Below are 72,089 nucleotides of genomic sequence, written 5' to 3'. Positions count from 1 at the left end.
TCCTACTATCTTCTTCATCTTCTTCTTTTTTTAAACATATAATGTATTATTTGTTTCAGAGATACAGGTCTGTGATTCATCAATCTTACACAATTCACAGCGCTCACCATAGCACATACCCTCTCCAATGTCTATCACCCAGCCACCCCATGCCTCCCACCCCCCCACCACTCCAGCAACACTCAGTTTGTTTCCTGAGATTAAGAATTCCTCATATCAGTGAGATCATATGATCCATATCTTTCTCTGATTGACTTATTTCACTGAGCATAATACCCTCCAGTTCCATCCCCAGCAATTGCACTACTGGGTATTTACCCCAAAGATACAAATGTAGTGATCTAAAGGGGTACATGCACCCTGGTGTTTATAGCAGCAATGTCCACAATAGCCAAACTATGGAAAAAGCCAAGATGTCCACCAACAGACAAATGGATAAAGAAGATGTGGTATACATATACAATGGAATATTATGCAGCCATCAAAAAACCGAAATCTTGCCATTGACCTGATTTCTTAATGAGTGGCTTGGCCACTGAACTCAGGATTCATAAGAAATGACCTTGCTCCATGTTTATGCCCAGCTTTGTGGAAATAAAAACTATCTAAAATATCAGAATAATAAAATGAATGACAATAAGATCAGGAGAAAAATAGTAAAGGGGATCACTCAAAAATGCCAACTTATTTGAATAAAATTTTTCCAAGAAAATTATGAAAGCATTTAACAATATTAAAGACAAGTTAGTGGAAAAATTACTTTGTTTCCAGTGATGAGGGGACCTAGTGTGGTTGAAGTGGGAGTACTCCCAACACGGAGTTGTAACTAATATCTATTTGTCTGTATTAGAACTCTTAAACTGATACAAGATGATTGGCAAGGCTGAACTCCATATTACAAAATGCCTTAATTACCAATCAAAAAATTAAAGCCAGTTGTCATTTATTTTAGTTCTATTAACGACACTAGAAATACTATTAAATTGGAGCAGACGAAAAAGAGCTCCACATTAAAAAAAGCATGTCATGAACTTCTCTTAATTTTTCATTACCAACCTATTCAAAGCATATATATTTATATACTTATCATCTATCTACTTACCTACCTACCCACCTACCTACCCATCTCTCTATCTATCTATTGATCTATCCATCTATCTATGAAATATATGAAAGCCTAGGGCCATAAATGGTTTCACAGTATCAGTTTCTTCAGGTGAATGGCCTTTATTGAACAAATGAGACATTACTGCTCCAGAATAACTATGGAAAAGAAATGATTGTAATTGCTATGACAATAAGGACTTAATTGGCTAAGTTACAGGAAGAATACTATAAAATAGACAGAAACCTGAGCTTCAAAGACAGATTCTCCCCAGTTACGCTTGGGTAATAGGTTGGGCATTTAGGAAACATCTTTTAGCACATGGGCATTGCTTATTTCCTTTGTGATTTAGAAATAGATTATTACTACGTAAGACACCTTGCATTTACCCTCAGAGCACAACTCTTTTCTTCCACAGTAACCTTTTCCACATTTTTAAACGGCTATTTTGAAAAGTATAAGAAATTCTGCCTTGAATATAATAGTCATATCAGTTCTCCCTCTTTACAGAGAGCATGCAGAACAAAACGCAGTGTTTGCCGAGGCTGCACTAAATTTAGCCAAAAGAGGGTCTGCTTTCTTCCCTCCAGATTTAAGTACAAAGTGATGGAAGCTCATTATGAGCCAGAGCAAATAAAATGGAAAGGATGGCTAAACTGACCTGAAGGGATGTTGATATAATCCACTTCCCCCAAACATAATTTTTTTCCATATTCAATTCTCAAAAGCAAAGAATGTGGTCATTCTTTCTAATATTATAATGTCTTATCTCTTTAGATCCCCTTTTGAATTCCCAATATAATTTTTTTTCAGACTAATTACATAAAAGACCTCCAAGAATGCTTCAACCTAGTTAAGGGAAATGTTTTGTTTGGTGCATAAAGTATAACAATTGGATATTCACATAGTCATCCACATACTACCACTGGCCCATCTACAGGAAAAAATTGATGTGAAATTAAGTTTCATTATTTAGAAAGTAAGAAAATTCTTATCAAAAGTAATTGAAAAAATACATGGGAAATATAGGCTTCTTACTATGGAAAGGTTACTTCTCTACAGCCCAACTGGTAAGTAAGACTTAATGTCCTCACCATTTCCCCATAATTATTGTAAAAATCCCCTAATATCTTTCAATAGCTCCCCCCTGAATTCTTCCCAGCCTACTCTCCACACTGAGGGATATTTTCTAACTGAATCTTACAGTCTCCATGAAAATCTGATTGAATCACATCCTTGTATAAAATCCCTCAAAGAGAACACTTAAAACTCCTCAGCTTGGTTTACAAGGTTCTTCATGATCTGGACCCCATTTAATTTTCCAACCCCATCTCTCAGCACTGTCAGCCTCCTCTCTTTCTAGCAGCTTTTCTAAATTATTTTTCTTACCTGAATCTTCCACGCTTATTATTCTTTGCAAATGCTTCTTCCACACTTGAAACACCAACATTTCTCCCCAGTTTGTCTCCTAACTCCTGTTCATCATTCACCCTTTACCTTGACAGGACTTGATGCCATCCTTACTGCTTCTGTGAGATCCTCTTCTTACCATCCTCACACTTCTTACCACGTTCTACTGTAACTTTGCATTTAGTCCCATCTCTTTCAGTAACATGTAATTTACTCAAGAGCGGGGATGATATATTTTCCATTTTCATTACTCATTTGTTAGGATTCATCAGAGGTAGTACTCACTGGTTGTTAAATGCCAGACACTGCAGCCAGAATGCCTGCAATGGATTTCCATTGCTGTGTGACCTCATGCAAGCGATCTCACCTCTCTGTGCCTCAGTGGCCTTGTCTCTAAAATGGGGAAAATAAGAGTACTTACCACACAGCACTGTGAGAAATAATGGAATTAATATATGTAAACTACTTAGAACATGCCTGCCACTCCTATAAGCATTAGTTGTTACACTAGCCCCAGCAATGCTAGTGTCTTACACACAGTAAATGATTCATACGACTTTGCTGCAAAAATTAGTGGATGATAAAATATCAAATGAAATGATTTTTCAATTGCCTTGTACTGCACCCCTTATTATCAATAATTGGCCCATTCATTCAACAAGTATTTATTTTGTTATCTACTCTAATAGAACTGAGAATTGTATTGAAAATACCCACTTCAGTTTGTAGGAGGCTTTGAAAAAAAAATGTACCTGTCAGAAAAATGATAGAATTGGGTAAAAAACTCATTCTCCTTCTAGAGTGCTCATAATAATAGCCTCCAGTTAAGTTTAAACTGGTTGCTCTCTGGGGTCTTTCCAAAGATGAAGGAAATGATTACAACTTCTGATTTTTTCTCATTTCCAATTTGTGTGAGCTTTTTAACTTCTTTCAGTACCTCACCTAACTCATGCAATCAATATCAAAGGCAGTTTCTTAAAGGAAAAAGAGTAAATCTACTGTGAGCCTGGTTATTTGATAAAACTACATCTTTTGAAAGGCAAATTACATAAAAAAAATTGACTAGGAGAAAAGATTCAAAACATCACAAGAACAGGCAGAAACTTCTATGAAATTAAACGTGTTTACAAAAAATCCAATTAAAAACAACAATGCACGTTAGCAAATGTTCTACTGCCCCATATTGTACTTTTTTAACCTTTTCTCAAAGGAATGGCTCAACCTAGCCTATCTTTTTCTAACTCTATCTCCTACTGCTTTCCACAATCCTTTTTCCTGTTCTGTATATATTTTCTTCAATCTTGGCCCTGTCTTGGGGAATTATGGTCTGGGTAACATTGGAGATGAATGATCTGTATTCTCCATATGCTCAGAGGGCATGGCGACCTTTCTGGAGACTCATGAGAGAAGAACGGAGGGGTACATGCGTCCAATTCTTATTATTTCTTTCTGTGCGTCTCTTCTCTCCTCCTGTATTCTTAGCCTCCCTTTTATTCCACAAATGCCAGATGTCCTATACCTGTGGTGGCAATGAGGCAGGTCCTATGTTGTCTGTCTGGTTAATGAGATCCGGCACAGATTCCAGACACAGGCAAAGAAGCCCATTATAGGTAGAGACTGGGAACAAACACTCTATTTTGAGTTCCACTATAACCCTGGCCCATCCAGTTTCTACTGAATGAGCACCTGTTACATGCCAGCCACTGGGCTATGTTGATGGGGGTTCAAAGATGAAAGACAGTGAAGGCCTGGCCCTTTCACAAACTCGTCTAGTGACTCTGGGCTAGTTACTTCACTCTCCAAGTCCAAATCTCCTCATGTTAAAAAAGGAATGATGTCCACTTTATAACGTTGTTGTAAGGATTAACTGAACGAAATTCTAGGACATTCTCTTGTACACCTGCAGGTGCTTAAAAATAATAGCCAGTATGTTTGATGAGGAAGAAAAGAAGGAGGATGAGGTGGCAGGGAGGAGGAGGAGGAGAAGGAGGAGGATGGCAAATCATTCTAGTGTTGAAAAAGCCTAGTATCTAGTGAGATTTTATGAACACAGCCAGAGTTTCTCAAACATTACTATTGTGCCTGAAATTTAAAAGATAGTGCAAACTCTGATTAGTGTTTGGTTCTTTTTTTTTTTTCTTTACTTCCTAATTTAATATAATGGGTCAAGAGTAAGCTGTGAAAGGATCTGAAATACCCCCTCTAAGAATGACAATTCTGATTCCTACAAACAAGCAATTTCTGGTAACTGAGGAGAGCACAAACGTCTGCTGGTTAAGAGAATCCTGGGAGAAAAGGGGTGTCACTCAGAAAAGACACAAAGCTGCCTCAATGTTGGTTACCCCTATGTTAAAGAGAAAAGAGGCTGAGGATCTCAGAACTGATGTCTGCTCACACAGACAAGAGGGACTTGCTTAGAGAGACTTCCATTTTGGGAAGAGAAAAAGCCCTTGAGAAGGTGCTGAAGCTTCTCTACAATTAATGTAATCTGAAGGATTGGTAGAAAAGCCAAAAGCAATTACATTTTTCATTCAGCAACATTTTTTATGTGCTGATTAAATGCCAGGTAAAATGCTCAGAGTCTTAGAAGATGCTGGGGAACAAGAGTCCTTGTTCTGACTCTTGAGCTCATAGTTCAGTGAGGGGCAGACAAATGAATACATAAATAATGAGTAATCACAAACCGTGACAAGTGTATGAGGGAAATGGTTCACTTTATGTAGTGAAGACTCTCGGTGCCCCACACCATGACTCTTGGTCCCCTCTGACTGTGGGGGGAGTGCCCAGTCCTGTTGAGGGCTTCCCACCCCATGCCCACCCCAAGGGCTGGCTCTGCCTGGGAATGTAGGGAAGTAAGGTCCCCATGGGCAATCCTCAACCAAAAGGGATCCCAGCTGGTGGATTAATGCCCTAGCCTCCTGTTCTCCAGAAGGACAATTCTGGAATGAACTCCACATAGCTTCTCAGAGGCCTCAGCAGGAAGAAGCTTCATTGCCCTCAGAGGTAATCATTATTGGCTTCATCCTCCTCCTGTTGTCACTCTCCCTTTTCCCTCACCATTACTTCCTGTAATCACTTCCCAGATAATCTATCTGCATCAAGCCCTTGTCTCAGCTCTGCTTTCAGGGAACTTAAACTAAGATCTATGGGAGAGAATGGAATATTGGGGGAGGGGAACCCAGACCTGAAGGACCAGGAGGCACTAATAACAAAAAGAGGTCCTGGTACAGTGTACGGTGCATGAGGACTCTGAAGTGTGAAAGCACCTGGCGAGACCGGAACAGGAAGCAACTCAGGCAGCCAGAGAGCAGAGGGAGGCAGATGTGGAATGGCTGCAGACAGCGCTGGAAAGGGAGGCAGGGTAAATCTTATCAAGCTGCTAGTCTGGCTCTGATTTCAGAGGGGGAGACGAACCATGAGAGACTATGGACTCTGGGAATCAAACTGAGGGTTTTAGAGTGGGGGGGGTGGGTTAGCCTGGTGATGGGTATTAAAGAGGGCACGTACTTCCTGGAGCACTGGGTGTTATACACAAACAATGAATCATGGAACACTACATCAAAAACTAATGAAGTAGTGTATGGTGACTAACATAACATAATAAAATAAGAAAAAAGGATGCTATTCTGGGAAAGTACTTCATCACTTGCTAGTGTCCTCTTAGTGGCAGTGAGTGACTTTGGAACTAGGAAAGACAAACATCATGGGCCTTTATGCCAACTAGCACCATGATTATTCTAGCCCAGAAAGTTTGTCGTTCTTTCAGATAAGGTGTTTGGGTATATTCAAGGGCATATCTTCTCTCTTCTTTGCTTAATGCTCTTGGCATTACAAAAAAATCATCCCAATTCATTTTCATGGTTTATAGGAAAATCTCAGACTTGGGTTTGAATTGGGTCTGCCATTTATGACCTTATGGCCAGTCTTGAATAGGCTGCTTAAATTTTCCTTATTTATTCTGATACCTCATCTGATAAAAGAGATAATAATTGTGGAGATTAGGTGAGCAGACAAAAGCATTAAGCACTTAACTCAGCATTTGACCAATAGTAATAGCTTAATAAATGATCATTTTCAGCAACAAAAACAACAATGTACCTTTCTGTGAACCTTTATTAGAAAAAAACAAAAAACCTTCAAAGACTCAACTAAGAAACTGCTTTGCTATGTTCAAGCAGAAAAGTCTAGGTGCCCTTTCAGGGTCATAGGGTGCTGAATATGTGCAAAATACATCTCTGGAACCACCTAAATACCCTCATGAAAGAACTTGTGAATTTCATATGAAAGAATAATGACTGATTTTTTTAGGGCTATGGTTCAAATATGTAGCCCTGAGTATAATCGTCCTGCTTTCTGATGGGTAACATAGTGAGGTTTAACAAAGCTCTCATTTGTTAAACAATATTTTTGTGTCAATCTGACTAAAGCCTCATGGTATGAGAGTGTGGCTGCTTCCGGCTCTGCTTCTACATTTTGAGAAGAGCTTTCTAGAGAAGGGGCTTCTTTCTGGAGACGAATAATCAATCAACAAAAGCTTCCCACTGTGAAATCTTTAGTAAAGCACCTTGAATTATGATTTTCCAACTTGCAAAGTACTCTCCAGTTGATGTTGTTATATCCCGAATTAAATTGGAGTTATTGATCTTAAGCGTTTCATTTTTTTTTTTATGGCTATGATGCACTTCGTAGGGTTAAGATAGCTCTTTGAAATGGAAATTATTAAAACGAGAAAGCTTAGGTAAAACTATATGGATAAGCAATTCAGCCCTCTACAAATTCACTTATCTTAAAAATCCATCATTCTTTTAAATGTCACGTATTTTAAGCATCCTATAAGGAAGCACACTGGTACTTGAGGAAGTTACAGTTGGAAAGGCTCTATTTTCATGATTCATATATAAAGAAATCCTGCAACATTATTTGAAAATATTCACCAACTGCTGCTCTTTCAAAAAAGAACTATTCACAGACATTGTGTATGATTTGTGAATAAGATGAAACATTAAAATTAGCATTTAAAATATCAGTATAGTAATAATATTCTTCTATATGATGTTTACAGTTTATTGCTCTTGTGGACAAAGTTATTTGATTTTAAATTGTACAAAGACTTTATAAACACCCAGTAAATCATTGGTTGAAAGCAAAGTCGCTATCGCTATGTTATATAAATTTGGTCCAAATGATTAGGATTTTTTTGGTTGTTGTTGTTAACAGGAAGAATTTAAACTTCAATGTTGGCTAAAAATTGTAATTTAATGGTGAGTTAATGAAAGAATTCCTTTCCTAGAGTCAAATCAGTTACTGAGTAATAATCAGCTATTAAAATTATGTCATGGGTTACTAGGCCACAAACTCAATCAAGTCTTTGCATAAATTCTGCCTTTACCTTTCATTCTTTCAGACTCAATAAGTGTCAACTATCTAGGTGGCAGATTACACAGTCCTTGACCCTTATTTCCTAGATACAACATCTGCACGAAGGCATTAGGAAAAATAGGAACTTATATTCATTGATACTTACTGTGTGTCAGGCACTGTGCTAAACCCTCAAATGAATAGCCGTATTTAATTTTTACAACATGCTAATGAGGAAGATATTATTTTTAGCACCTTCATTTTAAAAAAGGGGGAGCTGATGTGTAAAACCATAAAGGAGCATGCCAGAGACGCAGCGCCCAGGTGTCTGCCTCCAAAGCCCATAGCCTTAACTGCTGTGCTGTGCTGAGTCTACACCAAATTTTTCCTGACCTTTTTCACTGCCCATAAAACCAATCCACTCCAGGAAGGAGCAGGCACTGATCATTGGCGCCAAGAGGCTACCACTGACTCCTGATTGCAGCAAATCAAGCTTGTAAGCAGGATCTATCTGTACCTACTCTGTATCCATGCAACGGTGAATCCGATTTTGCTCCTTCTCAGCTCCCTGAACAGCAGCCTCTTGACGAGCCTCCTGACAAATTCTCTTCTGTTGTTACTATTCATCCTTGTTGTTAGTGATTCTCTTATTCAGTCATTTTTGCTACAGGTGAACTTAGTTGGCTTAGATGGCAATAACAATAAAAATACCAATTAAATAATTGTATAGTGTTTTGGTTGCTATGAATAATAATTGAATAGCTATGAAGAACAACGACAGCCACCATTTTTATTGAGGAGTATGCTAAATGCTTTATATGTATTATTGCACTACTATCACTTAAGAATGTTCATAACTTCTCTATGATCAGACTACCTGACCTAAAGCTCAAGTTTGCAGCTACAACCCTAATTCACGGAGAGGAAGAGGAGATTGGGAAGATGGCTCAGAGAATTTGTAGGATGTGCCTAAATTCACACAGCCAGCAAATGGTGAAATTCAAACTTGACTTCAAGTCCTGTTTCGAAGTCCATAGCTTTTTCCAAAATACAACAATTGGTGGAGCATGTGCAATTTTTGAAACATAGCTGACTTACTTCCAGAGTCATTTAAATTTAGTCTTTGATATTGGATTCATTTTAATATGTCAGAAATTATACACTGATGTCTAAGATTAAGCTAAAGGTCAGAATCAGGAGTGACTGGTCTGAGAACCCTGGACCCTATTTCCTGCAGTTCATAGATCATATAACAGCTACCAAACCTTGCAACCTTGCAGCTACAGAAAAAAGAGTGACATAGCCAACACGTTTGAAAGTAGAATGAAATCCATTCCCAAATCAACACTGTCTCTTTCTCTCTCTTAAATGTACAATCTAAACTGAAGAATTCATTAGTGAGAGAATTAAAGCCAGTCTATTTAACCAACACCTCAAGAAAAGTCAAATTATAAGTCAAACTTAGATTTCAATCTTCTCTTTAATTTATAAGGAAAAGATTCTGTATCTGTGAAATAGGAATCAATTACAAAATAAACCAGAGGAAACAGAATTTCAAACAGAAGAAAAATTGGGAAATTTCTTCTTCATTGAATCAATGCTCGTCCAAAGAGCAGCAGAAAACATAAAGAAGATGGAGGTTGTGGGTCAAAGATTGACAGTTCATTCATTGATTTTTACAACTTTGTTGAAATCTAGTAAACTAAAATTAGTTCTTAGGTTCCTCAGATGACAATATATATTTTTTCCCCTTTAACATTCAGGAGGTATTGGATTTCATAGTATTTTTATTCTTAACAACATCAGTTTTTTCAGTAATCATTTAAAATACCCCAGAGAGCTCATACTTTTCATTGTGTTACTTTGTGGGGGGTGTGTGTGTGTGTGTCTTTTTGAGATATTTGCATAAAATAAACAGGTCTTAAGAGTACAATTTAATGAATTTTTACAATTACATACACTCATGAAACTGCCACCAAACAGAAATATAAAACAATTCCATGAACCCCTGAAAGTTCTTCATAGACTTTTCAAGTCAGCATCCTGATTTCTATCACCATGGATGACTGCCGATTCTGGAATGTTACATAACTGGAATCATATAGTATATACCCTCTTATTTCTGTTTTTTAAATTTTGGCTCAACATAATTATTTTGAGGTTCATCTACGTTAATGTGTGTCTGAGTAGTTCATTCTTCTTTACAAATGAGTAATATACCATTGTATACCATACTACAATTTATTTTTGCATTTTCTTGTTGATGGCCACTTGAATTTTTTTTCCATTTTGGAGCCACTGTGAAGAAAAATGTTTTGAAGATTATTTTATAAGTTTTTATTTCTTGGTTGGCTTGTTTTTTTTGTGGACATATGTTTTAACATATTTGGGGTAAATCTTGTTAATACTTTCCCTAATCACTGATTACTTTAAATTAACCATTTCTAGGAAGAAAAATCCTCAGTTTTAAAAAAGCCTGAAATATATCCGTTAAAATTGGAAATATATGTGAATGATGTCAGGAACATTTAGTGAGAAAGAATTAACTAGCAAACTAACATTTCTTAAAATGCACATTTTGATTATCTGCAATTCCAAGGTTGCGATGAGAAAGTAGTATATTATCCTTCTCCTGGGGTAACTGAAAATCTGACTTTTGCCAAAGTACTGGGTTAGAACATTTGTTTATGACACAGTTTTCTAATGTGGAAACCTTTAATATATATTAAGAAGAAAGGAAAATAAATAGAAATAGGTGAGGAAGAAAGCATTGCTTTCTTATGGCTTAGATAACTCTGTGTGGCAGGTGTTGTGTTATCTATATTCACATACTTTTTATAGTAATTGTAATTTTAAAAAAGCCATGAGTATCGGGAATTTATTTGGAGCCATATAATGTGCTCTATACTTTGTTGGCATTTTTCTCATTAAATTCTCAGGATTCATGCAATTTGTCCAAGATCATGCATTAGCTCCAATGCTCAAACTCAAATAGAGTGTTATCTGAATCCAGAATCCAGGCTCTTTGCCTTGTGCAATCTTTCCTCCCCCTTTATCATCTATTACTTACAGACACCCTGCAAAGTTACTATTTCAAAACCCTTTTGCTGATAAAAACAATGTAGCTTGAAGAGGTTACCTGATTTGCCATGGTCTTGGTTACTGTTTCTTAGTGACACAAATAAGCAAATTCTGAGAACTGCCTCATTTATTTTTGATAGTTCTGACAGAAAAATATGAAGGCTTATATTTGTTTCTTTATCATGCAATTTTTTAATGTAATTCATTAAAAAAAATCCCTTGCTATTTAACATGAAATGGTGGAAAGTGGGAAAGAAGGGTAAAACAGAAAATGTCATCTCTGAAGGAAGGGTCTCTGGCAGTGTCAGAGTTATAACATACACCCAACTGTCCTTTTCAGGGTCATGCCCCCCTCCCCCCGAAAAAACACAGTGTGCTGACACATGCTTATTAAGCCCTACCTAATGCCTCTTAGGCTAGTGTGACCCTCTCTGGGATTGGCAGACAGGAAACCTTTTAAGAGTTATTACTATTGCTCTTAAGAATTATTACAAGAGAAATGGTGCCTAATTTCCTTGATGCAAGAGACCCTATTCATGTTGGTCGTGGCAGTCAGATTATGCAACAACAAAAGAACAATTCATCTCTTTCCGGAGCAGAATGCCCGTGATGGATTCTGGAAATCCAGGAGGCATTTGATATGACAGCTTCAGTGATTCCTGCTTACCGACAGTGTACTAAACCGAAGCAAGGCAACGATAGTGCCAGTCATAAGAAGTAGCTCCCTAAACAGAACGTAATGCCCAGGATTCAGAAAATGTTGAATATTTGTGACTTAAAAGAAACCACTGTCTGACCAAAGGCTAGCATAATGCATAAGTGGTTATAAAAGGTCAAATGCCAGTAATCTGTTCCTTACTGATACATACCTTGAAAGGATGGTCTATAAACATGATTGTTTAGCTTTCACTGACATTTTGATTAATTAAAACCCATGGGTGGGCTTTTTAAAATGGCATTGAGAATTCAATACCACAGAACCCACATATATATTTCTGACCCATTGTAAGCAACTGTTCATGGAATATCACTGAAGAAGCACAAAGCAGGGTCCTCTCTCCAGACCCCTACACCCTCGCTCTACCTTCTTACCCCACCACACTACCTTATATGCATGTATGCACATATGCATGCGTATACAACCTACACCAAAGGATCCCATAGGAGAGTGTGGTTCTTACAGCTTAGAAGGGCTCCAGCCTAGATGGTGTTGAGGCCTGGTTGCAAGCCCAAATTGTTTCAATTTCCAGGACTTACGTGCTAGCCCAAGGAGAAACAGTTCAAGGGAAAAACTCCAAATTACCTGTGTTCAAATTTGAAAGGATTTCATTCATCTGGAGCTAAGTTTACATTTTCAGCCAAGGCTCAAGAAGGAAATGAAGCTATGATAGAGAAATTAAAATGGCTATGTATCTTGGATACCTTTGTTTAAGTATGGTGAGGCTAGAGGAAAAAAATGTCTCCGCTATCTGATCTTACTTGAGCATAGACTGACAAACAGAAAATGTAAACATAATGTGAAAGATGATTACAGGGTGTCGCCAAAGAACTCATTTGCTCGACAGGAGCTAATAGAAGGACTAGAGGGACAGAGGGAACAAGAAAGTCATAGTTTGTGCATTGCTTGCTTTAACCAGGCCAAGACACTTTGACAAGAAATAATTTCTCTGGATCCCATGGTGTCCATGCTAAATTTTTAACATTTCCAGCCTTACTATGAAGGGTATACCAAAACCGCCACGGAGGGGCTGGGGCACAGGTGGCCTTGCCCCTACAGTGCGGCCCTGTCCAGCCCAGTTGTATTAGGGCACTGCAGGCAGTTACAAAACACCCTGAGAGTCTCAGAGGCTTGGTGTGGGGCTGCCCACTTGTTGCCAAAGTGAGGGAAAAATTCTTTCTCCCTTCCATATAAAACTTGAAAATCCCCCCGTTATGAGTTCATAGCTCAGACACGATGTCTGCACAAACCATGTGCATAGGGATGTAGTATGCCTGTGGGAAATGAAGGCCTTTGGCATTTCATGTTTGAGTCACTGTTCTTTATATTAATATTTTACTGAGAAAAAGATAATGCTTAGCAACTGCCCATTGCAGTTCTTATTGAAATGAAAGGTTAACATAGTCATTAATAACTCAGCAGCTCTGCCAATTCAGGGATGATTAGGAGTAACATGATTTCATATTTAAAAAGGCAGGGGCAACATCTGTCTTGCTTTCTCCCTCAAAATCCCAAACAAAACAGAGTGCCTAGTGCTTAGCAGACATGAAATAAATGTTATTTATTTATTAATAAATGTTAAATAAATCACTGATTATATCTTCTGGTTATAGAGGAGAAACAATTCCTAGAAAGTAACCCACAACCCTTTTTGAGAAATCCTTTGGATGAGTAATGACCATTACTTTTTGATAATGTTACTGATTTCTATATGCCTTGTTAGACGCAAGCCTCATATCATGGGACACATATGACTGAGTCACTGAATTATTCCCAGAGTTTACCAAAGTGCTTGGCATATAATAAATGCTCAGTAAATACACATTGCATGAATGAAGAAGTAAAGAGAGAGGTTGCTTCCCTTCTGAGGTTAATGCAAGCCTGTCTTCCTTCCTATGGATTATAGGGATTAGACTTCTTTTTAAGTTTTCAGGACAGTTATTAAGGGTTACTATGACCCTTCTGATAGAGGCCCACTTTACATCTTAAGGTTAATCAAAATGTTCAGTGTCATGAGCTACAGAATAATACACTAGTGATTTTACACATTACTGATTCACACTTTTGAAGTTATAATAAGGGTCATATTTTGTACTTCCTTTCCCAAGTGAGCATCCATACTGTGCCTCACACTGTAACAGACACAGCCATAAGAAGGACCTGGTTCCAAATGGACTCATGTCAGATTTTAATTCTAAATCTGTTTATTGATCTTGTTTTACTGTGACATATCATTTCAGATTTTCCACTACCCTCCCAGTCAAGGCTGTCACTCAGTACCTAATTTTAGGTCCCTTGAGCATGATGGCATTATTTCAATGAGGACCAACGATTTATATTATAGAGCTTCTACTTATCATTTACTTTTCCCATGTAAAGATTTCATGAGGACACTGGTTTATATTTGTTTTGTGACTTAAATCCTAATCTTTTGGTTCTCTCATTAAGTGGCACGGCATTTTCTCAATCAGCACAAAAATGCTGAAGAGGGAAATCTATTGGAGGAAATCTGTTTCCTGAGGCCAGGTCATCTATCACTTTGTCAACTGCCCTTAGATCAAATGTTTGCAGCTTTGAAAAATCACTGAAGAGTCTCATGCAATCTATGGTAATCCTGTTAGAGACAAGTGGGAAGTGCCTTTATTAGGGGGCTTTCAAGGTGCATTGGGAGTCAGAACTTGCTATAATCAGAAGTTTAAGGAAACCTAGATTACCTGCTCATGAGTTATTCCCAGAATAAGCAAGAACAACAAGAAAAGCGTAGGAACTCAGCCTTCAGAATAAGGATGGACTATGAAAGGAATGCAGTTCATCTGGAATTATTTCCATATTTGGTGTTAGGGCTCTGTAATTTGTGACTAGTGTAGACCCCATTATGATCATAACACAAATATTTGCATCTCTGGTACAGTTCCTTGCCTCTGCCTCCTGCTGTCCCACCCCCACATCCAGGGTCAGTTTTCTCTGCCCCGCATGAAGAATGAAGAAAAGTCTTATCAGTGAATTCCTCCGGCGTCCCTTCCCACAGCCTCTGGCTCCTCCGGCTCCTGCTGTCTGCTCCCTGTGTGCCACAGCTAACTTTTCTTTGCCAGAATCCAAGGGTCAGGAGAGAGGCTGAATTCCAAGGATTAGAAGGAGTTCTTTACCAACTCCATTTATTTTCTACACACCCAATAACACACGAGGCTGGATAGGAGCATCAGAATAAACTGAAAACTTTGGGTCATTTAAAACAACTATAATGTGAAAGGGACAGTGTTAAACCTGTGCTCTTAAATATGACTTTCCCCATATTTCAGAAGGAAGCATCCATGGTTTACATCCTTCATGGGGGGTGATGATGTCCTCTATCCTTTGCCTTTGTGTCCCTGCTCTGAACTCTTCCAGCTGCTATCATAAGTCTCATGAACTTTCAGGAAGCTCTCACCCCCCACCCACAGTTTCTGATCTCATCCCATACTCTTTCCACCAAATGCCTCATCCCCCACACAACCCTCCCAGCAACCCATTTTTCTAAGTCATTTTTGAGAGCTTGAACAGGGCATTCGTTTAGAGCCATTGGAAGCCCAAGCTCAGCAGCAAAGTTCAGTGTGGGCACAGTTTTGCTTATGTTCCCTTCAAGATCATCTCCCCAGTGTGAATTGTACACAAGCCTATTTAATTCACTGATTATCAAGAGAAAAGCCAAGAGTCAGATGACTCTTTGCTGTGGGCACCTCTTGTTTGTGAGATGTTATCAGTACCTCTGGCCTCTACCCACTATATGCCAAGATCACCTCTCTCCCTTCAGTCATGACAACACATAATGTTTCCAGATATTGCCAAATGCCCCTGTAGGTACACAGGGGAGCCAGATAACCACCCAGTTATACCACATAGGGCCCTCTAGGCCATATAAAAATTTGTGGGAGGCTCCTGAAGGATTTGAATAGGAAAGTTATGGGACCGATTTGTATTCTTTGTGTAGCCTATGAAGTACTATGGCATATAAGCGAAGGGTATTTCCTTTCTCCCATAAAATAATCCTCTTATCTCCTCATACACCCTCTCCAATCTAAACTAAGACATAAACTTCTACATGTGATTCTTACCACCCATAGTTAAAATGCATGTGCTTAGCTATCAATTATGTTGGAAGAATATCCAAATATTACTTTTGAGCATATTGTTGTGTCACAATAACAGAGTTATAATTATGACTTCTTCAGGGTTCCTACCAACTCATTTGTTCTGTAGTTTAGAACTTTGAGAAATATGTTTTGGGGAATCAAATATATATTTTGGTTCTTTTTCTGAAAAAGAGATATTTAGAGAACTTTGTAACTATTTTTCTTCTTGTATTAATCAAATGAGAAATAACTGTTTTTCAGCTGGGGATGCTCTTCAGCTTTTCTCTTTTTACTCTTACGACTATTAAAGTAGCCTTATTTTTTTTATATTCAGATTTAGCATTTAGTAAAACCAAATGAAGAACACAGTTTGTCTGACCAAGGGAAAAATGGTCTTGATTCCAGCTTCAGATATTTAAATATAGCAGATTTGGCAGATGTATTTTTCTTATGCAGTCAGAAAGTTAGAAAAAGACATTGAGGCAAGGATCTTGGTTCAGAGGTGACAAAGAGATACTAAGGAGCTATATTTACATATGCAAATGCTTGGAGAGCTAATGGGTGATTCTTCCCAAAATGGCAGACGCTATAGGGAGGTGGGGAGGAAGAGGAAAAGGAAAGAGGGGGTGAAGCTGTTGAGGGGAAGAGGCAGGCGGACAGAACATCAGAACCTAAAGCTGCCATTGCAGTGCACCACGGGAACCCACCTCATCTCTAGGAAACTGGTGGTAACTGATGCAGAGTTCAGCGGGAGGGAGGAATTGACCCCCAAGCTCCTGAGAAAGCTGTAAAACAAAGAAGCAGAGAATGGACTCACAGGCTGGCGTAGGAGTGAGTGGATACAGATTCTCTGATGCGCTACCTGAAGAAGATTCAGCCAATGCATAAAAAGGCTCCCAGTTTGCTCAGGAATGCAGAATTTCCTGGCATACAGGCCTTTCAGTGCAAAAACCAGGCAAATGGGGGTGGTTGGGCAGCCTACTCACAAGGCTACCTTCCACAGAGGACCATGGCGAAGATGTAAGGGCAAGCATGACACAGTTTACTCATGATGCTGGGGCAGACACAGCTTCAGTTGTGATACCAGCAGCAACAGGAGCAGAACCTCTTAGAGAACAAAGTCCCAGCACATGGAAGAAATGCTTCTTGGGCCTAAGTGTTTTGTGTACAAACTCTACAGAAGGTGCCTGTAAGGTGAGTTGATGTGAACTCCTCTCTCCCCACAGGGGTCTCCCATGGAACAGAAAGACTAGAGAGTGGAGATGATCCATATTTGAGATGGAATGTACAGTTGACCCTTGAACACAGATTTGAACTGTGCAAGTCCACTTACACATGGATTTTTTTTGATAAATACACTATAATACTATAAATGTATTTTATCTTCCTTATGATTTTCTTAATAACAGGATTTAATACATATAACATACAAAATATGTGCTAATCAACTGTTGACAGTTGGGTGTTAGTAAAATTTGGGGGAGTCAAAAGTTATACATGAATTTTTGACGGTGCAGGGGGTCAGCACCCCTAATCCTGATGTTGTTCAAAGGTCAACTATACATATTTCTGACCTCATATTTAAATTTATACAGATCATTAAAATAATTTTGGATCAACAAAAATCCAGATTAGTTTAACTACTGCTATGCTCAGAAGACTGAGCAGTTTGAGAGAAAGGGGCTCAACAGGTTTATTGGGGCACAGTAGATATGCAAAAGATTTTCTTGAAGATAAAAAATGTATGTCCTGTTTCTTGATCTCTTGCCAGGCTCTTCCGAATCTGTGCCTTCTTTGATTGCTCTCAAAGACATTTGTTCATGAGCAAAATCAAATTCAGAGAGCAGCCTCATAAGCATAGATTCCCATGTAAATAAACTGACAAATTAAATAAACAAGCAAATTAAACACATTGACACATGCAATGGGAGTTGTTGGAAGGAGAGTTTTGACTTAATGGCATTGTAACTGATTTTTACTAACCTCGTCCTACTTTCTTCCAAACCTGAACCTTTGAGCTAGAGCCTGTTTTCCTAAGTAGAAGGGTACATTATCAAATTAGTACATGCCTCTTGGTGTCACACTGTCCTGAAGGTGTTTATGTCTAGTTGCAGAAATAATAGGATACACGAAACAGCCTCTAACTGTATAAGAGAGCATATACTTAAATGTGATGGTTGTTTAGATGAGGATTCATTAAGAGTTAGAGAAACTAGAGATTGTGGTAGAGCATTGAAGGATGGCTCAGACAGAGAACTTCCCAGGTATGGGGAGAGATAAAAGTGGAAAAAAGAAAAAAAAAAAAACAGGAGGCACAGAATGGAGGATGAAGAGGCTGATCTGACCAAGAAGAGCGGACAATTATTGTACATTCACGATGACAGAGGCAATGTTCTATGTAAATGATGAAAATTTATTCATTTAATTCTCATGGGAACTCTTTGTGGAAGGTAATTTTATTTACCCATTTTAGAAATTAGGAGAGAGGCTTACAGAAGTTGAATAATTTGCCCAGAGCAGAATTCTGAATAATCAGAATTCAGTGCAAAGAGCCCATGTACGTGTGCAGCAGGCCACTGATTTATCCTGATCTGTGCCCGAACCAGGCATGTGTGTTGGGAAATAGCAGAGAAGCAATTTCAGAGGAATTATGGAAGACCTTGATACGTAGGTAGTAGCATGTAGACCTGTGCATTACAAAAGTGATTCCTTAACCTGGAGAAGATGTCATTGTTGGTGGGTCTATGTGTGTTAGAGCAACACTATTTTAACTGTTTGACACATACAGTGTCTAAGCCCATCGCAGTTTACAAAGGCCTATGAAAATGCATGTGTTAAGAGATGTAGTAGCTTCAGAATACAAAAACATTATAAAATGTCTTTAAAATGTAACTCTAATGCTCACTATCCATTTGCAACTCAACTTTCATATATGCTAATGTAATGTTGAGCAGGATTCCTAAAATTCCTTATATGCAAAAAAGACCAAAACAGGATTGAGTACACATAATGTTCCAATAAAATATAAATTCATTTACTAGTGGTACTTTAAAACTTGTGGCAGGCATCTACTGCACAATTCATTACCTTTGTCAGAGAATTATGTAAAACTTGGAAAAAAGGCATAAAGTTGTGGTATGTCTTTTCAATATCATATGAGGCAAAGGCCATTCAATGATCGTCTAGAAGAATGTACTTAGTTTGTCTCATTATTTATTATTGATTAGAGGTCCCAGATTTAATGAAATTACTTAACTCGTATATTTTTGTTTAGTAAAGATGAAAATAATTCCTAGTCATTGAAATAAGTGCTGCCAAAGACTTAATGACTTGTGGGACCATCATAAGTCTGTTGTATTTGTAAATGGAAATCAGCAATCTTAACCCAACAGTTCTTTGTTAAACTTCCTATAAATATCCTAGCATTGTAAATGCTCTTTGAGTCAATCCTTAACATCCTATTGGTTTTCCCATTAATTAATGAGTAAAATAATATCATTTGCACATACAATATTTATATTTGCCTGAGAATTATGATTTTAGCTTCTTATAATTATACTTTGACATCTGAAAATAAATTTTGGTTGCGATTTCCTCATACCTGTGATTCTAAAAGAAAGAAAACAGACATCCGCTGACTGTTAACATGAATTCATGGGTGGAAGCTGCTTTTCTCTCCTTTCATCACTAGGATGTTCATTTTGTTCACTAAGCTCTGGCATAACTGCATAAAATATTCTTAAAACATCTCATCCTGAAAGTGTTGCTCTATCTCTTTACTTAAAATGATCTTTACAACTGGTGGGAAAACTATGGCGCCTGTAGTGAATGAGAAGTAATGAAAATGTCTTCTGGCGGTGGCAGCATGCCATTTGCTCGTATAGTAACAATTTACTTTAACATATGGCCTTCTGATTCCACACTTGTGGTTCAGCAAATTTTCTTCTTAGGATGCAGGAAGAGGCCTGACTTGCCATTATAAAAATGAAATCCTAGGAATTGATTTGGCAACATTTCCACATCCATAAAAAAACTAAGGTCTTTATCTGCACCCCATTTAAAAGATAGGAATGGGACTTTCGAATAACCAAGCACTTTCTTTTCCAGGATATTATGTGAATAAGATGACTTCAGCTATCAGAAAAATTACCTTTAATGCAATGATTTCTAGAGTGTTTGACATTTGGCTAACAATGGGGTTCAAATTTAAAATGGACAAAGTGGCCATAAATGAGTATTTGGTTAAAAAAAAAAAAGCTTTACTTTAATAGACCTTAATGCATGCAAAGATATTCAAAACTATTAGAAAGATGAATCGCAATGTTGCAAATTAGAATAAATTAAAATATTGCTCAACAATTCAATTAACCTTTCAAAATTGCAGGGGAAACCAAGTAACGTCACACTGTGCTTGTGTTACCTTAATAAAATACTATATACATAAAGATGGTACTCAAAATATACTATCATTAGCATTTTCCAGGGTAAATTCTGACATTCTTGCCACTTAGTAGTCACATTTACTATGTAGAAATATAAAAGTTCAGGACAAATTTATTTGCTCATGATTTGGGATGTTTTGCCACAGACACCCCAGTTCTAATTATGTACTCTTTATTTTGAAAGTAAAAAGAGAGAACTATGCAAATTCTGTTTGAAAGCTTCCAATGAGGCAAATTTTAAGAAAAAGTGCATATTCTGACCTGTGATTAAATAAGAACATTTTCATTTAGAAGCTGAGCATATCCACACCATCAACATGAGAAATACGTACAATTTTCTCTTTGAAAATATTTCTGCCCAAGATCCAAGCAGTGGATGATTTTTCCTTTTGGATCAGGGAAGATCATTAAAAGGAATTCTAGCTCAGTGCTTTGCTAACTTTCCCATCAGAGATAATTAATTCCATCTCACATATGCTACCACCAGATATAGTATTTCACAAACTAAGGAGTTGAGAAACCAAGAAAATTTCCAACTGCATCTGTTACAGTTTCGATAAAATTGCTGGATATACCTCATTCTTCATGGAAATATAGGCCATTTATTTCTTTTCAAGGGAGGGAAATAGCATTAATGAGCATTTACTGTGAACCAGACATTGATAGATTTTATGCTGTTTGGAACTGTTGTTCTTACATTGGGGGTTAGTAGAGCCAGGCACAGAGAAGTTACATAACCTGTCTAAGGACACACAGTGACTACATGGCAGCCCTGGTGTGTGACTTCAGAGCTGTCGTGCTGCAAACCTCATGTCTTTTCAGCCATATTATGCTGCATTCAATTCCATGAGCAACACATCAATCTCTATTCACCCCTGACCTCGGTTGAAGCAAGGTATCTCTGAAGAATATTGGACAGTTTGGAAACGGTCGTGATCTCCTTTCCATCATGATCTGTATTCATTCTCTCCCAGGAACATTTCAAATGTTCCATGTCTAACTGCATTCTGACAAGGAAGTAAGAGAAAGCACTGGTTCAAAAACAGATTGATTCTCCAGAAAGCCTGGTGAAGACTGTCATCAGACTGGAATTGCTGATTATCATCACCCCTTCTACTTCCACTCTTGCATCTTTTCTTTTGGCTCCTGGGGTAGAATTGTACATTTTCCTGAAATTAAGTCTCTGATTCTATATCACCAGAAAGGAAAAGAAGACAAGGATAGCATGTGACCCCAACTTAAATAAATTAGAAGAGAGAACAATCAGGACATTATACATTTATTAATTGAACCTAGATAGAAAGATGAATAGGAAGTAGATGTAATTCAGTAGAGGATTCAGACACATAAACCATTAAATAATCATACTATAATATGATTAATATTCAAATAAAGATATGATCAAATTATCATAGGCACTCAGAGGCTGGAGAAATTAATTTTGTCCAAAAGGGTCAAGAGATTCTTCAGAAATACATTGACCGAACTGCATCTTGGAGAATCGTAAGAGTTTTATCAAATGGAGAAGAAGGTGCAGAAGGCATTTCTGGCACATGAAATAAAGTGAGTCAAAGGCACAAAGAAAGATATGAAAACACAGGAAGGTGTAGAAATGTTAACTTGCTCCTCGGGTCTGGAGGGTGCATAGATTAGGGTGAGGAGTAATTATTACGAGATTTGTCATTCTCAGGAGTTTGGAATTATCCCGAAGTGAAAGGAGAGCAAAGAATTACAATATGGAAGGGCATGATTCTAATCCAATGAAGGATATGGATGGATTTTATCTGTTCAGCCAGATTTCTTACATGGTACTTGGGCATATATAGGTGATAACAGGAGAACCACTAGTTCATAATGTATATCTGAGATGTGGAAGGGAAAAGGCCTTTTCATTCCAATTCTCCCATATTTTCCAGAGCAGCTAACTCATAGTCAAGGGGTCATCCCTTCTAGACACTGCTGTTTGGCAGAAGCAGGAGCCAAATCTACATGTATGCATATTTTATGTTCCATGGAGATTAGAGTCAGCTACATAACCATGTTGGTCAGCTCTGCCTTACAGCATTCCTAACCCCTTGAGCTCATCTCCTGCAAAATCTACAAAAGCTCAAGCCTATACATGAGGAATGAAATACTTTTGCATTGTAGGAGGGAATGTGATTTGGTGCAGTAAGACCTGAATTTCACCTCTGATTCAACCACTTATTAGCTGCCTTGGGCATGTTACTTAACTTCCTTGAGACTGGGTTCTCTTTTGTAAAATGGAGATAATGATATTTATGTTGCAGGGCTCTTGTGGGAATTAAACAAATAATATGCAGAAATAATAGATCCTCAGTAAATGGTACATACCTCTGGTGCAGAGGCTTAGTTTTCTTTCCTTTACCATATAAAGCATTCCCCTCTATTAAGGGGAGAATCAGGCAAAGGGGAGAAGAAAGTTTAGCACATTACACATGCTAATTGCAATGGGGATAAAGCATATTTTCTTTACTTCCCTGAGATTTCCTGAAGACAGATGACATTATTTCATATCCCTTGCTAATTAGTCATTCACTGTTGAGAAGAGCAGTGTTTCTATTTAATAACATGAAATAGCCAATTGTCTAATCAAAAACTGAGAGATTTATGCCTTAGTGGAGCCAGCAGAAAGCTCATAATTTTCAATTTCCTCTGAGATGTTTTTTTGATTTTCTTTATGAAGCAGAACATTTTCAACATCAGATCATTTTATACATGTTGACTTGCTTAAATATTGCTACCGCTAAGGCTCTTTGGTGGAAGCTGAAATTTCTCTGCTTTCAATTAGCAATGATGAGATTTGCCTGAAGACTGTCACCTGACAGTTCACTGGTATCTCTTGGTTCCAATTTAAATCAGACACTATTCTGGCAGAGGTCATACGTGAGTGCTCTCTTCATTTACCTCACATTTAGAGATAAAATTCTGTGCACAGAATATGCATTCAATTAATATTTGTTGAGTAAGTAAAAAATGCAAGACCACTGTAAAGATATACATCTGGGTAATTGTGGTGGTTGCCTATTTTCTTATTTGTATTTTTATTAGACTGGATGTTCCTTGCTGGGTGGAATCATCCCTAGTATTAGTGTAGTGCAGGCAGTTACAAAACACCAGTGGGGGAAAAATGGCGTAACTTCTATAGTATTGTACATTTGCACTGTTTTCTGGGAATGTTTTATCATTCCTTAGTGGTGGTTCCATGGTGAAGGAACCAATCTAAAGAATGTAATCAGTGAATTAAGGAAGAGTCACCTTAAGGACAGTCTCAGACTGGGACCTAGAGATGAAGTAATATCTCCTTGCCTGACAACTGTGTGACTCTGTGATTCACATCACCTTGTTAACTGGACCTTGCCAAGAAGACAAGTAAAAAATAGATTGGGATAGAAACCATAGTTCATTCCCTCATGCCTCCTGTTTTCTTTGTTCATATCAAGGAAACATCCAGGTTAGATAAGACCTAAGGCTTATATAATTTGTGAATGGGCTCTTTAAGAAAAATAATACAAAATTATAAATTTAAAACAAATAGAAAAGCATTTATTTATTAATGATAAGAAAAAAATCATAAAAATTACAAATGTCAGACAATCCAGAAAAATAACATTTTTATTCATTAGCTAGTAACTTGCATAGAAATAACTGCAAGATAAGTAAATATATCCCACTAAGTGTACCTAGCATTCAGCTTCTCCTTATTCAGATTTCAAAAATGCCTACAACTACTCCAACATTACCAGATATAAGAAGAAATAATGACAGAAAAGAAGTTGGAATGAAAAGAGACAATTGTGGGTAAGTATCTAACTTTTTCAAAGTTTATGAGATCATATGATTCTGACCACGTTGCTGGGGCCCCTCTGGGACTTTGGAAGAGCCTGTGCAATGGAGGAGCCCTGCAACTTCAGCTCCATTAGCTTCATAGTAAATCTGCCTGGGAGGAAAATCAGGGCGACAGTTTTATATCTGCCTGAAGATTAAAGTCACTACCCAGGACGTCCTAGAAGTTCAAATAGCATCTTGTCAAATGAAAAACTCAATAGGCTTTTTAGTCTACTACAAATCTTGTGACTTTAGTTCTATTTAGAAATTCTACAGTATAAATGCTTTTATTTATTTAAAGTGCCATAGTAAATATAATGTGTAATGTATTTTAAATACATATATACTTAAATATGTATTTATGTATATATATTTAAGTATATGTATATCATGCTCCTGCTATGGGTGAGCTATGGTGAAAATAACAAGAACTCAAAGAACTTACTGTTGGAGGATCACAAATAAGTAGATAGTCAATTATGATACATGAGATTAAGTAGTGTTATGAAAAGTGCCACATATTATGAAAGTGGTTTGGAGGAATACAATTCCTACTGAGGGAAGAAATAAAGTCCAAATCAAGTCTTGAAGAATGATCAGAAGTTTTCCAAATAAAAGTGGGAGGAAGTTTGGCAAAAATGTGGGTTCCTGAGACAAGCGGAAATGTATGCAAAGAACTGGATGCAAGAAACTTCGTGGGGTGACTGAAAAATTAAAAAAAAATGAGATGACCAAATTGTGGCATGTGGTATAGGAATGGTAGGAGAGGGCAAAGATGCGGTGGCAGAAGATAAGAATGGGAAGGTTTGTAAGTATAAGATCTTGCAGGAACTTAGGGACCATATAGATTATTAAGCTTTTTCCCAACAGTATTGGGGAAATCACTGGAGAGTTAAGAAAGATAGTGTCCTGATAAGAGTTGCTTTAGAAAAGATGACTCTGACTATAGTATAAAGAATGATTTGGGTGGGACAAAATTAGAAGCCGTGAAACTAATTAGGTATCTATTTCAGTAATCTAGGGGAGGGCTAGCAATGGGTAAAATTAAGAGAAAGATAGGATATATCATAACAGAACTTAAGAACTGATAGGATGAGGATGATAAGGGAGAGAAACAAAGAATAAAGGCCAAGTTTTTAGGCTGGGCAATAGGATGGCATGCATAACATTCATAAAATAAGCAAAATAGACCAGTTTTTGACATCTTGAGTCTGAGATGCAAAAGGATATCCAAGAAGACATATCCAGGATTCAGATGGATAAAAATGTCCAAAACTCTAGGTGGACATCTAGCCTTAGAGATGACTAAGTCATTCCTGTAGCACAGGTTGTTGAATCAATATTTGCTGATGAAATCAGATGGAGTGGGTGATCCAAACCTGACATGGGTTCAAGTTGTTCAGACTCAGTTTCTTAGTTCCACTAGGTTGTCAACTCTATAGTGGAAGAGGCCAAATCTGCCTTGTTATTGTCCTATGCGTGGTGCCTCAAACAATGCCAGGCCCATGGGAAATGCTGAACAAATATCAATTTAATAAATAAGTAGTACCAGTTAAAGAATAAGCAGACAAAGAGCCCACAAAATTGGATTAAAAAGCAGCTAGGAAGTTGGTAAAAATACCAGAATTTTTCAGTGTCGTGAACTCCGGGGCAAGAGAGGGTTTAAAGGAAAGAGTGGTCAATTGAGTTACCTGTGACAGAGAAGTCAAATAAGAAAATGTCCCAGGTATATCAGTTGAACATAGCAGGAATAAAAGTTGTTGCTTACTTTAGCAGAAACCTCATTCTGGAAACTTAGTTATGCTATTTTAATTCTACAGTTCATTATGGTGGCACCTACTTAATCACAGTTCTTTTGGAGATTCAGTCTATCTTCAAGATTCAGTCAAGTTTCTGAGGAATCAGTGCTTGGGGGTGCAAGAGGAGATGATTCTTAGCCATTGATATACCCATTAGATATCTCCTGTTTATGCCTACAGGGGCTCTTAAATCCTGAGGCTCCCACCTGGCATCTGTGTCATACTTTGGACATGAGCATCTCTGGTCTCTTTGGCTAAATACAGCAGGGAGACATTATCTTTCTTGGGTCTCCCTCAAAGTTGTGCCCAAAAGGTTTGCCCTCGAATGCTACAAACCTCTCTAGGGAACTGTCTAATCTGTGAGGCTTTGCCTTCATTACTTAAACTATTTCTCTCCCCTCCACAATTCAAGGGCATCTTTCAACAGAGGAAACAGGTGACAGGATAAGCATAGTAATTCTTCTCTTTTCCATTCACTTTGTCTAGAGCCCAAACATCTTTTTCCACAATGGAATTAAAGGGAGGTCTCAAAGGCACATTCTTCTCCAGAGTCAATCACCTTCTTGAGAAAATTGCCAGAGGCAATTACCTGCTTGAATAGAGAGAAAGAGAAATGGGAAAGATTATGAGAAACTAGTTGACATTAATAACTCAGAAATATTTCCACCATTTAAGAGGAATTTTTTTTTGTCAGAAATGTAACCATAAAAGAAAGGAATATGGAAGTTAGAGTGGATGACAGTTTGAGATAGGGTTTTATTTTTACTCAAGCATATTTAAATAATAATGGGAAGGACCCAGAGAAAGAGAGAAGTAGACATAGCTAGAAAGAGGGATTTATCAATAGAGTAAGGTCCCTATGAAAGTAGTAGAGGCTGGGACCCAGAATTCTGTGGAGTCTAATAGTCTTATTTTTCCCAGTTTATTGAGATATAATTGACAAAACTGTATATATTCAAGGTATACAACATGATGATATTTTTATTAAAGACAATTTTTAGAGCAGTTTTAGGTTTACAATACAGAGGAACATAGATTTTCTATGTACCTTCTGCCCCCCACACATGCATAACCTCTCCCCTTACCACTATCACTCACCAAAACTGTACATTTTTGAAAACCAAGGATGAATCTATATTGACACATCATAATCACTGAAAGACCTAAGTTTACCTAAGTGTTATTCTTGGACTTGTACGTTCTATGGGTTTGGACAAATGCATAATGATATATTTATCATTATAATATAATACAGAAGATTTTTACTGCCCTAAATATCCTCATTCTCTGCCCACTCATCCCTCTCCCTCCACCCTACTCTCACTGCCACCCTTAGCAACCACTGATCTTTTGATTGTCTTCATAGTTTTGCCTTTTCCAGAATATCACATAATTGGAATTATATAGTATGTAGCTTTTTCAGATTGACTTCTTTCATTTAGCAATATACATTTAAAGTTCCCCCATGGTTAAGAGCTCATTTCTTTTTAGAGCTGAATACTCTTCCATTGTTTGGATGTTTATTTATCCATTCATCTAATGAAGGACATCTTAGTTGCTTCCAAGTTTTGACAATTATGAATAAAGCTGCTGTAAACATTTATGTGCAGGTTTTTTGTGGGCATAAGTTTTCAACTCCTTTGGATAAATATCAAGGAGCACAATTGCTCAATCATGTTTATTTTTCTAAGAAACTGTCAAACTATCTTCTAAGGTGGCTATACCATTTTGCATTCCTACCACAATGTATGAGAGTTCCTGTTGCTCCACATTCTCACCAGCATTTGGTATTATCCATGTTCCAGATTTTGGCCATTCTTTTTGTTGTTGTTGTTAGTAATATTTATTTATTTTATTTTATTTTATTTTTTAAAAAATTTTATTATGTTATGTTAGTCACCATACAATACATCATTGGTTTTTGATGTGGTGATCCACAATCCATTGTTTTCGTATAACACTCAGTGCTCCATGCAGTACGTGCCCTCCTCAATACCCATCACCAGGCTAACCCATCCCCCCTCCCCCCTCCCCTCTAAAACACTCAGATTGTTTCTCAGAGTCCATAGTCTCTCATGGTTCATCTCCCCCTCCAATCCCCCCCCATTTTTCCCTTCCTTCTCCTAATGTCCTCCATGCTATTCCTTATGTTCCACAAATAAGTGAAACCATATGATAATTGACTTTCTCTACTTGACTTATTTCACTTAGCATAATCTCCTCCAGTCCCACCCATGTTGATGTAAAAGTTGGGTATTCATCCTTTCTGATGGCTGAGTAATATTCCATTGTATATATGGGCCACATCTTCTTTATCCATTCATCTGTTGAAGGGCATCTCGGCTCTTTCCACAGTTTGGCTATTGCGGACATTGCTGCTATGAACATTGGGGTGCATATGGCCCTTCTTTTCACTACATCTGTGTCTTTGGGGTAAATACCCAGGAGTGCAATTGCTGGGTCATAGGGTAGCTCTATTTTTAAATTTTTGAGGAACCTCCACACTGTTTTCCAAAGTGGCTATACCAACTTGCATTCCCACCAACAGTGTAAGAGGGTTCCCCTTTCTCCACAACCTCTCCAACATTTGTTGTTTCTTTCCCTGTCTGTTTTTGCCATTCTAACTGGTGTAAGGTGGTATCTCAATGTGGTTTTGATTTGGATTTCCCTGATGGCTAATGATGATGAACATTTTTTCATGTGTCTGTTAGCCATTTGTATGTCTTCTTCAGAGAAGTGTCTTTTCATATCTTCTGCCCACTTTTTGACTTGATTATTTGTATTTTGGGTGTTGAGTTTGAGAAGTTCTTTATAGATCTTGGATACCAGCCCTTTACCTGTAGTGTCATTTGCAAATATCTTCTCCCATTCTGTGGGTTGCTTCTTTGTTGTGTTGATTGTTTCCTTTGCTGTGCAGAAGCCTTTTATCTTGATGAAGTCCCAAAAGTTCATTTTTGCTTTTGTTTCACTAGCTTTTGGAGATGTATCTTGAAAGAAGTTGCTGTGGGCAATGTCAAAGAGGTTACTGCCTATGTTCTCTTCTAGGATTTTGATGGATTCCTGTCTCACATTGAGGTCTTTCATCCACTTTGAGTTTATCTTTGTGAGTGGTGTTAGAGAATGGTCAAGTTTCATTCTTCTGCATGTGGCTGTCCAATTTTCCCAGCACTATTTATTGAAGAGACTGTCTTTTCTCCATTGCATGTTTTTTCCTGCTTTGTCAAAGATTATTTGACCATAGAGTTGAGAGTCCATATCTGGGTTCTCTATTCTGTTCCATTGGCCTATATGTCTGTTTTTGTGCCAGTACCATGCTGTCTTGGTGATCACAGCTTTGTAATATAGCTTGAAATCGGGCAACGTGATGACCCCAGCTTTGTTTTTCTTTTTCAGCATTTCCTTGGTGATTCGGGGTCTTTTCTGATTCCATACAAATTTTAGGATTGTTTGTTCCAGCACTTTGAAAAATGTCATCAGAATTTTGATTGGGATGGCATTGAAGGTATAGATTGCTCTGGGTAGCATAGACATTTTAACAATGTTTATTCTTCTGATCCATGAGCATGGGATATTTTTCCATCTTTTTGTGTCTTCTTCAATTTCTTTCAAGAGTGTTTTGTAGTTCCTTGAGTATAGATCTTTACCTCTTTGGTTAGTTTTATTCCGAGGTATCTTATGGTTTTTGGTGCTATTGTAAATGGAATTGTTTCTCTAATTTCTCTTTCTACAGTTGTGTTGTTAGTGTGTAAGAAAGCAACTGATTTCTGTGCATTGATTTTGTATCCTGCCACATTACTGAATTGCTGGATGAGTTCTAGTAATTTGGGGGTGGAGTCTTTTGGGTTTTCACATAAAGTATCATGTCGTCTGCGAAAAGAGAGAGTCTGACTTCTTTGCCAATTTGGATACCTTTTATTTCTTTCTGTTGTCTGATTGCTGTTGCTAGGACTTCTAGTACTATGTTGAACAATAGTGGTGAGAGTGGGCACCCTTGACGTGTTCCTGATCTTAAGGGAAAGGCTCTCAGCTTTTCCCCATTGAGGATGATATTCGCTGTGGGTTTTTCATAGATGGATTTTATGAACTTGAGGAATGTTCCCTCTATCCCTATACTCTGGAGAGTTTTAATCAGGAAAGGATATTGTATTTTGTCAAATGCTTTTTCTGCATCAATTGAGAGGACCATATGGTTCTTCTCCCTCCTCTTACTAATGTGTTCTATCACATTGATTGATTTGCGAATGTTGAACCACCCTTGCATCCCGGGGATAAAGCCCACTTGGTCGTGGTGGATGATCCTTTTAATGTATTGTTGGATCCTATTAACTAGGATTTTGTTGAGGATTTTGGAATCCATATTCATCAGGGATATTGGTCTGAAATTCTCCTTTTTGATGGGGTCTTTGCCTGGTTTGGGGATTAAGGTAATGCTGGCCTCATAGAATGAGTTTGGAAGTTTTCCTTCTGTTTCTATTTTTTGAAACAGCTTCAGTAGGATAGGTATTAGTTCTTCTTTGAATGTTTGGTAGAATTCTCCAGGGAATCCATCAGGCCCTGGACTCTTGTTTTTGGGGAGGTTTTTAATCACTGCTTCAATCTCGTTACTGGTTATTGGCCTATTCAGGTTGTCAATTTCTTCCTGCTTCAGTCTTGGCAGCTTATAGGTTTCCAGGGAGGCCTCCATTTCATCCAGATTTCTCAGTTTATTGGCATATAGTTGTTGATAATAATTTCTAATAATTGTTTCTATTTCCTTGGTGTTAGTCGTGATCGCTCCCCTTTCATTCATAATTTTATTAATTTGGGTCCTTTCTCTTTTCTTTTGGATAAGTCTGGCCAGTGGTTTATCGATCTTATTGATTCTTTCAAAGAACCAACTTCTAGTTTCGTTGATCTGATCTACTGTGTTTCTGGCTTCTAATTCATTGATTTCTGCTCTAATTTTAATTATTTCTCTTCTAGTGCGTGGTTTCAGTGCCGTTTGTTGCTTTTTCTCTAGTTCTTTAAGGTGCAGAGTTAGTTGGTGAATTCGGGATTTTTCTATTTTTTTTGAGTGAGGCTTGGATGGCTATGTATTTCCCCCTTAGGACCGCCTTTGCAGTATCCCATAGGTTTTGGACTGATGTGTTTTCGTTCTCATTGATTTCCATGAATTGTTTAAGTTCTTCTTTGATTTCCTGGTTGACCCAAACATTCTTGAGCAGAGTGGTCTTTAGCTTCCAAGTGTTTGAATTTCTGCCAAATTTTTTCTTGTGATTGAGTTCCAGTTTTAGAGCATTGTGGTCTGAGAATATGCAGGGAATAATCTCAATCTTTTGGTATCAGTTGAGACCTGGTTTTTGACCCAGTATATGGTCTATTCTGGAGAAAGTTCCATGTGCGCTCGAGAAGAATGAGTATTCTGTTGTTTTAGGGTGGAATGTTCTGGGTGGAAATATCTATGAGGTCCATCTGGTCCAATGTATCATTCAAAGCTTTTGTTTCCTTGTTGATTTTCTGCTTAGATGATCTGTCCATGGCTGAGAGTGGAGTATTGAGGTCTCCTACAATTAACGTATTGTTATCAATATGACTCTATTTTGGTTAACAGTTGTCTTATGTAGATGGCTGTTCCCATGTTGGGGGCATAGATATTTACAATGGTTAGATCTTCTTGTTGGATAGACCCTTTAAGAATGATACAGTGTCCTTCTGTGTCTCTTATTACAGACTTTAGTTTAAAATCTAATTTGTCTGATATAAGAATTGCTACCCCAGCTTTCTTTTGAGGTCCACTGGCACGGAAGATGGATCTCCATCCCTTCATTTTCAGTCTGGATGTATCTTTAGGTTCAAAATGAGTCTCTTGTAGACAGCATATGGATGGGTCCTGTCTTTTTATCCAATCTGCAACCTGTGCCATTTTATGGGAGCATTTAGGCCATTCATGTTGAGAGTGATTATTGAAAGTTATGAATTAATTGTCATCATGTTGCCTGTGAAGACATTTTTATAGATTGTCCCTGTACATTTCTGTTGTATATCACTCTTGGGGTCTTTCTCCTTTTATAGAACCCCCCTTAATATTTCTTGCAGGGCCGGCTTAGTGGTCACATACTCTTTCAGTTTCTGCTGGTCGTGGAAGCTCTGCATCTCTCCATCGATTCTAAATGGAAGCCTTGCCAGATAAACTATTCTTCGCTGCATGTTCTTCTCATTTGGTACCCTGAATATGTCTTGCCAGGCCTTTCTGGCTTGCCAGGTCTCTGTGGATAGGTCTGACATTATTCTGATGTTCCTCCCAATGTACGTAAGGAATCTCTTCCCCCTAACTGCCCTTAAGATGGTTTCCTTGGTTCTAAGATTTGCAAGTTTTACTATTACATGCTGGGGTGTTGGCCTGTTTTCCTTGATCTTAGGAGGGGTCCTCTCTGCCTCTAGGACTCGAATGTTTGTTTCATTCCCCAGATTAGGGAAGTTCTCAGCTATGATTTGCTCAAATACATCTTCTAGTCCTCTCTCTCTCTCCACTCCCTCTGGGATTCCAATTATTCTGACATTGGAACGCTTCATGGTGTCACTTATTTCTCTGATTCTATTTTCATGGATTCTGAGTTGTTTTTCCCTGGCCACCTCTTTTCCCTTTTTATCTATTATATTGTCTTCCAGGTCGCTTATTCGCTCTTCTGCCTCAGTTACCCTAGCTGTTAGATTATCTAGATTGGATTGGATCTCATTGAAAGCATTTTTAAGTTCTGCCAAGTCACCTTTTATTTCTGCCCTTAGAGACTCTATGTTGCCATTAATTGATTTCTCCATTCTAGCCATTGTCTTCACAATTGCTAGCCTGAATTCCATCTCCGACATCTTGGTTATATCTGTATCCATTTATAAATCTGCAGCATAAGTCATAATCTCTGAGTCTTTTCTATTTTGGGGGCTCCTCCTCCTAGTCATTCTGTTGATGGGTGTTTGAGGGAATGTATAGAGTCCAAATTATTGGCCAAAACCCAAGCAAGATGCACCTGTTTTCTTGGGACCTTAGGGTTGCTGGCCTCTTGTTTTCCCAGCCTGTCTTCTGTGGGAGGGGCCTGGTGCACTTACTCAGGCAACCCAGTTTGGGCGGAGTTGCCCTGCCCCCCTGTGGCGGGGGATGGGCTCAGTGGGAATCAGTCTTTGGGGCTTTTGTTTTCTGCCGGCTTTCCCTGGTGGCTTTCCGCGTCTCTTCCACAATTCAGAGCAGAAGAGACCATTTCCAACCCTCTGCCTCAGAGCAGAGAGATCGCAGTCTGTTCTTTAGTGAGCTCTCCAGGCCACACCATCTTCTTTTCTGTCCATGCTGCTATAAACTGCAGCGTCCTGGGTTGTGCGCCCCTCTGCAGCACCCCCAGTCCTGCCTCCAGGTCGGGGCATGTCTCTGCCCTTTGTGCTTCTAAAACTGCCAGCCACCCCCAGTTCGCGCTCGTGACCCCACTGCTCCAGGTTTCCACCCCGGGGCTGCCCTAAAGTCCTTTCCCCGCCACTACCGGTCTGCGAGTCTGTCCCCCAGTCCATCCCCAGCACATGAGGCTGTCAGTCACTGGCCGTGTAGGATCCCCATGGCCAGGCACCCTCCTGCTGCCGTTTATCCTCTGATATCTGCCCGCGGAATCACGGCTCTCTGCTTCGTACCTCAAAACCAACCACCTCCGATATTCTGTTTGTAGAGATCCAGATCTTCTTACATCTCAGGCTGGTTTCATGGGTGCTCAGAGTGGTCTGGTAGATATCCAGCTCAATTCCAGGGAGCAGTTGAAATAGGGTCCCCTACTCCTCCACCATCTTTCCCCCCTCCGATTTTGGCCATTCTTATAGGTGGATAATAGTATCTCGTTGTTTTAATTTGCATTTTCCTGATGACATATGATGTGGAACATATTTTCATATATTATTTGTCACCTGTATACCTTCCTTGGTGAGGTGTCTGTTAAGGTCTTTGGTCCATTTTAAAATCAGGTTGTTTGTTTTCTTGAGTTTTAAGAATGTATATTTTGGATAGTAATCCTTTATCAGATGTGTCTTTTACAAATATTTTCTCCTAGTCTGTGGTTTGTCTTCTAATTATCTTGATATTACCTTTTGAAGAGAAGTTTTTAATTTTAATGAAGTCCAGTTTATCACTTTTTTCATGAGTTGTATCTTTGGTATTGTATCTAAAAAAGCATTACTGTACCCAAGGCCATCTAGATTATCTCCTATGTTACCTGGTAGGGGTTTTATAGTTTTGTGTTTTCCATTTAGGCCTATGATCCATTTTGCATTAATATTTGTGAAAGGTATAAGATTTAGATTCATTTATTTGCATATAGACATCCAGTGTTCCAGTACCATTTGTTGAAGAAACAATCTTTGCTCTATTGTATTGCCTTTGTCCCTTTGTCAGAGATAGACTATATGTGTGCTTTCTATTTTATTCCATTGATCTGTCTATTCCTTCACCACACTGTTTTGATTACTGTAGATTTATAGTAAGTTTTGAAGTTGAGTAGCATCAGTCCTCCAATTTTGCTCTTCTCCTCCCACAATGTGTTGGCTAGTCTGGGTCTTTTGTCCCTCCACATCAACTTTAGAATCATTTTGTTGATATTCATAAAATAACTTGCTGGAATTTTGATTGGGATTGCACTGAATCTACAAATCAATTTCAGAAGAACTAAAATGTTGATAATATTGAATCTTCTTATCCATGAACATGGACTCTCTCCATGTATTTAGTTCTTTAAGATTGTTCATAGGCTAGTTTTGTAGTTTTCCTCATATAAACCTTGTATATATTTTTTTAGATTTATACATATTTCATTTTGGGGGTACCAATGTAAATGGTATTTTTTTTTTATTTCAAACTCCTCCGTTTCACTGAAACACAAGAACGCAACTGACTTTTCTATATTGACCTTGAATCCTGCAACCATGCCATTATCACTTAATAGTTCTGTGAGTTATTGCTATTGTTGTTGATTCCTTCAGATTCTCTACATAGAAGATCATATCATCTGTGAACAAAGACAGTTTTATGTCTTCCTTCCCAATATGTATACCTTTGATTTCCTCAACATGATGATTTGATATATGTATAATCGTGAAATGATTACCACAATCAGGTTAATCAACATAACCATCACCTCACAGTTACTTTGTATGAGGTAAGAATGCTTAAGATCTACTCTTAGCAGATTTCAAATATACAATATTGTACTGTATATGTGACTACAGTCACCAGGCTGTACATTAGTTCCTCAATACTTATTCATCTTATAACTTAAATTTTGTACTTTTTGACTAATATCTCCCCATTTTCTCCATACCTCAGCCTCTGGCAACAATTATTCTACTCTCTGTTTCTATAAGTTTGATTTTTTTCTTTTTTTTTTAGATTCTACATATAAGTGATGCCATACACTATTTGTTTTTCTTTTTTTAAGATTTTATTTATTTATTTGAGAGAGAGAGAGAGAGAACAGAGGGAAAGTGAGAGGGAGAAGCAGACTCCCTGCTGAGCAGAGAGCCCAACGTGGGGATCATCCTGAGATCATGACCTGAGCCGAAGGCAGACACTTAACCAACTGAGCCACTCAGGCACCCCAGTATTTGTCTTTCTGTCTGGTTTATTCATTTAGCATAATGCCCTCAAGCTTTATCCATACTGTTGCAAGTGGCAAAATTTCCTTTTATTTTTTTTTAATGGCTGAATATAATAGTCTTAGACTGGAAGAAAAATGTCTTTTAAAATTCAGAATTGAGAATAAAGGAGGGAGGGTAGTTTTATAGATTCTCTGGTGGAAAACTGAGAAATATACACTGTGATGGTATCTAATTTCTCAGTGAAATAGAAGGCAAGACTCCTAAAGAAATCGGGGTTTGAGGAAAACAAAGTTTTGAGAGAATAAAAGAAATTCTGAGCTTTGAGGCCCAGTTGGGGTCATTAAGTGTATATTTAGTGGTACTCATCTCAATGGTTCTATAATTTTCTTTAGCAGGATTTAGCAAACAAGAATTAGGCAAAGAAGAGGCAAACATTAAGATTGAGGCATGTTTGGATTTTGGCCAACTAAGTATAATGGATAGACAGCAGAGTTTTCTTAATTTGCTTATTAAACACAGGAATAATGGATAGACAGGAATAATGGATAGATCAATTTTCTGGATTTGCTCAGAAATAGTTCACTATCTTGTCTAAATCCAATTTCTCCCTGATTTTGACAACATAAAATTATGTATTTAATAGGTTCCCTTAAGCCTAATGGCCCCCAAGAATTGTAGTAGCTGTAAAGCAAATTTAATTAACTAAAGTCTAATTTAATGAGGCATATTCAGTAAAAACAACCATAGAGTCTCTGGGACTCAACAGAGAAGCTGAATTTGTGTTCATTAAAAAGAAAGAAAGGCAGACAGGAGGAGCAAGATGGCGGAGGAGTAGGAGACCTAAATTTCATCTGGTCCCAGGAATTCAGCTAGATAGCTATCAAATTATTCTGAACACCTACAAACTCAATAGGAGATCAAAGAAAAGAATAGCAGCAACTCTCTGAACAGAAAAGCGACCACTTTCTGGAAGGTCTGTTCTCATTTGTTTAGTGTATATTTTTCTGGGGTCATTGTTACCCTGTTAGCAGTTTGTTCTCTCATTCATCTATTCTCCTCTGGACAAAATGACAAGATGGAAAAACTCACCTCAAAAAAAAAAGAACAAGAGGCAGTACTGACTGCCAGGGACCTAATCAATATGGACATTAGTAAGATGCCAGAACTAGAGTTCAGAATGACGATTATAAAGACACTAGCTGGGCTTGAAAAAAGCATGGAAGATACTAGAGAAACCCTTTCTGGAGAAATAAAAGAAATAAAATCTAATGAAGTCGAAATCAAAAAGGCTATTAATGAGGTGCAATAAAAAATGGAGGCTCTAACTGCTAGGATAAATGAGGCAGAATAGAGAATTAGTGATATAGAAGACCAAATGATGGAGAATAAAGAAGCTGAGAAAAAGAGAGATAAACAACTACTGGATCACGAGGGCAGAATTCGAGAGATAAGTGACACCATAAGATGAAACAACATTAGAATAATTGGGATCCCAGAAGAAGAAGAAAGAGAGAGGGGGCAGAAGGTATACTGGAGCAAATTATAGCAGAGAATTTCCCTAATTTGGGGGAGGAAATAGGCATCAAAATCCAGGAGGCACAGAGAACCCCCCTCAAAATCAATAAAAATAGGTCAACACCCCGACATCTAATAGTAAAACTTACAAGTCTCAGAGACAAAGAGAAAATCCTGAAAGCAGCTCAGGACAAGAGGTCTGTAACCTGCAATGGTGGAAACATTAGATTAGCAACAGACCTATCCACAGAGACCTGGCAGGCCAGAAAGGACTGGCATGATATATTCAGAGCACTAAATGAGAAAAATATGCAGCCAAGAATACTATAGCCAGCCAGGCTGTCAATGAAAATAGAAGGAGAGATAAAAACCTTCCAGGACAAACAAAAACTAAAAGAATTTGCAAACACAAAACCAGCCCTACAAGAAATATTGAAAGGGGTCCTCTAAGCAAAGAGAGAGCCTAAAAGCAACATAGACCAGAAAGGAACACAGACAATATACAGTAGCAGTCACCTTACAGGCAATACAATGGCACTAAATTCATATCTTTCAATAGTTACCCTGAATGTAAATGGGCTAAATGCCCCAATCAAAAGACACAGGCTATCAGACTGGATTAAAAAACAAGACCCATCGATATGCTGTCTGCAAGAGACTCATTTTGGACCCAAAGACACCCCCAGGTTGAAAGTGAGTGGGTGGAAAACCATTTACCATGCTAATGGATACCAAAAGAAAGCTGGAGTGGCAATCCGTATATCAGACAAATTAGATTTTAAACCAAAGACTATAATAAGAGATGAGGAAGGGCACTTTATCCTACTTAAAGGGTCTATCCAACAAGAAGATCTAACCATTGTAAATATCTATGCCCCTAACACGGGAGCAGCCAAGTATATAAGCCAATTAATAACAAAAGCAAAGAAACACATTGACAACAATACAATAATAGTGGGGGACTTTTACACCCCCCATCACTGAAATGGACAGATCATCTAAGCAAAAGATCAACAAGGAAATAAAGACTTTAAATGACACACTGGACCAAATGGACTTCACAGATATATTCAGAACATTCCATCCCAAAGCAACGGAATACACATTCTTCTCTAGTGCCCATGGAACATTCTCCAGAATAGATCACATCCTAGGTCACAAATCAGGTCTCAACTGGTACCAAAAGATTGGGATCATTCCCTGCATATTTTCGGACTACAGTGCTTTGAAACTAGAACTCAATCACAAGAGGAAAGTTGGAAAGAACTCAAATACATGGAGGCTAAAGAGCATCCTACTACAGAATGAATAGCTCAACCAGGAAATTAAAGAAGAATTAAAAAAATTCATGGATACAAGTGAAAATGAAAACACAACTATTCAAAATGTTTGGGATGCAGCAAAGGCAGTCCTAAGAGGAAAGTATATAGCAATACAAGCCTTTCTCAAGAAACAAGAAAGGTCTCAAATACACAGCCTAACCCTACACCTAAAAGAGCTGGAGAAAGAACAGCAAATAAAGCCTAAACCCAGCAGGAGAAGAGAAATAATAAAGATCAGAGCAGAAATCAATGAAATAGAAACCAAAAGAACAGTAGAACAGATCAACGAAACTAGGAGCTGGTTCTTTGAAAGAATTAACAAGATTGATAACCCCCTGGCCAGACTTGTCAAAAAGAAAAATGACCCAAATAAATAAAATCATGAATGAAAGAGGAGAGATGACAACCAACACCAAAGAAATACAAACAATTATAAGAATATATTATGAGCAACTATATGCCAGCAAATTAGATAACCTGGAAGAAATGGATGCATTCCTAGATATGTATCAACTACCAAAACTGAACCAGGAAGAAAGAGAAAACCTGAACAGACCTATAACCACTAAGGAAATTAAAGCAATAATCAAAATCTCCCAGCAAACAAGAGCCCAGGGCCAGATGGCTTCCCAAGGGAATTCTACCAAACATTTTAAAGAAGAATTAATACCTATTCTTCTGAAACTGTCCCAAAAAATAGAAATGGAAGGAAAACTTCCAAACTCATTTTATGAGGCCAGCATTACCTTGATCCCAAAACCAGACAAAGACCCCATCAAACAGGAGAATGACAGACCAATATCCCTGATGAACAAGGATGCAAAAATTCTCACCAAAATACTAGCCAATAGGATCCAACAGTACATTAAAAGGATTATTCACCACGACCAAGTGGGATTTATTCTTGGGCTGCAGTGTTGGTTCAACATCTGCAAATCAATCAATGTGATACAATACATTAATAAAAGAAAGAATAAGAACCATATGATCCTCTCAATAGATGCAGAAAAAGCATTTGACAAAGTACAGCACCTTTTCTTGATTAAAACTCTTCAGTGTGTTGGGGTAGAGGGTACATACCTCAATATCATAAAAGCCATCTATGAAAAACCCACAGCAAATATCATTCTCAATGGGGAAAAACTGAGAGCTTTCCCCCTAAGGTCAGGAACATGGCAGGGATGTCCACTATCACCACTGCTATTCAACATAGTAGTAGAAGTCCTAGCCACAGCAATCAGGCAACAAAAAGAAATCAAAGGCATCCGAATCGGCAAAGAAGAAGTCAAACTCTCACTCTTTGCAGATGATATGATACTTTATGTGGAAAACCCAAAAGACTCTACCCCAAAACTGCTAGAACTCATACAGGAATTCAGTAAAGTGGCAGGATATAAAATCAATGCACAGAAGTCAGTGGCATTCCTAATCACCAACAACAAGACAGAAGAAAGAGAAATTAAGGAGTCGATCCCATTTATAATTGCACCCAAAACCATAAGATACCTAGGAATAAATCTAACCAAAGAGGCAAAGGATCTGTACTCAGAAAACTATAAAATACTCATGAAAGAAATTGAGGAAGACACAAAGAAATGGAAAAATGTTCCATGCTCATGGATTGGAAGAACAAATATTGTGAAGATGTCAGTGCTACCTAGAGCAATCTACATGTTCAATGCAATCCCCATCAAAATACCATCCACTTTTTTCAAAGAAATGGAACAAATAATCCTAGAATTTGTATGGAACCAGAAAAGATCCTGAATAGCCAGAGGAATGTTGAAAAAGAAAAGCCAAGCTGGTGGCATCACAATTCTGGACTTCCAGCTCTATTACAAAGCTGTCATCATCAAGACAGTACGGTACTGGCACAAAAACAGACACATCGATCAATGGAACAGAAGAGAGAGCCCAGAAATGGACCCTCAACTCTATGGTCAACTCATCTTCAACAAAGCAGGAAAGAATGTCCAATGGAAAAAAGACAGTCTCTTCAACAAATGGTTTTGGGAAAATTGGACGGCCACATGCAGAAGAATGAAACTGGACCATTTCCTTACACCACATACAAAAATAGACTCAAAATGGTTGAAAGACCTAAATGTGAGACAGGAGTCCATCAAAATCCTAGAGAAGAACACAGACAGCAACCTCTTCAACCTCAGCCACAGCAACTTCTTCCTAGAAACAGTGCCGAAGGCAAGGGAAGCAAGGGCAAAAATGAACTATTGGGACTTCATCAAGATAAAAAGCTTTTGCACAGCAAAAGAAACAATCAATAAAACCAAAAGACAACTGACAGAATGGGAGAAGATATTTGCAAATGACATATCAGATAAAGGGCTAGTATCCAAAATCTATAAAGAACTTACCAAACTCAACACCCAAAGAACAAACAATCCAATCAAGAAATGGGCAGAAGACATGAACAGACATTTCTGCAAAGAAGACATCCAAATGGCCAACAGACACATGAAAAAAGTGCTCAGCATCACGCGGCATCAGGGAAATCCAAATCAAAACTTCAATGAGATACCACCTCACACCAGTCAGAATGGCTAAAATTAACAAGTCAGGAAATGACAGAGGTTGGTGAGGATGTGGAGAAAGGGGAACCCTCCTACACTGTTGGTGGGAATGCAAGCTGGTGCAGCCACTCTGGAAAACAGTTTGGAGGTTCCTCAAAAAGTTGAAAATAGAGCTACTGTATGACCCAGCAATTGCACTATTGGGTATTTACCCCAAAGATACAAATGTAGTGATCCGAAGGGGTACATGCACCCCAATGTTTATAGCAGCAATGTCCACAATAGCCAAACTATGGAAAGAGCTAAGATGTCCAACAACAGATGAATGGATAAAGAAGAAGTGGCATATATATACAATGGAATATTATTCAACCATCAAAAAAAAAAAAAAAACCCTGAAATCTTGCCATTTGCAATGACATGGGTGGAACTAGAGGGTATTATGCTGAGCGAAATAAGTCAATCAAAGAAAGACATGGATCATATGCTCTCACTGATATGAGGAATTCTTAATCTCAGGAAACAGAGTGTTGCTGGAGTGGTGGGGGATGGGAGGGATGGGGTGGCTGGAGGATGGACATTGGGGAGGGTATGTGCTATGGTGAACGCTGTGAATTGTGTAAGACTGTTGAATCACAGACCTGTACCTCTGAAACAAATAATACATTATATGTTAAAAAAAAAAAAAAAAGAAGAAGATAGTAGGAATTGAAAAATGAAAGGGGGGGAAATCGGAGGTGGAGATGAACCATGAGAGACTATGGACTCTGAGAAACAATCTGAGGGTTCTAGAGGGGAGGAGGGTGGGGTGATGGGTTAGCCTGGTGATGGGTATTAAAGAGGGCATGTACTGAATGGAACACTGGGTGTTATATGCAAACAATGAATCATGGTACACTACATCAAAAACTAATGATGTAATGTATGGTGATTAACGTAATAAAATAAAATTAAGAAAGAAAAGCAAGTTTACAGAAGTGTCAGTAGCAGCAGAGAGATTATGAGCAATCCATGTTCCATGTTGACTTCTTACAAATGAAAGTACATTTTGATTATTTGGAATCTAAGCTATACATGCTAGACGAATGGGTCCTCATTTGACATGAGAGTGAAGTCTAGTGAATACATTTGTGTTTCAAGGCTGTGATATATTTCTTATTTCTGTAGTTGGTTCTAACTCAAACTAATAATTAAAAAAAATAAATACATAGGTAATATGTAAATATATTCTCACTCTAAAACATTCAATTATATAGAACTATACAAACAACAAGTGTTCATCTTCCTTCTCTTCCCTTCTCCAATGTCATTCTCCATCCTTTCCCTCAGACCTACCTATATCTGTATATAAATTTCCTCTAAACATAGTTTCTGCAATTTGTCTTCTAAAAATGGCATACTACTTATATAACCATGGAGAGATTATGAAATTAACCTATACTGACTTCAACTCTAAATGTTCTCTTTTAATTTTTATTAATCTTTTTAATTTTGTCAACCTGATGAGAGGAAATTTTTGGGTATTAATTTGTTTTTTTTTCCCTGAAAACTAGTAAGATCCTCTTCATTTTCTTTTATGGACATTTGTATTTCTTCTGCATATAATCTTTGCCTTTTTATAATCTTTGTCCATTTTTTAAATTATGATACCTCAATTTTTCCTAAGGATTTATAAAAGATTATGCACTGTAGATGTGAATTTTCATCTTTTAAATAAATAATAATAAATACAGATATGTCATTAAATGCAAGCCTTATTGAGTGCGTTTCCCATGGTATTTTTTTTAACTTTGTTTATAGTATCATTTAGAGCCCAGCGGATTTTAATTTTAGTGCGTTCAAAGCTTGTCTTTTCCTTTATGTCTTTTAAATCTGATACAGTAGGAACTTCTCTCAAATTATAAGACCATTTCCTACATTTCCTCCTAATACTTAGAACTTTAATGCATCTTGAATTTATTTTTGTACATGGGGTAATTTTAAAACTTGTCCTCCCTCCTCACTTGGATAACCAATCATCTCTACACTATTTGTTGAAGGCTCTTTTTCCCACTATTATTAGTATGAGTGTCCCTTACCATAAAGTAAACACCAAAATACAAATGAATATTTTTTAGATTTCTATTTCACAGATTTGTTTCTAAAATGATACCTTAATGATTTAATATTTCTAGCTTTGTAGTTTTTTTTAAAAGACTTTATTAATTTATTTGACACAAAGAGACACAGCGAGAGAGGAAACAAAAGCAGGGGAAGTGGGAGAGGGAGAAGCAGGCTTCACGCCAAGCAGGGAGCAGGATGTGGGGCTTGATCCCAGGACCCTGGGATCATCACCTGAGCTGAAGGCAGACGCTTAGTGACTGAGCCACCCAGGCACCCCTGTAGTATGTTTTCATATTGGGTAGAAATCGCTCATTTTTTTCCGAAGTTGTCTATGCTTGCATAATATCTTTCAGATGAAACTTCGAATTATCTTACATTCGTTTGAAAAATCCTCTTGGAATTTTTATTAGAACCTATTAAGTTAGTAGATAATTTGGTGGAAATTTATAACATGTAAATAGTAAATCTTTTAATGAACATGGTATTCTCTTCATTCAGTGAAGTTTTATAGCTTTACTCATAAAGGTTTTATAAATTTCTTATTAAGTTCCTAAGTATTTTGTATTGTTATTACATATGTTTTGTTTTGTTTTTTTTTTTTTAAAGATTTTATTTATTTATTTGACAGAGAGAGAGAGCACAAGCAGTGGGAGTGGCAGGCTCCCTGCTGAGCAGGGAGCCCGATGCGGGGCTCGATCCCAGGACCCTGGGATCATGACCTGAGCCGAAGGCAGATGCTTAACCGACTGAGCCACCCAGGTGCCCCTGTTATTACATATGTTTTAACTATTGCTGATATACTGGAATTTTAAAATTCTTATTTGTAACTGGTTTCTTATTGAACTCTCCTGTTGGTTGTAATAGCTTCTCATTTGATTATCTTTGAATATCTGACAGTGATTGTGCTGTCTGCAAATAACAAAAATATTTAGAAACTTTATTTTATTTTCTTATTTAACTGCATTTTTAGGACCTCTGCTTAGATAGTAGTGGTTAAAGTAGAAATTCTTGTCCTATTCTGATATCACTGGGAATGTTTCCATGTTGCAACAATATGATACTTGCTGTAAACTTACAGTAAATACTCTTTATCAAGCCAAGAAAGTGGTGTTTCCCCCCCTTAGATTACTAATAGATTTGGATTTTTAAAAATTCAGGCATAGGTATTGGATTTTAGTAAGTAGTTGCTGCATTAAGGCAATTATGAGGTTTTTTTTTTTAATGTGCTAATAAATCTAGAGGGTTACATTTAGAGTTTTTCTTGGGAATTCCTTTTAGAATCTTTCTAATGTTAAATAATTATTTCATTCTTGGGGAAATTCTATCTCTTCTTAATGTTTTATACTCTTAATATGTTGCTATATTTAATTTACTAATAATTTATTTATGACTCTTCATAAATGAGTTTTGGCCTCTGGTTTTCTTTTAATGCCATTCCTGTACAGTTTATATATTGGTATTATACTAGCCTTACTGAATGAGTTAAAAGGTTCTTCTTTGTTGCTTTTGTCTTCTTTGTACAGTTTATAAAACATGGAAATTTATCATTTTTTGAAGTCTAACTAGACCTGTTGCCTTTTTAAAGAGCAGATCTACATTTCCAAAGAACCAAATTTACTGCCTTTTCAATTTTTCAACTGTCATTCACATATTTGAATTTTCTATTTGTTTTGATTCAAATTTGATAATCTACATATTCTTAGAAAATTTTCTGTTCATTCTGTATTTCAATCAATTCTTTTAAGTTCTTATGTTAATATATGCTCTCTGGTATATCCAACCTCTCTTTATAGATAAAGGAAAGACTTTCCCAAAAAACATTTTTCTCTCCTCTAGGCAGACATGGCAATTTTTATTTGTTCATTCTGGTGGGTTGATATTGAAGACGTCCTATAAATATCAATTAACTCTGACAACACCCAGTAATTTTCAGACAAGATAGAATGGAAACCAAAGAAAACAGAGTAGGAGAGTAAATATAGCCTAAGAAGGTAACAGGAATAATGTTTTGTCAGTGCACTTTTTTTTAATCCTTTGCTTGTAAAGCCATCACAACATTAAAGAAATTAACCACACTTACTGCAAGGCCTAAAATGAAACTAGTAATACTGCATTCTATGATTAATATTCAGATTCAAATTCTTTTAATTAATATCTACACTGGAATTCCATGAAACCTTTAGATAATAAATTAGGCAAGAAAGAATTAATAGTTCAAATGTGTGGTTCCTAACATGGCTCCTTCTCCCTAGTGTTCCTGGTAGCATACCTCAGAATTACCTGGAGAGCTCATTTTTTAAAAAAGATTATTGGCTCTCATCCCCAGAGTTTCTGAGCAGTGAGTTTGGGATGGGGCCTGAGAACTTGCATTTCTTTTTTTTTTTTTAAGATTTTATTTATTCATTTGAGACACAGAGATACAGAGAGAGAGAGAGCATGAGCAGTGGGAGAGGCAGAGGGAGAGGGAGAAGCAGACTCCCCACTGAGCCAGGAGCCTGATGTGGGGCTCGATCCCAGGACCCTGGGATCATGACCTGAGCTGAAGGCAGACACTTAACCATCTGAGACACCCAGGTGCCCCGATAATTTGCATTTCTGACAAGCTTCCAGGTAATCCTGATGCTGCTGGTCCAGACCACACTTTGAGAGCCACTGTTCTAAAGTCATAGGAGTTTGATGGGGTAAATAGTCACCAAAGACTTCCTCACCCAGTGTCCCTTGAAGTTCATTGTGCCCACGTGCCTGGGCTCTAGCCTGTGGGTTGCAAGTGAAACATGTTTGTGCAATATCTGGAACATGTCCTTAAAAAGAGCAAGCCTTCCCTTTCCACTTCCTCCTTCCAACCGGCTGGAATGCAGCCATGATGGTGATTGGTTTTTGACTCTGAAAAGGTGCAAAGTGTCCTGGGGATAACAGAGCCCAAAATACTATCAAATCATTTTGTCTATCCTGATTATGACCTGAACTACTTTGTGAAAGAAACGATCTCTTATCTTGTTCAAGCCACTGGCACGTGGGACCTCTTAATGACTACAACCTAGACTGATGCTAACAAACACACAGATATTTTGCTGTTCCAAAATCTGCTTTCAGCACATCAGCCAGAGTAATACTTTTAAATCTTAAATCAGACCTCTTCACTCCTCCACTCAAAATCCTTAATGGGTCCTCATTCCAGAATAAAAGCCAAGGTCATTGTACTGGTCCACACACTACATGATCATCAGCAACCCTCTCCCCTACCCCCAACCTCCACAGTCTCCTCCTTTTATGCTTGCTCACTCTGTTCTACCTCTGTGGCTTCCTACCTATTTATGGCCCACCTGTCAGCCATACTTCTACAATACTCTCTTCCTCACTCCCTTCATATCTCACTGGCACTTCCTCACTGAGACCTTCCCCAACTACTCTTACTTAAAATGGTATCAACAAACTTCTTCCCTCCCCTGGCCATTCCTCTTTATCCCTTCCCTGTTCTATTTTTCTCCATAGCACCTATCACCCTCTGACACAATGTATATTTTCTTTATTTATGTTACTTAATATCTGTCCCCTTCAACTAGAATGTAATTCCAAAAATTTAGGCATAGGTATTGGATTTAGTAAGTAGTTCCTGAATTAAGGCAATTATGAGGTTGTTTTTTTTTTTTAATGTGCTAATAAATCTAGAGGGTTACATTTAGAGTTTTTCTTGGGAATTGCTTTTAGAATTTTTCTAATGTTAAATAATTATTTCATTCTTGGGGAAATTCTCTCTCTTCTTAATGTTTTATACTCTCATTATGTTGCTATATTTAATTTACTAATAATTTATTTAGGATCCTTCATAAATGAGTTTTGGCCTCTGGTTTTCTTTTAATGCCATTCTTGTACAGTTTATATATTGGTATTATACTAGCCTTATTGAATGAGTTAAAAGGTTCTTTGTTCTGTGTCCCAGAACCCATACATAACCTGGCACATATAGTAGGTGTTCAGTGGCAGTATCGTAGCCAATGAGGTTTATCCGAGGTGCGATTATTGCTAATTGAAACAAATAATTGTTTAATTAACAAATTCATGGCTATTGAAAGCATGCATGCATGAAAAAAATGATTTGTAGGGAGCAGCACTGCATGCTCAGAAGCAATTAAGTGTGTTGGTTGATAGCACTGAGTTGGGAACAGATTTATGTCAGAACTTCAGCTTTGCCACTACTAGTTTTGACATTCTTCATCTACTGACAAATTTGTATAATTAAAATAAACATAGCACCTACTTGCTGAGATTGTTGGGAAGATTGAATGGCGACCTCTTTAAAGTGTTCACCATAGGACCTGACACATAGTATGAGTTCAGTAAATATTCAATGTTGTTATTATCTTGAGTCATTTTCCTTCAAAAAATTTATGGGAAGGGAAGTCCTTAGAGAATAAATATGTTTCAAATGAATGAGAACAGGCCAAGAATTATCCCTCAACTCAGCCCAAATAAAATGTTTGAACTCTGTCTTCTTTTAACATCTTCCCTTTAACCTTTCATTTTTGACCCACTGATCTGAGGACCATCCCTCACTCTTCACAAAGCTAGATTTCTCAACATGGGTTTCCAGAATGGACTCTATCAGGATCACCTGATGTGTATTGAAAAATTCAGATTCCAGTTCTTTACAATCTACTGAATGGGACTCTGAAGGGGTAGATCCTGTATGTATATGTAAAAAACTCCTTCAGTTACTACTAAGTACATTAATGTTTGAGAATGTTGAGTTTTGATTAATCACTCTTCAGATATTATGGCTAAATTGTCGCACAATGATACAGGCCAGGGCTATCAGAAACAAAGATTTCTCAGGGCTCATCCGATTTCCTCACCACAAAATAACCACCCAAGCCTGAACTCACCATAGGTCTGTATACCACTCTGGAGAAACAGATACCATAGTTTACATGCTTATTCATATAAATGACAGCATCTAAGGATATACAGCTATAACCAAGCAAACAAACAAAAAGCCCTTCATCTGAGAAGATACAAATATGAGAAGTTTATAGGGGTGGGAGGGCTGATGGGGTATGTATGTATGTATGTATTCATTCATTCATTCATTTATGTAAACTCTACACCAAATGTAGGGCTTGAACTCACAACCCTGAAATCAAGAGTCACATGCTCTACTGACTGAGTCAGCCAGGCACCTTGATTTTTCTGCTTTTTCTTTCTTTTTTGTTCCTCCTCAGCAATTCCTAAGACTCTTCATCTATCCTAACTGCTTACTAAGCAACTCTGATTAGGGGGAGGATAATGGAGTCCCCACTCCCCAGCCTGGTATGGTTTTATGTCCAATCTGTTTCCAAAGGCCAGTTTCTCTCTGCTCACAGTCTTCCTTTGATCTCCCCCATTATGTTGGTCAATTTATGTGACCTGTCTCTCTGAATAACCAGTTTCTAACTGAGGTCTTGCATTAAAGATATTGGCTGCTTCAGCCATAATAATACTTGACCTGATGGATGAATGGGACCTGGAAATTCCATGGCCCACAGTGGAAACCTCTGGATATTGACACAGCCATAGCCTCAAGTGAAGAGTAAGATCACTGTGTTATTTGTGGTATATTATCTGGTTCCCAGGCAAACTGCCCCATAGCATCTGCTCAACAGCAACATCTGTTCTTTCCAAACCTAGTTTTACCTGTTTCTGGCTTCCTCTTCTTCACAGTAGACTAAGCCACAGGGATTCCATAGAAATTCTGGTTGAGTCAAGCAGAGGATCAAATTTTCACTTAATAAGGGAAAGCTTAGAGGTATTGACAAAGAAATGTCAGAACCAGACCTCAGGTGAAATGGATTAGATTGGAAAAGGCAGAACAAGGGAATTTAAGCAAATCAGGAACTTATGATAAAAGTAGTAATGCGTTAGAGTAGTATAGCAAAAGAGAATTTTTTTTTTTTTTTTTTAGAGATGACTAGGGAGAAATGTGAGTTTGAACACAGAGCCAAAACATGAAAGTCAGCTCATGAGGAGAAACGGCAGCAACATACCAGCATTATTAGCTAAATGTCCAAACTGAGGTCAAGTGGCAGAGTGTCCCCTAGGCCAGAGAGGCCTGTTCCTTGGTGGTAACTGACAGGATCAAGAAGGATAATGTCAGGAAGCTCTAGCATCAGATATCAGGGGTGTTGCCTTAAGGATCTTGAAGCCCAAGGACAAAAACATCACAGTGAGTAGAATTCAGGGGAATGAAGCAGGGGCTCAGCTATAGGGAGTATAGGTAGCAAGGTTCACGTGGTAAAGACAACAGGACAGATAAGATGGAACACCGCATACCCCCTTGAAGGGCCTGTTTGATCCTAAACTGGAGTGTGGGGCAAAACCCGTGGGGAGATTTGAATGACCCAGCTACAAAGATTTGGCCTACAAAATGTCTTTCTCTAATAATTATATAAAAGTAAGTCCTATAAAGACAAGCATAGGGATGCAAATCCAAAAAACTAGTTGAGTACTTGACTCAGATAGTTTATAATAGTCCTAATCTAGAAATCTTTGGATAAATATATGACATTTGATTGGGAATATTGGGATCATATTGGAAAACATTCAAATTATTAGTGTTATTTTTCCTGGAGCTTCAGCTTCTCTTCTGTGAAGTGTTCAATACATCTTCACAAGTTTGTTATAAGCATCAAATAAAACCCATGTCTATGAAAGACTTTATTATCTAGAGGTAGGTTATTATAATGATTTTTGTATGTAATAGATACAGAAGTAGATATTGTGGAATGTCCTTTTGGTGAAATGGTAAGGAAAAGTGAGGAGGAACTAAATCAGCTGGTCTGGACAATTTATCTTGAATGGGTAGATGGTAATTCACAAAAGGGTACTAATAATTGTCAGAGATGGCAGCCAAAGCTAAGGTTCATGGAAGGTGCTTCAAGTTTAAGGACAATAACTGAGGCCAGTTTATACAGAGGAAAACTTCCCAAGAGGCTGGAGCTGGTATCAGAAATAAATTAGAAAGCAAACACAAGATAGGTTAAAGTCTTGGTCAAGATAGGAACTGAGAACATTTGGAGGGTTTCAGGAACTACTTTTATGATGCCAGCTCTGTGGTTCTGGACAATTCTCTAGATTTATGAGGCCCTAGATATTCAGACATGCAATATAATGAACACCATCCTGGTTGTTCCAAGATGGTACTGCCTTATACTTATTGTTCCAACAGAATTATCAATAGGATTCATTTTCACTCTCAAATGTTTTCTGGAAAAAGTGGAATGAGTGGACAATTGAGAGCAGAGATAGAAGAGAGAACACCAAAAACGACTGCAAAGGGAGAAAGGAATGCAGGTGTAGCAGGGAAAACCCCAACTCACTGCTTTGGATTTAAGAAATGTTGGGTGATGTCTTAGGCCTTAATGGCAATACTTTACCTTACGCATGTATTTTCTAGGGTAGAACAAATATTTCCTTCTCATTCCCCTTGATATGCTGCTTTTGGAAGTTTCCCAATCAGCATCAAATAGGGGACTAAAAGGTTTGAGAATAAGCAGTACTTTAATATAATTTAAAAACTTAAGAGTTCTTTTTTTTTTTTTTTAATGTAGCACTATATTTTTTTACATTGTCCTTTCAGAGGCAATACTGTACAGTGGTTCTGACAGCTCATTCTTACTGCCCGAGTATAGAGTGAATTTGTCTGCAATGTTACCTCCTTCCAGAGGCACTTAATAGAGATTTTTCACTATTGGGGGGCGGTCAGAGAAAACCAGAACAGTAAAAGCAAAGAATGGATTGGGCAGGGTTAGGGAAACTGCATTTGCAATGGGAGCAAGAGTCCAGGATATGAAAACAGGCTGGAGAGCTGTATGAGGTTGATACAGAAGGTGATGTAGAAATGATTAACCTGAATCAAAGGCAAATAGATACTGTAAGCTGCAGTATGTCACATAGTGTGAGGTCTTGCACTTTGTTCAATAATTTATTTCTCACTTGGATAAGGGCACAGATATCTAAGCCACTTATTTTTTCCCCAATCTTATTTTAGTCCTTTGCTTGTGCTTGGCTTTGTATAATTCAGATTTTGTTAATGTGGTCCTTGGGGTTCACTCTGCCCACCTCCCAGATCCCTGTGGGATCCACTACCTTGTCCTGGCACAACTTCAGACACTGGGGCTACATCTCAGTGCCCTCCAGCTTTGACCCTATCTATCTTACACAGAAGAACATCAGATGTAAGTGTGTGATCCTGCAGCAGTATGGGAAGATATTTAAAATTAATATTTGGTAGAGGAATGCCTTAATTTCTTCCAGGGACGCAGTTATTTATTTAGTCTCTCATTTAATTCCATGGGTGAGTCACAGATTCTCTGGCCAGTTGTTTCATGCATTCCCTGAGGGAATGACTCTCAAGCACAGTCCTAGCATCTGAAAAGCCCTGCTGTGTGAAGACAGGGTATTTAAATGCAACCCTGGTACACGGCACATGAAGAGGATGTACCCAGAGATGGAGCCCCAAACAACTTGGAGATCCCTCTCTTCTGTTCTTGTAATTCCTAACAGGCAACATTCCTCATTTGCTGGACAATTTATAGGAAATCAAAAGCTTAGGGATGGTTATCCATTTTGAGGGGCTTGACAAAGAGCTTTCAGGCAGGTAGTGAAAGAGGTTGGAGAGAGAATGTTCTACTATAGCCCATTACTAGAGAACTTCATGAATCTAGGAAAATCCTTTTCATCTTTTATCCAATTGTGTTTCTTTGACAACCCTATTTTTTTTTTAAAAAAAGAACAGGGCAGATGAGGAAACAGAATCAGAAAGTTCTGCCACAGGCCATGTAACTTAAATAGGTTGTGCTGCTTAACTAAGTTACCCATTTAAAGAGAGATCCAGGATCTCTGAATACTACATTTAACATTTGTTAGAACTTGCCTGTCTTAGTGCATAATCTCATAGACTCTCTTTATTTGCTATTATCTAGATTTCACCATGCAGTTCTGGTTATTCCCATCTGAATAGATGATTTACATACCTATCTTCAATATGAAGACATATGATCTTGTCACCTTAATTCCAATGGCCTCCCCTGACTCAGCTGGAGAAAATCAATACTGGAAATAAAGATGATCCCTAAAATATTGGTGTGTCTGCTATGGACAGTGACTGAATCAAATTGGTTCTCCTTCCCTTCATTCTGGCTGTCAGTGACATTAGACAGTAAAGTCTTGATTTCAATTTCCAGGTAATTAAAAGTCACACTCCCCAGCTGCCTTTGAGATTATGATACTCCTAACTTCTAATTAGTGCTCTTAACCTTTGGTAAGAACAAAGGAGAGGGCTTTGTAATTTGCCTTGCCAGTTTCATCCTAGGGCCATTGCATTTACTTCTGCTCCAACTTCAGAATGGCAGATCAAGCTTTATGTTCATGTTCAACATGCTACCAAGGTAATTTCCCTTAGGGAGGACACTGGGTCTTAGGCATATATGATTTCCCTGTCACATAGAGCGTCATGAGTTAATGATACTGAGTTAATGAATACAATCATATATTAAATATATAATTATATTCACTATATTACTTTACTGATATGATTTTAGTTGGATAAATAATTGAATAACTCATTTTTATCATTTAAACCTTGAGTAGGGTTCAGTTCACTGCTGGAGGAGAGAGGTTTGGAGCCATGGATTATATGTAGTAAGCTTCAAGCTCTTTTGATTCTAGTGTGATTTTGGCCCTGATTCATCCATCTTGACAGCCCAGAATATGTTTTTTGACTACATAATATATGCAATACATTGTATTAGATGTTAGTGAGCATACAAGAAAATAAGGTGTGTTCTTCAGGATTTAAAGGAATGCTAATCAGGAATGTTAATCCAGGTGAATGATACCTATAAATAAGTAGTTATCAAACTTTGGTTTCATAGAAATGGCCTAAAAGATGTTTAAAGTGTCCAGGTTCCATCTGCAAAACTTTTCATTTAGTAGATCTGTGTTTCAGACTAGAAATATGTACTTTAAACAAACGCTCTGATAATTCTGAGAGATGATGACATAGGGTCCATAGTTTAAGAAACATTGCTCTACACTCTAAATTTAAACTTCAGAGGCAGGATTCTAATTGCTCCAAACTACTAAAGCCAAGCTTATGGACTGCAGTGGATAGTGGAAAATATCCTAGTCCATCTCTAGATGGACAGTGGGCCTTCTGATCTTACTCTTGAGAATTGGATTGAAGAACAACTGGGTATTTGGAGCTCTGACAACCTGATCTACAAGATTATGATGGAAATACTTCAAATACCTAAACCTATAAATGATAGATAAAACACAATAAATTTTAATGTGTAGCTGACTTTGCCAGAAAATTAATAGAAATCCACTGTTGCTAGAAATAGAGACAAAAGAAAAAGGTAAAGTAATAAGCAAGTAGTCTGATAATGCTTCAGCTCTGGGAGGAAAGGGTAACATATAGGCATTTCCTATGTGAGGCCATAAGTTGGAGCTGATACCTCGAATAAAGCAGAATTTTTAGTAATCCACTGACTCAGGAAAATGACTAGGAATACTGTCCCTACCCACACACTGGGTAAAAAAATGTCTCATGAAAAATTGATAGCCAGGGCTGTGAGTCTTATGGGTTTGGGATCTCATTTTGTATTATTCATGTAATTCTGGAGTTCTCAAGCCAAAAAATGAATAAAAGAGTATGGAAGACTGGCAGAAGAAAACACAAAATCACTCAGGAGGAACCCTTGCCTCATTCAAGACATAAAAATTTCCTAAAGTAAAAAACAAGCACCAATAAACACAAGATTACAACCAAAATTTACATAATACATGAGCAATAATCAATCATGAATTAAAACTCAGAAGATGAGGGGCGCCTGGGTGGCTCAGATGGTTAAGCGTCTGCCTTCCGCTCAGGTCACGATCCCAGGGTCCTGGGATCGAGTCCCACATCAGGCTCCCTGCTAGGCGGGGAGCCTGCTTCTCCCTCTGCCGCTGCCTCTCTCTATCTCTCTCTCTCTGACTCTCATGAATAAATAAAACAAACAAACAAACAAAAAAATTAAAAAAAAAAACTCAGAAGATGAAACACATGAGATTAAGCACCTAGGAACTTGAGATAATAGAATGACAATCATACATAAAATACAAAGTGAGTTTTAAGTGATTAAAGGATTAAAAGAGAGAACACTTTAGAGAGTGAAACCAGGTAGAAGTTTAAAAGGAAAGAATGCGGTTGAAATTTAAACCGTGGGGGCGCCTGGATGGCTCAGTTGGTTAAGCGACTGCGCTCGGCTCAGGTCATGATCCTGGAGTCCCGGGATGGAGTCCCGCATCGGGTTCCCTGCTCGGCAGGGAGTCTGCTTCTCCCTCTGACCCTCCCCCCTCTTGTGCTCTCTCTCTTTCATTCTCTCTCTCAAATAAATAAAATCTTTAAAAAAAAAAAGAAATTTAAACTGTAACGATGGTTTAAATAGCATACAAGCAATATAGCTACAGAGCAGTTAGTAAACTGAGGGAGGGTTCTGAGGAAATTACCCATGATGCAGGACAGAAAGTAAAAGACTGAAAAAATGAATGAGAAGTTAAGACGGGGCACCTGGGTGGCTCAGGCTTCAGTGATTTCGGCTCTGGTCATGAGCCCGGTGTCCTGTGATCAATTCCTGCATCGAGCTCCCTGCTCGGCAGGGAGTCTTCTTCTCCCTCTCCCACTCCCCCTGCTTGTGGTCTCTCTCTTTTGCTGTCTCCCTCTGTGTCAAATAAATAAATAAAATCTTTAAAAAAGGGGCACCTGGGTGGCTCAGCTGTTAAGCATCTGCCTTTGGCTCAGGTCATGATCCCAGGGTCCTGGGATCAAGCCCTGTGTCAGGCTCCCTGCTCCATGGGAAGCCTGCTTCTCCCTCTCCCACTCCCCCTGCTTGTGTTCCCTCTCTCACTGTGTCTCTTTTTGTCAAATAAATAAATAAAATATTTTTTAAAAATCTTAAAAAAAAGTAGAAGTTAAGAAACAGGGGTGCCAGTGTGGCTCAGTAAGTTATACCTCCGACTCTTGATCTCAGCTTAGGTATTGATCTCAGGGCCCTGAGTTCAGGTCCTGTGTTGAGCTCCACACTGGGCATGGAGCCTACTTAAAAAAATAAATAAATAAGAAACAGAAGGATATAATATAGGAAAAAGTCAATATTTACATAACATTTGTTCTAGAAGGAGAGAATAATATTTAAAGGTATAGTACCTATGGATTTTCCAGATTTGATGAAACTCACAAATCTTAAGTTTGAAAAAACATAAAAAGTTTCAAGCAAGAGGAATTTTTTAGAGCTCCAAATCAAGTGATTCCCTGGGAAAATTTTGGAACTTCCTTTAGGAAAAAAGAAGTCTCAAAAGCAACTGTAGATAAGAAACAAATTACACAGAAACATTTATGATTGGAACAGACTTTTTGGCAGCAATAAAAATAGCCAGAAGACATTACAGGAATATCTTCTAAGTATTCAGTAAGAATAAATTTCAAGTTAGTATAAACCCAGCTTAACCATCATTCAAGAGTGAGAAGGAAATAAAGGCATTTTTCAAACCACTACTGAAAGAATTGACCGCTAACAAAACTATTAGTCAGAGAGTAGGACGTTGAACTCAGAAGAAAGAAGGCGGATGCAGGAGGAAATGTTGAAAAATAATAAAATAGTGTATATATGGATCAATCTAAATAAGGATTGACTAAATATGAAATAAGCCAGACAGAGAAAGACAAATACCATATGATTTCATTCATGTGGAATATAAAAAACAAAACAAATGAATAAACAAAAAGCAGAATCAGACCTATAAATAAAGAGAAAAACTGGATGGTTGTCAGAGGGAAGGCGGTAGGGGTAGTGACAAAATGGGTGAAAGGGAGTGGGGGACACAGGCTTCCAGTTATGGAATGAAGATGTCATGGGAATAAAAAGCAAAGCATAGGGAATATAGTCAATGATATTGTAATAACATTGTATGGTGATAGATGGGAGCTATATTTGTGGTGAGCATAATATGATGTATGTTGTACACTTGAAACTAATGTAACATTGTATGTCAACTCTATTCAAATTAAAACAATGAAAAAAAGAATTGACTAAATAAAGGAAAAAGAATTACTAATATAGCAGAGTAGATGTAAATAAAATAGAATCAAAGTATTGAAAATAATTTGGAATATGGAGACGATTGGTGATCAGAGGTAAAGAATCCTAAGGTCCCTGTACTATTTGTGAGGAGGATGGAGTCTGATCAATTTCAGACATTGTTAAGTCAAATATTCATTTTAAATATTTAAAGGTAAAGAGTAAAAAAAAAGTAAAAGAAAAAAGAAATACACTGTGTAAGTTCATAAAGGGCAAAATGTAAAAAAAAACAGGTTCTATTCAATAGAAGGTAAGAAAGGATAAAAAAATAATGATAAATAGAAATAGATAGAAATCATAAAAAAGAAATCTAAACATATAAATAATCCTTACTACTATAAACAGACTAGAAATAGCAGCTCAAAAAAAGACTTTCTCATATTTAAAAAACTTAAGCCAGCTATATCCTAGAAATGACAGAAAGCCTGAAAGCCTAAATGATACAACAAATCAAAAGCATTATTAGAGAGAAAGAGCCATTACACAACCTCAAAATAAACGATTCACCATAAAAAAGAAAATAAACTTGAACCTATAGACTCTTAACAGAGTATTAAAATATATGTAAGTAAAAAATGTTAGAATTACAAAGAAACATTGACAAATCTCCAATTACGATTGGCGATTTTAACCTGTATTTTTTTTTTTTTTTCTCCTACTTCTTCTTCTTCCTCTATGTTAGAAAAGCAAATGTGGCAAAATATAAACAACTCCTAGATCTGGGTCCTGGGGACATGGTATTTATTATATTATTTTCTGTGCCTTACCATAAGTTTAAAACATCTCAAAAAATATTACTGGGCCTACAGGTGTGAATAAATCAAAGACAGTAAGCCCATAACTTTTATGCAGAGTGAGGTCAGATTTCACAGGTCCAGCGCCTGGGTGGCTCAGTTGGTTAAGCGACTGCCTTCGGCTCAGGTCATGATCCTGGAGTCCCTGGACTGAGTCCCGCATCTGGCTCCCTGCTCGGCAGGGAGTCTGCTTCTCCCTCTGACCCTCCCCCCTCTCATGTGCTTGCTCTCTCTCATTCTCTCTCTCTCAAGTAAATAAATAAATAAATCTTTAAAAAAAAAAAAAAGATTTCACAGGTCCAAAGTATCCCTGATCAGCATAGTCTTGAATTCTTAATCTTAAAAACCATGTACATTTAAAAAAATCAATATGCAAGTATGGCATAATCATTTTTTTTTACCAATCAATCTGTGCTCTTGGTAGCTATTCTAGGAAGTCAAACCATCATCCTTTGTATAGAAGATATAAAAATCTATAACTTTTTAAATGTACAGAAAATTTTCCTTTTAAATGTAAAAGTCTGATTGCTGAGGGTAGGATCCCATTTACAATTGTGTCAAAAACCATAAGATACCTAGGAATTAACCTAAACAAAGATATAAAGGATCTGTAGGCTGAAAACTATAAAACACTTATGAAAGAAATTGAGGAAGACCAAAGAAATGGAAAAACATTCCATGCTCATGGATCAGAAGAACAAATATTGTTAAAATGTCTATGCTACCCAGAGCAATCTACACATTCAATGCAATCCTTATCAAAATACCATCAACATTTTTCAGAGCTGTAACAATCTTTTTTTTAATGTTATGTTAATCACCATACATTACATCATTAGTTTTTGATGTAGTGTTCCATGATTCATTGTTTGTGTATAACACCCAGTGCTCCATTCAGTACATGCCCTCTTTAATACCCATCACCAGGCTAACACATCCCCCAACCCCCCTTCCCTCTAGAACCCTCAGTTTGTTTCTCAGAGTCCATAGTCTCTCATGATTTGTCTCCCCCTCCGATCCCCCCCCCTTCATTTTTCCCTTCCTGCTATCTTCTTCTTCTTCTTCTTCTTTTTTTTTTTTAACATATAATGTATTATTTGTTTCAGAGGTACAGATCTGTGATTCAACAGTCTTACACAATTCACAGCACTCTTAAAATTTGTTTTGAACCAGAAAAAGACCTGGAAGAGCCAGAGGAATGTTGAAAGCAAACCAAAGCTGGTGGCATCACTATTCTGGACTTCAAGCTGTATTACAAAGCTGTAATCATCAAGACAGTATGTTACTGATTTTCTGAAATTTGAATTTATCTGGGGTTCTGTACTTTTTTCTTTTTCTTTTATTATGTTAAGTATTCATTGGAGACTTATTAAAAATTATAGTTCATCTGAAAAAAAAAGTATGGTACTGAAACGAAAACAAACACATAGATCAATGGAACAGAATAGAGAGCCCAGAAATGGACCCACAACTCTATGCTCAACTAATCTTTGAGAAAGAAGGAAAGAATATCTAATGGAAAAAAGACAGTCTCTTCAACAAATGGTGTTGGGAAAATTGGACAGCCACATGCAGAAGAATGAAACTGGACCATTTCTTACACCATACACAAAGATAAACTCAAAATGGATGAAAGACCTAAATGTGAGACAGGAATCCATCAAAATCCTAGAGGAAAACACAGACAGCAACCTCTATGACCTTGGCCACATCAACTTCTTGCTAGACACATCTCCAAAGGCAATGGAAACAAAGGCAAAAATGAACTATTGGGACGTCATCAAGATTAAAAGCTTTGCACAGCAAAGGAAACGGTTGACAAAACCAAAAGACAACCAACAGAATGGGAGAAGATATTCACAAATGTCTTATCAGATAAAGGACTAATAGCCAAGATCTATAAAGAACTTATCAAACTCAACACCCAAAAAACAAATAATCCAGTCAGGAAATGGGCAGAAGACATCAATATACATTTCTTCAAAGAAGACATACAGATGGCCAACAGACGCATGGAAAAGTGTTCAACTTCACTTGGCATCAGGGAAATACAAATCAAAACCACAATGAGATACCACCTCTCACCAGTCAGAGTGGCTAAAATTAACAAATCAGGAAACAACAGATGTTGGTGAGGATGCAGAGAAAGGGGAACCCTCCTACACTGTTGGTGGGAATGCAAGCTGGTGCAGCCACTCTGGAAAACAGTATGGAGGTTCCTCAAAAAGTTAAAAATAGAGCTACCCTATGACCCAGCAATTGCACTACTAGGTATTTACCCAAAGGATACAAACAGTGATCTGAAGGGACACCTGTACCCCAATATTTATAGCAGCAATGTCCACAATAGCCAAACTATGGAAAGAGCCTAGATGTCCATCAACAGATGAATGGATAAAGAAGAGGTAGTGTATATATGTACAATGGAATATTACTCAGCAATCAAAAATTGAAATCTTATCATTTGCAAAGATGTGGATGGAATTAGAGGGTATTATGCTAAGTGAAATAAGTCAATCAGAGAAAGACAATTATATAGTATCACTCATATGTGGAATTTAAGAAACAAAAGAGAGGATTATAGGGGAGGGGAGGGAAAAATAAAATATGACAAAATCAGAGAGGGAGACAAACCATAAGAGACTCTTAACTCTAGGAAAAAAACTGAGGGTTGTTAGAGAGGAGGTGGGTGGGGGGATGGGGTAACTGGGTGATGGGCATTAAGAAGGGCATGTGATAGAATGAGCACTGGGTGTTATATGCAACTGATGAATCACTGAACTCTATCTCTGAAACGAATGCACTATATGTTAATTAATTGAATTTAAGCAAAATAAAATTTCAAAAAATAAAGAAAAATAAAAAATGTAAAAGTCTTGATAAAACAAAGACTCAAAACTTTGGGTGAGACATACAGAATTGAGATTCCTATTGTAAAAACAGGAGAATAATTTACCTACTACCACCATATAATGTTCTGCTTTGCCAGTGGGACTGACAATACCCTGGGATTTTGTAGAAGCAGAAGACATGTCATTGGTGGGGACAATGCAGTTCATGTTCAATGTTATGTATTCTTTATCCATCATCAAAATTATGGTCCACTTAATGGCAAGTACAAAGCCTTATTTCTTTACCTTCCTTTTCTTATTCTCTTTCTCCTTTTTCTTCTCTTTCTTCCTTTCCTCCTCCCCTTCCTCCTTCTCTCCTTCTTTCTCATGCTGCTGCTTCTGCTTCTGTTTTTGCTGCTTTTTCTGTTGCTTTTTCTGCTTCTTGTTGTTCTACTTCTTCATCAGTTATGTAGCACTTACTAAATACTGAAACTATGTTTTATAAACATTATCTCAATTTTCATGGCAATGAATTAAGTGTTTTTCTTTTCATTTATCAGATGATAGAACTGAACTTCAAGAAGTGAGGAACATGTCAAGTCGTGCAGGTTAAGTAAGTAAAAAAGCCAAGATTATAAACCCAGTCTGCCTGAAAGTAAAAATGCATGCTTTAACTAATGTGGTATATAAGGCCTCCTGAAAAAAGTTGAACCACCAAAGGAATCATCTGAACTGAGAATTTTCACCTAGTTTTATTTTTCAACAAGAGAAGCCCATATCCTAACTTAAAGTAGAAATCTGGTTGAAAGAGCAACCCTGAATTAGGAAACAAAATCCAGAATTCTAATACTCTTAAGCAGAACTTTTGGATGTCAGTTAGGTCCCTTTCTTTGAAGAAGCACCAACTCAAAATAGCTCTATTAAGAGACAATTTATTCATTCAAAGTGCCATCTCCTTTAGCGATCCAACATAAAGAGTTCTTTCTTCAGGCATGCGTGGATTCATGGGTTACACAAAATATCATTTGGACTTGCTTTCCCCTGATTCTGCCATTTGATGTCTTCCAGAAGATCCAGATTCGTCCCTTGGGGCAAAAGGAGAGCTATAGCAGCCTTTGATATATAACTTCTCAGTTTTAATTGAGAAGAAAAGATCAAGAGCCTTTTTGTTTTTTGTAGGTTCTGTGAATGGAATACTGCTTGAGGTGGCTTAAGTCAGATTATCATCTCTACAATGATCAATATTCTCTGGAAAGTATTTTGATTATCTAGACCTTTGTCAAGTGCTCTATCACAGGAGTCAAGAGTATAGGTCTATGTAGACCAAAGAGGCCAAAAAGGTTGGAGTGGATGCTGGGAGGCAAGCAACTGTATCCACTATACCTAATAAAGTTCAGAATCCTGCCCTCATCTCCCCTCCTTCAGCCCTGACCTCATATAATCAACCATCAAGTATTACAGATTTTACCTCTTAAATATTTCCCTTCCTTTAGATCTCTATTACAGCTGCCTTAGTTATCTTGCAACTCTCATTTATTAGTTGTTTTTTTTTTTTTTCCAGCAGCACTTACTATCTATAATGTGCCAATCTCTGGGTTAGGCAGTAAGGATATAAAGATGAATCAGACATAGATTCTGCCATTAAGGAGCTCACAGTGCACACAGGAGAAGACACAGATTATTATAATACAATGCACTGTTATATGAATATATGCAGAGTGCCATGGGAACAGAAATGAAGGGATAAAAAGGTTGCATCTGAGCTAAGTAAAGGATATTATTACAAGCAGAAGGAACATCTTGGGCAAAAGTACTGAGATAAATAGCATAGTCAATTTCCTGGCTTCAATAATGCACTATAGTTATATGGTTTCAATAATGTCACCATTCAGGGAAATGGGGTGATGGATACACAGGACTTCTCTACTATTTTTGTAATTTCTATAAGTCTACAATTATTTCCCCCCAAAAAAGCTTTAAAAGAAATAGCATAGCATACAAAGTGTTCTAAACTTGTTCCACACAGCCAGGGTTTGCAAGAAGATGTAGGAGGAGAAATGGGCAGGTGCCATTTTGAAAAGTAGGTTCATCAGTTTGGACTTTCTACTATAGTACTGGAGAACCACTGAAGAATTTTAAGCTGGGAACTGACTTGGATTTTCTATTTGCTTCATGTTTTACATGTATATCCATGTGGATGCCAGTCCTTACTCTCTGCAACCATTTCCCTAAAACTCTAGTGCTTTGCTTGTTTTTCTCAGATCTTTTGAACTTTGTAGTGGAACTTTCAGCTTATCCTCGGAGCTACCTCAGCAAATCCTTGAAGGTCTACTTTTTTCCCCACCATGTAAGTCTTGAAGCAAATTTTGTGAACCTCCTATTATGGGCTGAACTTGACACTGAGGATAGAAAGTAATCACAGCTGTGGAGAAGAAGTCAGATCAAATAAAAGCAGCATTACCAAGGGTGTGAATGACCAAGAGCCCAGCAACAAATGGACATGAAAAACAGGTTTCAATATGTTCCAGCAGTTTATTCCTTAGCTCATCCACTTATTTAAAGAAGACACTTATTGCACACCAACTCTCAGGCATCATAGTAAGTGCTGGAGACAGAGAAATGAGTAGAAGGTAATTCATGTCCTTAGGCAACTGCATTTGAGGGGTCATGGATATAAAATAATCCAGTAGAGGGTAAAAGCCATGCTCATGGTTTATACAAGGCAGAGTGTTAGTACAAAAAAAGATAATCAATTCCGCCTGTGAGAGTTGGGTCACCAAGGAGGCAAGGAATCTAATCTAACTTATGAGGCATGGAAACTGGGCAATGGGTATCAGTGACCTGCAGCATATGAACTATATTTGTCTTCCTGTCCTAGAGAGTAATCAACTTTCCGTGTTACAAAAGTAATCTGATAACCCTCCCAGAGAGGAATGTGAAAGACTTGAACGCTGCTTTCCTGTGCTCCTGCACATTAGAGAGGTTAGAGGTTCCAAGACAAAATGGAAAAATAATTCTGAAGAGAAAAATATTTTCTAAGAAATGTAAGAATTTAAATATGTGACAACTATTTTAGATGAGGGGCAACACAGAGGAAGAAAGGGAAAAGAGGAAATTCAGTCATTCATTCACTCATTGAATGAATATTTATTGAGCCCTACTTGATGAAAGCACTCTAGCATTTTGAGAATTACAAAAATCAATCATTGACTTGACTCTCTAAAATACCATCTTCTTACCAGGCTCTGGTGCAGTATCACATGACTTCCTATTTAAATCCAAATGAAAACACAACCAAAGGAACAATTATCTTAAAGAAGATAAGAAAACAATGTATACATTCTTTATTGTCTTCTTTGGCTTAGAGACCTAGAGACTACTGACTCTGTAAACCTCAGTAGTCATTTCTTACTGGGCAGGTGCTATATTTTAGGTTTGTCAGAACAGTGTCCCACAACCTTCATCCTTATACAGCCAGAGAGAGAGAGAAAGAGGGAGAAAGAAAAAGAGAAAGGGCCTAATGTTATTTGGATGAGGGGCAGAGGTCTAAGAATGAGGGAGGAAGAGGAGTGGAAGTGGAACTCTGCAAGAAAGAGCCCTGGGCTTCCCAAGGTATTGTGCACATGGCAGGGAGTTTTTGTGTTTGTTTTACTTTTCTTTTTTTTTTTTAAGATTTTATTTATTTATTTGACAGAGAGAGACACAGCGAGAGAGGGAACACAAGCAGGGGGAGCGGGAGAGGGAGAAGCAGTCTCCCCGCGGAGCAGGGAGCCCGATGCGGGGCTCGATCCCAAGACCCTGGGATCATGACCTGAGCCGAAGGCAGACGCTTAACGACTGAGCCACCCAGGCGCCCCTGTTTTACTTTTCAATATATTCTATCACTTCAGTAGAAGAAAGTTCCACCTCAGACATATAAAGCTGCAATAGACATAGGACTTTCAGTCCTAGAGAATTTAATGGGAAAGTAATTACAAGGAGCCTTTCAACTGAATATCTGAAGGTTTCAACAAGCACTCAGACAATTGGAGTGGGTGACTGGCAACTCACCATCCCACTGATCCACATAAATACCACTAGTAAAGGTAACTAAATAGTAACTATAAAAAAACATATACGTGTATTTTGGTGAGAAACTCTTTTCTTCACCATTAATTTGAAAGGCAACTGAATAAAGCAATAATATTAAAATACTGTTGATGGGCTTATAATGTATGAAGATATGGTTTATATGAAAATTTTAACACAAACGAGGGGAGAGGTAAAGGAATTATACTGGAATGAAGTTCTCATATAGTATTGTAATTAAGTTGATATTAATCTAAACTAGATTATTTTAATTTAAAATATCCATTGTAATTTCCTGTTCAACCACTAAGAAAATAACAACAAAGAAATAGTAAAAAAGAACAAGAAGTCAGTTAATGGTACACCAGAAAATATCTAATTAACATCAAAGAAGGCATTAAATGAAGCAATAGATGAACAAAAAAGACATAAGACATATAGAAAACAAATAGCAAAGTTTCAACATAAGTCTTATCTTATCAGTAATTACATTAAATGTAAATGAACTAAATACTCCAATCAAAAGACAAAGAATGGCAGAGAATGGCTTTTTAAAAATTATCTTTTTAATATTTGCAGGATATGATATCCCCTACTTCACTTCTGATATTGGTGACTTGTGACTTTTGTCTTTTTATTTTTGTCAATTGTACTAGAGGTTTACAATTTACTGATTTGTTATAGAACCAACATTTTCTTTCTTTGGTTCAATCTATTGATTTTTTTCTACTTTCAATTTCATTGATTTCTGCTTTTATCTCTATTATTTATTTTTGTTTGCATTGGGTTTGTTTTATTCTACCTCCTCTTTTTTTCTTGGGTGCGAACTTAGATTATGGATTTGAGACATTTCCTCATTTCTAATGCAAATATTTAGTGCTCTTATTTGCCCCTCAATACTGCTTTAGATACATCTCATATATTTTGACATATTGCATTTCATTTTATTGAATTCTATGTATTTTTAATTTCATTTGAGACATCCCCTTTGACCCATCGATTATTTAGAAGCATCTTATTTAATTTTATGTGTTGAGAGATTTTACTATTGTTTTTCTGTCAATTTCTAGTTTGATTCCACTATGGTAAGAGAGCACTCCTCTTCGTTCCCTCCTGGAATAGAGCATATCTACATTCCTGAGACTCTCCTACAGCTAGCTAGGGATGTGAAACTCAGTTATGGTTAATAGAATATGGGTAGGAATAGCATACACTATTTTCAAACCTTTGGTTCTCTAGATTCTTTTCCCTCCATCCTCTGAAACCAGAGAAGCATGAAAAGAAAATGACAGAGTTATGTGATATGTCAAGCCTGGGATCCCTAATGACTGAGTAAAACAGAACATCCCAGTGAGCATACTGGTTGTAATATGAGGGAGCATCACTTAGAGATTCTGGACTTTGTACTGTATGCAGTAATGGGAAGGGACTTTGATTTGTCTCCCTTGTGGGAGGAAGAATGTAATTTGGTGGTCAGAAATATAGACTGTGGTATTAAGCAATGCTATCTATCAATGAAATAGCATTCCCTGCTGTGCCTGACCTTGCATCTGGACTTTATTTTCCACTTCCTTTGTGGTTAGGTGGGGGCATGAGACTGAGTTCTAGATAAGGGAATATAGGTGAAAGTCATATACAACTCTTCCAGTTAATGTTTGCAGCCATCTACAAAGTATACCTTTTCCACATTTTTTCATGTTTTCTTTCTTTTTCTATCCTCTGGATAAGCAAGGAAAACAGAGGACTAGAATATGTCACTTGAATGATGAAAGGAGTGTGGCCCCTGAAAGACTATGCAGAGCACAGTCTCCAGTGACCCATATTTAACTCTGAGATGAGTGATCAGCAGATAGTTATTCAATAAATGCTTATTGAGTCAAACCATTGAAATTTTGTTATTGTTTGTTAGACAAGTTATCTACCCCTTACTAATAGAGCACTGTTGGAAACTGTATTTAGATATTAGGATGAATAATATTTGGACCTGTCCTTCAAGGAGCTCACAATGCAATGAGAGAGCACATATACAAACAGACAATCATTATTAAATGTTATAAGTACAAAGATGATCCACTTGATGCTATGATAAAGATAACTAGCCCAGTATCAGGGACTTAAGGAAGGTTTCTTAACAGAGATAATGCCCAAGCTTGACCTTGAGTCAGAAAAACCCACAGAAAGAAAGACATTACAGCAAAAAGGCAACAAAGGCAAATATGCAGAAGCAAGAAATGACAACGTGTTTGCTCAGTGAACTCCAAGCAGAAATGCCTTGGTGAGTATTAATTTTAAGATAGGAAAAGGCAGGAGAGAAGGTCAGAGCCAGATCATGATGAATATGTGTATTGGAGAAAGAGGAGAATGGCAGAACTCATATAACTTGTAAATCCCCTGAACTCCTATGATTCATCTCAAATTGTGCAGATGTTGCTGATGCCCCAAGAAGTGTCCATCTGTCCAGGTCCTCCGCTCTCACTGCTAATGCTCAGGTCCCAGTTGGGGCGCTTCCTTTTCTCCCGCTCCACTGTGGGGCAGACTGTGAATTACCAGCTCCCTTCATGTACATAAAGGGATGAATAATTTACATGTCCATTTCTAAAGTTCCCTTACAGGAGGTTCCCAACGCCAATCAGATGTACTCATCTGCCAATCAGATGTACTCATGAAGGATTTTGATTTGAAACTTAGTTATGTGTGAAGAGAAACAGGTGCAGTGCAGCCAATTAGCTCATGCACATCCTGGCAGAGTTGGCATGGTTCCAGAACAGGCAACAGGAACATTCCAATCCTGAACTGTCTGATCTTGAGGGAGGCAGCAGTTCATGTATCAGCCCAATTTTGTGCTGTGGTTGGGTATTCCTGTAAGCTTAGTTTGGAGCCTGTTCCTCCAGCATACCCAGTTTTTCTGCATTATGTATGCCTCTGAATAAAACCATCTCAGCTTAAGCATGCTGATTTAGAGTCTATTGTCTGCTACTAGGAATTTTAGGCTATACTCACCAAAGAAGTTCCTAGCACATATGAAATTTGTGAAGAAGGTTGTATTCATTCACCTAAGTTAGTGAGGCCTTATCATGTGCTGGATACTGTATAGCATCCTTTGTACTTGCATAATTTCATTATCCATTTAATAATAATATAGAATAATATAGAATATGTTGTATGAGGTTCAAATGAAAATGAACACATATACATACACACTTTAAATATAAAACACAATTACATTTATATAATTATTAGCTGTAATATTTATAATACTTAAAGGAGTTTATAAAAAATGACAACTTTCCTTAAAAGGACTGGGTTATCAAGTAGATTCGCCATCACTGGAGTTGTTCAGAGATTAAATAATACTCTAACATGGATATCACATGAGATTCCTGCATCACAGTGTCATTTGATCAGATGATAATCCAAGAATCTCTGCTTGTCCACATAGGGAATCCATATTTCAGTTCCCCACCATACCATCATATCAAATCAACAACAATTTACACATGAACTCTATCCAAGATTCTCAATCTCCTTTATATATGCATTTGGAGTTAGTGTGTGGCTCATTTCAGTACACAGATGTCACTTGAATGGTTCCTTTATCAGTCTTGTTCCTAGTTATTCCTGCCCTAATATGGCTTTTCACTTCCTTGCATGGCAAGCATCTTCTCTCACTGCTGCCTTCCCCACCTCCCCCAATCCAGGGGACTGTGGGAGAGCAGTCAACAGCCAACTTGATGTTCCATGAGTGGTCCTCATTTGGACACTCTGTTCTGTTTTCATCTTCTCCAGGTGGCTGAACCCATCCTCATTGGTAATTATAATACCAGAATCTAATTTAAAAAAAAAACCCACAGCTTTAGAAAGCTACATCCCAAATTGGACTCCTTACATGCTGTGTCATTAGTTACAGCTCATTTGATTGTATTGTGATGGCAAGAATGTTTTGGTGTGTCCCCCATTTGAAGAAAAATGATTTTCAGCAAAGAGAGTTACCTGTTTGTGTTCCTAACATATTTATATGGTCAGTTTATCTAATCCAAGGTAGTATGGTTTGAATATTTTGATGTCCAGGGATCACTAAAGAGCAACAACAATAAACTGAATGAAGAAATGTTCCTGGTGAAGTATGGGTGTCTCTTTGTCTAATGAACCATTCATATAATTACCAAGGTCATTTGTAAATGTACTTTCTTTCTGAGCTCACTGCCACAGGAGAGACTCAAGTCTGGTTTCTTTGGCTGGTACCAAGTATCAAAATGTGCTCGCAAAAAAACAAAACAAAACAAAAAAAACCTGACTTAACAGGAGCATGGAAACACTGATCTGTATGGCCAGGACCTAAAAGAATCTAGCTTCCTCCTAATGAAAACCAGGCACTGGGCCAACTCCTTTTATATTTGGTTTTCATGAGAATCTGTCTGTGGGGGAGCTTTGAGTGTTTCTAGTGCAATAACAAGCTTGCGTTCTCTGAGCCAATTAGTATGTAATTAGGTGTTGGCTAATGAGGAGGGGGATAAAAGGTAGAGCTGACGAAGAGAGTTGGTGTGGGTGTGACTCTTGTGTATGCAGGTGACAAAACGGCACATGTTGAGAACTAAATTGAATTTCTAAAACCCAGTAATTTGTTATACGCTATTAGTAAGCACAGCACTGGCCCTTCTGCAGCTTTTTCACATCTCTATTGAAATGTGCTTTTATCCCTCTCTGCAAAATGAGAGTGTTCAGCACATGTATGTTAACATTTTCCACTCATTATTTTCTAGAAGTTTAAAATTAGGCTTGGCTGTGATGTTTAATAAGTATCTGAGTTACCTATTAAAGGGACAAAAGGCAACCATGTATGTATTCTTTCACTCAGAGTATATGTATATTTCTTTAGGGTCTACTCTGTGCCAGACATGAATGGACTAAACAAAGATCCCTCCCCTAATGGATCTTATATTTTACAGGAGAGGGACAGATAGTAAACAAACATAAATAAGAAAAATATATAATATTTTAGAAGGTGATCAGAAAAGTTTGAGCGAGACAAGGGGATCAACAGCCCCAAAAACTGTTGAGGGAGGTGTGCAAGTTTCAAAAGGGAAGGCAGGGTAGACGTCATTGAAAAGGCAGGAGCTGAGCAAAGACTTGAAGGAGCCGTGGAAGCAAACTTTGGGGGAACAAGGTAGAAAGTAGCACTAATATGTAATCTCCTGCACCCAAGATGGCCAAAGATTCAGTAAGAGGCCACATGAGATAAAGAAAATCATCTTGTTCCCCCCCTATTCTTTTTACATTTGATGTTTTTGAATGCCTGTGTTGGTGGAAGCACTTTTGGTGTTTCTGTGGCAGAAAGAGGCTCCTGTTCTCTGTGCTCTTGGATGAGTTCAAAAAAAGGTGGGAGGGAACAGGGATAAGAAAGGAAAAATACAGCCTTTGTGAATGGGGAGAAATTCTGGTTCAAACTGAATGGGTAGGCTGAATAGTTTCTTTTTAGGCAGCAAATGTTTTTAACTGTAACTCCTTGCCAGGGATGCTGGACACTTTTCTGTGAACCAACCCTCCCCTGTTTCTCCTATTAACTCATTCTGTTATGTTTTTTTTTAATCTTCATAATTAGGAAGATATCTTTCATAGTTATCCTGACTTTCTCTTACTGCTCTTCAGAGAGATACTTTAAGCGATAATATGAAATAGAGTACAAAATACTTAAAAATGTAAGATGCTACTTTACTGTTACTCTTTAGTGTTTAAAAAAAAAGCTAAATGGATGATGAATGTAGTTGTTCTTTTTCTTCTAGGCAAGAAAGATAATAATTTGATTTTTGAGTTAATCTGATGAGTTTTTGTAGTTGTAAAGAGCTCTCTAATTAAAGTAAGGCACAAATAATGGTAAGTTCTGATATTTTTGACCTGTTTTCAACCAGACTAATATAGTGAGGCATCATCCCCACTTCCCGTCAAGGGGCCTCTCATACTTACCTATGCCAAATGATATGCCAACAGCAGGAACCAGAACAAAATCAAACCCTTTTATTCATAAGTTCTTTGCATATTACCACCTCTCTACTATATTCATGCATCATCAAGAAAATCACACTAGCAGAGATGTTTGTTTCTGCTGTGCTGTGTGCTTGGCAAGCTGATAATCTAAAACTAATATCTCTTCATTATGTATACAACATTTGGCAGGAGTGGGATAGGCACCAGTAAAGAGTGTTTATCTTTTGGTTTTAATTTTTACTCAAGAGTGCTTCTTTATTGGAAAGGGAACCAATTTACATGTCTCCAGTTATGTAAGGAATTGCATGTAAAAATATGGCTTAATTGACCTCATAGATCTAAATTATTTCAATCATGTTTAATTCTTTTTACAAACTAGCTCTTGTGGCAGTAGTCACACTGAGCTGCTTCTTAAATATACTCATTGTTAATAACCTTTCCAAACTAACTTTGCCCTTTCATAAGTTTCTGTTAATTTATTGACTTCCCTCAATCATCACAGTGAACTGCAGGTGCACATTTAATTTTTTAGAAGATGGTCTTAATTTTAATATTGTCCTTTGTGTATGAAGGTGATTCAACTGACTGACCAGCCATGGGGCAAATATTTTGATTTTTTTTTTGTCCAGTATTAGGTATAGATTTGTTCCGGTATACTTATGCCCTTGCTGGGGAAAGCTGAGGCCATGAATCAGTGTAAGCCTGATTAGCCTGCATGGGACACCGGCCACAGACCACATGATCATGCAATCATTAGCACCATGGATTACTCTGCAGTGTAAATGGTTACAGATGTTGTGTTCCCTACCCAAGTCAAAGCACCAGACATAGACTATTTTCTGAACTCTAACAACCTGATGAGATAGTATTATCTTGATTTGGAGTGAGACAATAGAGGCTTAAGGGGATTAGGTAATTTGTCCAAGTCACAGTGAAAATGAGTAGTGGAACTTGGATATAAATCCAATGTATTATAGAGCCCTCATATATTTATATATATATGTTTGTTTATTTATTTTATATATATAAATATATATACTTTTATTTTTATACAATATATTTTATTTTATATATAAATATATATTTTTATATATAAATATACATTATATATTTTTTATCTTATATATAAATATATATTATATATATTTATTTTATATATATACTTTTTATATATTTATTTATATTTAAATTCAATTAGCCAACCTAGAGTACATAATTCATTTTAGACGTAGAGTTCAATAATTCATCAGTTGCGTATAACACCCAGTGCTCATCACATCACATGCCCTCCTTAATGGAGCCCTCAATTTTTTTTTTTAAAGATTTTATTTATTTATTTGACAGAGAGAGACACAACGAGAGAAGGAACACAAGCAGGGGGAGTGGGAGAGGGAGAAGCAGGCTTCCCGCAGAGCAGGGAGCCCGATGCGGGGCTCGATCCCAGGACGCTGGGATCATGACCTGAGCCGAAGGCAGACACTTAACGACTGAGCCACCCAGGTGCCCCAATGGAGCCCTCACTTTTAATCTCTACACTAAACTGTCTCTTTTACTGAGGGCAGAAATAAATTTTAACCCATACTCCATAGTCTAACACTATAATAATTGGAAACAAGCAAAAGCATCTATACTAGAACTAAAATGTAATATCCCCTTGGTGAAGTCATGGGAATTTATCCTTAATCAGGAGAACCTCAAAGCCTTGGGTCAAACTTTCTTCTAAGAGACAACTACAGAAAATCGAGGCCACCATGCAGTAGATAGTCACTGACCAACTGGTTCCTTATGCCTCAGAAGCAGGCTGCTTGCTAAAATCTGATTTATTGAGTCCATCAAATCCTGGTTTAGAATGTATACCCAACAAAAGCAAAATGAGCCCAATTTCAAAGATAAGCTTATTAGAACTTGGACAATTTAAGGGATAGGTTGTTCTACTGATATTCAATAAAAAATGTCATTTCAAGATGATCTTTATTCCTTGCAATTTTGACAGAAAATAATTTTCTTCAATTAAAAAATATAGAAGGTATATATAGAACATAACACATTTGAAAAGAAAAAGCAGAAAAAATGGATTCTGAAATTCATTCTTTAATCAGCTTTGAAAGGTTAAGCTCTTATCATAGAAAAATGAAAACTTTTTATATTTCAGATGGGAAAATGATCCATCAAAAGACATAGAAGTAAATGTAAACTAATTTTGGTTTTAAAAAAGCAACATATGAAATACGCCACAAACTTTATTTTTATTTGTGCAGTTTTTTTTTTTTAATTATGACATATGGTAAGAAATTTTATAGGAAGTAGAAAATATTGCT

At 37.5% G+C, this 72,089-nt stretch overlaps 1 pseudogene; it reads left to right on the top strand.

The window, feature by feature from the left end:
• The first annotated feature begins 46,905 nt into the window (after window positions 1-46,905).
• LOC123324629 lies at window positions 46,906-47,024 on the top strand (annotated as a pseudogene).
• The last annotated feature ends 25,065 nt before the right edge of the window (window positions 47,025-72,089 follow it).

This window comes from Neomonachus schauinslandi, chromosome 4 (genome assembly GCF_002201575.2).
Source record: "Neomonachus schauinslandi chromosome 4, ASM220157v2, whole genome shotgun sequence".
NCBI classification, from domain to species: Eukaryota; Metazoa; Chordata; class Mammalia; order Carnivora; family Phocidae; genus Neomonachus; species Neomonachus schauinslandi.
This window is presented reverse-complemented; position numbering and strand designations above follow the sequence as displayed.